Source organism: Theropithecus gelada, chromosome 7b (assembly GCF_003255815.1).
Source record: "Theropithecus gelada isolate Dixy chromosome 7b, Tgel_1.0, whole genome shotgun sequence".
In the NCBI taxonomy this organism is placed as follows: domain Eukaryota; kingdom Metazoa; phylum Chordata; class Mammalia; order Primates; family Cercopithecidae; genus Theropithecus; species Theropithecus gelada.
In genome coordinates this window covers 106,127,074-106,196,195 of record NC_037675.1, presented here as the reverse complement: position 1 = coordinate 106,196,195, position 69,122 = coordinate 106,127,074, and the positions used below count along the sequence as shown (strand labels likewise).

General features: G+C 54.9%; 2 protein-coding genes across 3 annotated transcripts; one reads left to right on the top strand and one right to left on the bottom strand.

Annotated features, from left to right (window-relative positions):
* The first annotated feature begins 27,754 nt into the window (after positions 1-27,754).
* On the top strand, positions 27,755-40,672 carry TMEM179 (transmembrane protein 179). The gene is made up of 4 exons (XM_025392402.1): positions 27,755-28,310; positions 35,919-36,056; positions 37,787-37,865; positions 39,491-40,672. Exons 1-4 carry the CDS (start codon positions 27,880-27,882, stop codon positions 39,668-39,670), a joined length of 828 nt encoding a protein of 275 aa, XP_025248187.1. The 5' UTR covers positions 27,755-27,879; the 3' UTR covers positions 39,671-40,672.
* Positions 40,673-43,702: 3,030 nt separating this feature from the next.
* Positions 43,703-53,588, bottom strand: C7BH14orf180 (chromosome 7b C14orf180 homolog). Of its 2 annotated transcripts, none has more exons than XM_025392466.1 (5): positions 53,269-53,588; positions 46,981-47,101; positions 45,643-45,769; positions 45,223-45,258; positions 43,703-44,955 (listed from the first exon to the last, which is right to left on the bottom strand). In XM_025392466.1, the coding sequence occupies exons 2-5, from the start codon at positions 47,083-47,085 to the stop codon at positions 44,750-44,752; spliced, it is 474 nt and encodes a 157-aa protein (XP_025248251.1). In that variant the 5' UTR covers positions 47,086-47,101; positions 53,269-53,588; the 3' UTR covers positions 43,703-44,749. The 2 variants fall into 2 exon arrangements, with proteins under 2 accessions (XP_025248251.1, XP_025248252.1); XM_025392467.1 differs by lacking the exon at positions 53,269-53,588 and adding an exon at positions 51,737-52,215.
* Between the last annotated feature and the right edge of the window lie 15,534 nt (positions 53,589-69,122).

Sequence of the window (69,122 nt, the reverse complement as noted above, 5' to 3'; positions counted from 1 at the left end):
GTGCGGTGGTGCACACCTGTAGTCCCAGCTACTCGGGAGGCTGAGGTGGGAGAATTGCTTGAACCTGGGAGGCAGAGGTTGCATGAGCCAAGATCATGCCACTGCACTGCATCCTGGGCTACAGAGTGAGACTCCATCTCAAAAAAAAAAAAGAAAAAAAAAATCTAGTTTTGGCCAGTCATTCTTAGTGATTTTTGTTCTCTGTTCCATTCGTTTCTGCACATACCTTTATGGTTCCATTTCTTCTACTTTCTTAGGTTTGTGGTATGGTTGTTTTCCTGTGTCTTGATTTGGATTCTTAACTCAAGAATTTTAACTACTTATTGCATTACAGTTTGTGCAGTTTTAGGTTACATATTTCCCTTCACTAGCATTACTTCAGCTGCATTTCCTTAGACTGTGCTGCTTCACCGTGCTTTTCTCTTCTTTCTGATCCTTATTAGTTTCTATGGTTTTCAGTTGTGAAGTGGAAAATCTTCCACTCAGATGTCAACTTGTCAATTTTTCATTGTAATACTGAACCTTTTTCATTTATATATTTGAAGCTGTGTTTGTCATTCTATGGTAATCTCTGAATCTTTACTAATGCTTTTTTACTTGAAATCTATTTTGTTTGATATGAATATAACTTCATAAACTTTAAGAAAACAAAGTATTTGCTAATTATTTTTTTGAGATGGAGTCTCGCCTGTCGCCCAGGCTGGAGTGCAGTGGCGCCATCTCGGCTCACTGCAAACTCCACCTCCCGGGTTCACGCCATTCTCCTACCTCAGCCTCCTGAGTAGCTGAGACTACAGGCGCCCGCCACCATGCCCAGCTAATTTTTTTGTATTTTTAGTAGAGACGGGGTGTCACTGTGTTAGCCAGGATAGTCTCGATCTCCTGCCGTCATGATCTGCCCCTCGGCCTCCCAGTGCTGGGATTACAGGCGTGAGCCACTGAGCCTGACCAGTATTTGCTAATTTTTAAAATTTATTTTTGAAAACTAAATTTTTGTTGTTTTTATATTTTGCATCTCTTAGGAAAGTACATAGCTGGATTTGGTTTAGTCAAAGCTCTATTTTAACTTGCAAATTCAGTTTATTCATATTTATTGACACATTTGGATTCACTTCTACAATTTTATTTTGTGATTTTTATTTCTTGTGATTTTCCTTGGCTTCTTTCTCCCTCATTTTCTGTTTGCTGTGGGGTTGAGGCATTTTTTCTTCTTCCTTTTTCTTTCCAAATTCTATTTTTATTTTTAGTAGATACATGCATACTTGGCTTAAAGTCTAAATGCAATCAAAATCCATACAATCCTCTAGAATATTAAAAGGATGCTGGAATATTTTAACAGTAATTATATTATTCTGTACATGTTTTTCTGAACTGTTATTTTAGTTTTGTCTTATTTCTTGTTTTCATATCACAAAATTGGTCCCTATCATTATTTAATAATAATTAATCTCATTTGGATTTACTTACATATTTTATATTTTCCCCTCACCACTACTTTTTTTTTTCCTTTTTGAGGCAGAGTCTCACTCTGTCACCCAGGCTGAAGTGCAATGGCATGATCTTAGCTCACTTCAACCTCTGCCTCCTGGGTTCAAGCAATTCTCGTGCCTCAGCCTCTTGAGTAGATGGGATTACAGGCTCCCGCCACCATGCCTGGATAATTTTTGTATTTTCAGTTCAGACACAGTTTTACCATGTTGCCCAGGCTGGTCTTGAACTCTTGACCTTAGGTGATCCACTGGCCTTGGCCTCCCAAAGTGCTGGGATTGCAGGCATAAGCCACCATGCCCAGCACCCCACCACTACCTCTTGACTCTCACTCCTTCCTTTGGATTTAATTTGTTTCTCTCTGAAAAATATCCTTTAGGAATTCTTTCAGTGAAGGAATGTGATTGTTCAATTTTTAATTTTTGTTTGTTGAAAGTGTTTTAAAAAATATAGTTGCCACCCTGACTGACAATGTTGTTGGGTATAAAATTACGGGTTGACAGATATTTTCTCTCAGCATGGTAAAGACATTTCCTCACTCTGTTCTGGCTTCTATTATTGCTGTTAAGAAGTCAGCTGAATTATAGTTCCCTTGTAGGTTATCTGCCATTATGGGCTAAATTGTGCCCCACTCCCCAGTATGACATCCCAATCCCCAGTACCTCAGAACATAATTGTGTTTGGATAAGGTCTATAAAAAGTGATTAAGTTAAAAAAGAGGCCACTGAGGGGGATCCTAATCCAATCTGACTGGTGTCCTTATAAGAAAAGGGAGAGACACACGGAGGAAAGGCCGTGGAAGAGCATAGTGGGAAGGTGGCTATCCACCAGGCAAGGAGAGAGGCCTCAGCACAAACCAAACCTGCCAACACCGACAACTTGAGCTTGGGCTTCCAGCCTCCAGAGCTGTGAGAAACGGAATTTCTGTTGTTTAAGCCTCCCAGTCTGTGGTATTTTGTTACAGCAGGCCTAGCAAACCAATACTTCTGATTTTTGCTGTTTACTCTTAATATATTCTCTTTGTCTTGATGTCCTGCAATTATACACTGAGATATAATTAGGTTTGTGATTAATTTTATTTATTCTGCCTAGAACTTATTAGGAATTGTGAATCTGAGAATCCCTGTCTTTCATCATTTCTGGAAACTTCTCAGCCATTGTCTCAGTGAAGAAAAGAATGACTGTGGCAAGCCTGAGACTGCTCACCGTTAGAAAAGCTATTCACAAGGATGGCCTCAGCCAAACATGGATTTTAGGAGTGTGCCTGTCATTTCCAGAAGTGACAAGAGTGAGTGGCTCATTGTCCCTAAACTGTTTGTGCAAACAGTAAAGTTAGTTTATGCTAAACACCTGTTTTTCTTCTGGGAGCCTGGAGTTTTGGTATGTGCTAGGCAGGGGGTGCCAGTGTGACCAGCTGGAATCCCTGGGTACTGCAACTCTGATGAGCTTCCCTGGTAGATAATAACTCAACTGTGTCATCACAATTTGTTGCTGGGGTAATTAAGTACATATTATGTGACTATTATTAGGAGAGGACTTACATTAGTTCATTTTTTGCATTGCTATAAAAATACCTGAGACTGGGTAATTTATAAAGAAAAGAGGTTTACTTGGCTTACGGTTCTGCAGGCTGTTTAGGAAGCATGATGCTGGCATCTGCTCAGCCTCTGGGGAGGCCTCAGGAAGCTTCCAATCATGGTGGAAGGAGAAGGGGGAATAGGTGTGTCACATGGAGAACAGGAGGAAGAGACTGAGTGGGGACTACATACTTTTAAGCAACTAGATCTCATAAGAACTCACTCATCATCCTGAGGACAGTGCCAAGGGGGATGGTGCTAAACCATTCATGGGAAATCTGCCCCCATGATCCCATCACCTCCTGCCAGGCCCCACCTCCAACACTGGGGATCACAATTTGACATGAGATTTGGGTGGGGACACAAATCTAAACCATATCAGGGCTCCTGCAAGCTTGTGCCTTGTTTCCTCCAGATTTCACCCTGTGAGCCTTTTCCGTTTGCTGATTTTTCTGTGGATTCTTTTGCCATAGTAAATCTTAGCCATGAGTAAGACAATGTGCTGAGTCCTGTGAATCCTTTTAGCAAATCTCATGTTTGGGGGTGGTTCTGGGGACCCGCACACGGTCTCTCAAACATGGTCTCAGTTCTATTTCTGGAGCTCCAATTAGAGATAAGGTAGACTTCATTCTTTCCTTCTTGACGCTGTTTCATATCTTCCATCTTTTCATTTCTTTGCTCTGCCTGCGGGGTGGTTTCTTCAGACCTTTACAGATAGTAATTTTCTCTACAGTTGTGTCTTAACTTCTATGAATCTATTCACTGATTTTAAAAATTCTAATGACTATAGTTTTCTTTTGAATGTTTTTATAATTTATATATTTATTCATTATTCATTCAATTATTTATGGCAGTATAGACACAAGAATTCTGATTTTAGCTATTTTAGTTCAATGTGATTATTATTTATGTTGTTGTACAGATTTCCCCGCTGATGCCATTGGGAGCTACTTTTGGCCACCCCTGTGTCCTTTTGACACATCCCTCTCATTTTTTTGATTACTTCTGTAGTTCAAGATTATGATTTTTCCCTTCTGCAGTTATTTCTCCAAGCAGCTCTGGTCCCTTCAATTAATTTTAATTACTTATTTATGTTTGAGCATGTGAAGCATTAAAATGGTTCTAAAAGTCAGAACAATAGAAAATAAAAGTGCTCACAGTGTCTTTCCCCTACTTTCTACCCTGTTCCCATTCCCCCATCTTTTCCACCCCCTTGGTTTACCCAAGCCTCTGTAGCCAAACAACCTTATATGTTTTTTGTTTATTATTCTTGTATGAGTCCATTCTTGCACTGCTATAAGGAACTACCTGAGAATGGGTAATTTGTTAATATAAAGAAAAGAGGTTTAATTGACTCAAAGTTCCGTAGGCTGTACAGGAAGCACGGCCGGGAGGCCTCAGGAAACTTACAGTCATGGCAGAAGGTGAAGGAGGAGCAAGCACATCGTCACATGACTGTAGGAGAGAGAGAACAAAGGGGGAAGTGCCACACGCTTTTCAAACAATCAGATCGGGTGAGAACTCTGTGGGAGACAGCACTAGGGGGACAGCACCATTAGAAACCACCCCCATGATCCAGTCGCCTCCCACCAGACCCCACCTTCAACACTGGGCATTACAATTCAACATGAGATCTGCGTGGGGACACAGAGCCAAACCATATCACTGTGTTTCTTTTTGCACAAAAGAGTAGCTGCATGTATAATTTCCAATTTCCATTTACTTCTTACACAAAGAAAGCATTCTATAGATGCTCTTCTGCTCTTTGGTTTTACAATGTAAAAAGTTCTGGAAGCCACTCACAGAGCTGAGTTCATGGGAGTCTTTATTACTCTTTTTCAAAGCTGCATAGAACTTCATTGCGTGAATGTATTACAGTTTATCCACTACTCTCCAGTTGCCTGATATACAGGGTTTCCCCATATAGGCTGCAATGAATAACTCTATGCTTATGCAGTTTCCGTGTGGCTCCCCAGAGGTGGGATAGCCGGGTGGAAATGTAACTACATGCCATGGTTTTGTAAGATACTCCAAATTCTGGCTGGGCATGGTGGCTCACGTGTGTAATTCCAGCATTTTGGGAGGCGGAGGCCAGAGGATCGCCTGAGGCCAGGAGTTTGAGACCAACTTGGCCAACATGGTGAGACCCCGTCTCAACTACAAATTAAAAAAAATTAGCTAGGTGCAGTGGTACGTGCCTATAATCCCAGCTACTTGGGAGGCTAAGGCAGAAGAATCATTTGAACCTGGGAGGCGGAGGCTGCAGTGAGCTGAGATGGTATCATTGCCCTCCAGCCTGGGTGACAGAGTGAGACTCTGTCTCAAAAAAAAAAAAAAAAGATACTCCAAATTCACCTCCTAAAGGCTTGCAGCAGTTTACACTCCCACTAGTAATGTGTAAGAGTTACTGTTTCCCACAGCCTTGCCAACAGAGTGTATTGTCATGCTTTGTAATTTCTATCCATATGAGAAGGTATCTTAGTGTAGGTTTATAAGTGTGAAATATAATAACATAAAGCTTACCATTGTAACCATTGCAAGTGAACAGTTCAGTGGCATTAACTACATTCATATCGCTCAGCAACCATCACCACCATCCATCTCCAGGCTAAAACTGTAAATTGTGGGGGGTGTGTGTGTGTGTGCGTGTGTGTGTGTGTGAATATAAAATGTACCCACTGGCTCTACTGGAGCCGCTGTGTTGTTTAGATCTTCTGTGTTCTATGTGGCAGCCAGGGAGTCTCAGATCTCCTTTCCAGAAGAATTGGTCTCCCTGCTGGAGAGGAGCAGTTAGCTGACGGCCTGCAGCTGTAGCCCCTTCGGGGGCTGCTGTAATGCTTGGGCAGCCTCAGGCAATGGCAGGGGCAGGTGTGGGATGAGGACCTGGCCAGTTGTGTTCACCTGGGCCTTTCTTTTTTTTTTTTTTTTTTTTTTTTGGAGATGGAGTCTCGCTCTGTCACCCAGGCTGGAGTGCAGTGGCCGGATCTCTGCTCACTGCAAGCTCCGCCTCCCGGGTTTACGCCATTCTCCTGGCTCAGCCTCCCGAGTAGCTGGGACTACAGGCGCTCGCCACCTCGCCCGGCTAGTTTTTTGTACTTTTTAGTAGAGACGGGGTTTCACCGTGTTAGCCAGGATGGTCTCGATCTCCTGACCTTGTGATCCGCCCGTCTCGGCCTCCCAAAGTGCTAGGATTACAGGCTTGAGCCACCGCGCCCGGCCCACCTGGGCCTTTCATGCACAGTCTTTGCCTTGAAACTCCCCCAGGGTTGTTGAGACTTTGTCAGACATGCGTCTCAGGCCCCAGCTCTGCCTGTCCAATCCTGTGCCTTCTCCACCGTCACCTTCTGCAGGTGCTGCCCGTAATGTACCTCTGACATCCTGACTTCAGCTCCTGCCTGCTGCCTCGAGGACGTGAGCCAACCCACTTCACTTATTTTTTTGTTCACTTGAGCTGCCTTCTTCCGGGAGTGATGTGCTAAATTACTAGTTTGCTGCTATGACTCCTTACCGTTTCTGTGGTTTTGCTTCCTGAAGGTGGTTGCTGAATTATTTTTATTTATTTATTTTTGAGACAGGGTCTCGCTCGGTCACCCAGGCTGGAATGCAGTGGCATGATCTCGGCTCACTGCAGTCTCAACCTCCTGGACTCAAGCAATCCTCCCACCTCAGCCTCCCTAGTAGCTGTGACCACAGGCATGCACCACCATGCCCAGCTAATTTTTGTATTTTTTTGTAGAGACTGGGTTTCGCCATGTTGCCCAGGCTGGTCTTGAACTCCTGAGGCTCAAGCAATCCTCTTGCCTCTGTCTCCCAAAGTGCTGGGATTACAGGCATGAGCCACCACATCTGGCCCTGAGCTACTTGTTGCATAATTGATCTTTGCTGTGAATTGTGTCTTTTTGCAGTAAAAAGTCCTTCTTCGTGCTGCCTAATGCTTTTTGTCTTGAATTTTACCTTGCCGGCTAGCGTGGTCCCTGTTTCTTTTCTTGCTGCATTTATACGACTCATGTGCCTTTGTTCATCCCTTTAATTCCAGCATTTTGGATCACTTTACTGTGTCTTGAATACAGCATGTAGTTGGATGTCACTTGTGAGCCAAAGTGATTTTTTTTTCCTCGTGATAAGTAAATCAAGTCCGTGACTTTTTGATGGTCTCAATGTTCACATCCCCCAAAAACTCCTGTGTTGAAACCCAGCTCCCAGGTGATGTACTAGGATGTGGTAAGGGTTCCACATGTGGAATAGGATTAGTGCCCTGTTAAGGCCCTTATTAAGGCCTGAGGGAGCTGTTTGCCTCTTCGCCATGTGAGGACAGGTGGAAGGCACAGTCTGTGTAGAAGCAGTTCTCACAGGCATCGAATCTGCTGGCACCTTGACCTTGGAGTTCTCAGCTCCAAGAACTGTGTTGTGTGTGAATTTCCCAGTTGTAGGTATTTGTTAGAGCAACACAACAGGACCACGACAGGTTCATGTGTTCAGTGTCAGCTGTTATAATATTTTCTAATATGTGTATATTGTGACATTCGCGATGTGATGTGTAAGCTCTGCTCTTTCTCTCCTGTTGTTTTTCTTAGGGGTTTTTATTTTATTTTTTTTGTTTTTGAGACAGTGTCTCGCTCTGTCACCCAGGCTGCAGCGCAGTGGCGCGATCTTGGCTCACTGCAAGCTCCGCCTCCCGGGTTCACACAGTTCTCCTGCCTCAGCTTCCCGAGTAGCTGTGACTACAGGCGCCCACCACCACGCCCGGCTAATTTTTTTGTATTTTTTTAGTAGAGATCGGGTTTCACCTTGTTAGCCAGGATGGTCTCTATCTCCTGACCTTGTGATCCGCCCTCCCCGGCCTCCCAAAGTGCTGGGATTACAGGCGTGAGCCGCTGCGCCCGGCCAGGGGGTTTGTATTTTTATTCTAAGGATTACTTATACTTTTTTAGTGCCCTTAGTTTCCTGTTTTCTCATCTAAACTTTCACTGTGGGTTTGTTAGTTTTGGGCAGTAACTGTCTCACTGATTGCCTGTGTCACTGTAAATGAGCTGATACTCTTTCCCTCTTTCCCTCTCTCTTCTACAGTGTTTCCAAGTTATGATATTCCTACCTTGTCACTGCACGCAACATTAGTATGTGAACATTTCACCCTCTTCCCTTATAATGCTCCTTGTGCTGAAGGTTGGATGAAGTTAATATTCTAGTAGATTCTTCAAGAAGTGCTCATGGGCTGGGTGCGGTGGCTCATGCCTGTAATCCTAGCACTTTGGGAGGCTGAGGCCGGCAGACCACTTGAGGTCAGGAGTTTGAGACCAGCCAGGCCAACATGGTGAAACCCCATCTCTACCGAAAACACAAAAATTAGCCAAATTTGGTGACGCACGCCTGTAATCCCAGCTACTCGGGAGGCTGGGGCAGGAGAATTGCTTGGACCCAGGAGGCAGAAGTTGCAGTGAGCCAAGATTGTCCCATTGCACTCCTGCTGCACTCCAGTCTGGGTGTTGCGGTGAGACTCCATCTCAAAAAAAAAAAAAAAAAAAAAAAGAGAAGTGCTTATGGTTCAGAATTTTCTAAGTTCTTGTATTGTTAAAACTGTTTTCCATAGCCTTGATATTTGAAGGGAAGCTTCACTAGATATTGATATATTTGTATATCTATGCTTATATATTTCATCCTGTTACAGGACAGGGGGTCCTGATCCAGACTGTAAGAGAAGGTTCTTGGATCTCACACAAGAAAGAATTCAGGGCAAGTCCACAGTGCAAAGTAAAAGCGAGGTTATTAAGAAAGTAAAGTGGTACAAGGACAGCTACTCCGTGGACAGAGTAGGGCGTTCCCGAAAGTAAGAGGAGGAACGCGTACACCCTGGGTACAATGCTGGTATATATGGGAAGACGTGCTCTGCTATGAGGGTTTGTAATAAAGAATTAATCTTCTTAATTACTATGTTTTGCAAGAATCGATATTATTACCTTTAAAGCAAAATTAGGAATGCCGTTGTTCTCTAGATACTGGGATATCTGAACACTCCCAAGTCTGGGTCTGTTTAGTAAACATTATTAATTTGTTCCCTTAACTGTAAACAGCTAGAGGCTTGGAATGCCTCACTTTCTGAGGATGCAGCTCGGCAAATCCCCACCTCATTTTCCAGCCCTCACTCAAGATGGAGTCGCTGTTTCCAACGCCGCTGACAATCCTACGAGTGGGCACAGCATTTCTGGATTAGAGGGAGACTCACTTTTTATTTACGGAATATATTGGCATTGGTTCCTTGTGACTGCTCCCCACTTGGGACAATGTGGTGACAGCGAGAGGAGCCTGCCTGTGCAACAGGGAGTTTTGCTCTACAGGAGGGAAACCTGAAGATTATGAGTCTTAGAGCTGACGTAGGAGCTGTTACACCCATGGCAGAGTGTAAGATAAACTTTATTTTCTAATGTCAACAGATCCTCTCTGAGAAGAGAAGGGAAAGGCCCCAGGTTTACAGTTCTTTGGGATGTAAAGAAATGATCCTGAGTTTCTTTTTTTTTTTTTTTTTTTTTGAGATGGAGTCTCGCTCTGTCCCTCAGGCTGGAGTGCAGTGGTGCCATCTCGGCTCACTGCAAGCTCCGCCACCTCCCGGGTTCAGGCCATTCTCCTGCCTCAGCCTCCCTAGAAGCTGGGACTACAGGCGCCCGCCACCACGCCCGGCTAATTTTTTTGTATTTTTAGTATCGACAGTTTTCACCGTGTTCGCCAGGATGGTCTTGATCTCCTGACCTCGTGATCCGCCCGCCTCAGCCTCCCAAAGTGCTGGGATTATAGGCGTGAGCCACCGTGCCCAGCCGGTCCTGAGTTTCATCTGGCTTGGAAATCTAAAGTTATACCAAAAGGGAGATAAACCTGTCAACCATCTCCCTGGGTTCCTTTCTTTCTTTCTTTCTTTCTTCCTTTCTTTTCTTTTCTTTTCTTTTCTTTTCTTTTCTTTTCTTTTCTTTCTTTCTTTCTTTCTTTCTTTCTTTCTTTCTTTCTTTCTTTCCTTTCTTTCTTTCTTTCTTTCTCTCTCTCTGTTTCTTTCTTTCTTTCTTTCTTTCTTTCTTTCTTTCTTTCTTTCTTTCTTTCTTTTCTTTCTTTTCTTTCCCCTCCCTCCTTCTTTCCTTTCTCTCTGTTCTTTCTTTCTTTCTTTCCTTCTTTCTCTCTCTTTCTTCTTTTTTCTTTCCTTCCCTTTCTCTTCTTTCTTTCTTCCTCCCTCCCTCTTCTTTCTTTCTTTCTTTTCTTTCTCTTTCTTTCCTTTCTTTCTCTTTCTTTCTCTCCCTTCCTTCCTTCCTTCCTTTCTTTCTTACTTTATTTCCTTCCTTCCCTTTCTCTTCTTTCTTTCTTCTTTCTTTCTTTCCTTTCTTTCTCTTTCTCTCTTCTTTCTGTCTCTTTCTTTCTCTTTCTTTCTTTCTTTCTTTCTTTCTTTCTTTCTTTCTTTCTTTCTTTCTTTCTTTCTTTCTTTCTTTCTTTCTTTCTTTCTTTCTTTCTCCCTCCCTCCCTCCCTCCCTTCCTCTTTCTCTCTTTCTCTTTCCCTCCCTCCCTTCCTTCCTTCCTTCCTTCTCTCTCTTTCTTTCTTTCTTTCTTTCTTTTTTTTTTTTTTTTTTGAGACGGAGTCTCGCTCTGTCGCCCAGGCTGGAGTGCAGTGGCCAGATCTCAGCTCACTGCAAGCTCCGCCTCCCGGGTTCACGCCATTCTCCTGCCTCAGCCTCCCAAGTAGCTGGGACTACAGGCGCCCGCCACCTCGCCCGGCTAGTTTTTTTTGTACTTTTTAGTAGAGACGGGGTTTCACCGTATTAACCAGGATGGTCTCGATCTCCTGACCTCGTGATCCGCCCATCTCGGCCTCCCAAAGTGCTGGGATTACAGGCTTGAGCCACCGCGCCCGGCCTCTCTTTCTTTTCTCTCTCTGTCTCTCTGTCTCCCGCTCTCTCTCTTTTTTGAGTTGACATGTCACACTGTTGCCTAGACTGGAGTGCAGTGGTGCGATTATAGCTCATGGCAGCCTCAAACTTCCGGGGTCAAGTGATCCTCCCACCTCAGCCTCCCAAAGTGCCGGGACTACAGGTGTGAGCCACTGGGCCTTCTCCTGGGCGTTTCATTATCTGAGTCTTTCAAGGCTGGTTTCCCTTCCAGGCATCCGTTAACCCAGGTTACCAGTAATTTTTTCTCAGAAAGCCATGACCTTGCAGAAATACCAACATATTTTCTCTACAATAAGAAATGCTTGGTGCAGACTTTCTTTCACTGATGTTTGGAAAATGTCACTCCACTTTGCCCTGCTTTGCTATTACTTTTGAGAAATCTGATGCCAGGTGGGCTCCTTTGTTCTTGTAAGTTATTTTAAATTTGTTTTTGAAACATAAGAGTTTAATTAGATATTTTCTCAGAGTTGGTCGTGTCTGGTTAATTTTCTCGGCATCCATGGTTGGGGAGCCTTTCAATACGTAGACTTAAGTCTTTCAGTTTCGAGGCATCTTCTTGGACTAAGCTCTGAAATATGATGCCCGTCCCATTGCTTTGTTTCGCATCTTTGGGGGCTCCAGTTATGCATGTGTAATTCCTTCTTTGCTTGTTTCCCACGTTCTCCACTTCTCTGTGGCCCTTTTTATGTCTTTTGTGGTCTCATTTTCATTCTCTTAGTTACTTTCCCTCTTTATTGCCTTTCTTTATTTAAGTCTATTATTTCTTGGGTATCTCATAGTTCAGTCTTCATTTCTGAGATGATTTTGTCCATTTCTTTAATTTCTTTCCTGTTTTCAGCAAACCCTTTTTATTTATTTCTGCTTTTGTCTGCTTATATTCTAAGACTTTGAATTTCTAACTCAGGGTGGGTTTTCCTATTCCCCAGGTGCTTCTGTGAGTATGTTTCATTCACTTTAGAGTGTGGCCTTGCTGTTTTTTCCTACTTCTTTTTTTGCAGGAGTGGGATTTTTATCAACTGAGGTGTGTTGATTATTTTTAGTAGCTTTAAATAGACAATACTCTTCTGATCATTCTGTGAGTTTGGGTGGTTTACAAGATTCCTGCTTCAGCACAGCCTGCTCTGTCTGTGTGGCAAAGTCTAGTTTCTCGAATGAATCTATGTGTGAGTGTGTGCTGGGAGTAGGGGATATGTGTCCTTTGTATTTTCTGGTTCACCTTTTCCTACAGGACCTGGGACTTCTCCCCTTTCCTCCTTTTTGCCTTGGCTGCTGGATGCCTGAAGAGCACATCTCCCTTCTTTTTCACCGTGTGCTTCTCCTGAAGTTCTGCCTTTCACAGATGCCACTTCAGGTTGCGTGTGCCTTTTGGGCCCATCTCTGCAGTTAGCAGGTGGACCTAAGGGCACTTGTTCAGTGTTTTCACCGTGGGGAATGGTGCTATTTCTGCCAGATTTAGAGCACTCCTACACCCCCCTCTAGCTTTCCCCTTCTGTCTTTCCTGTCTTATTCTTGGACTGCTCTTACCCACTGCAAAGAGTGTGAGCAATTGCTTGCTGGGATGTTTTTCTTCTTCCCCTTTTTCCCCTGCGGTTGCTTTGAAGTTGGGGCATTCCTGTCTTTGTGTGGTTTCACTTGACCTTCCTGTTGACCTGCACTGATTCTGGAGGATTTTGGGGGTGATGCAGACCTAGGCAGATGCTATTCTCTTTGGTTGCTCAGAAGTCCTCTTAGAGAGTGTTAGAGTGCATTTATTGATTGTGAATGATTTTAAGACTCTTCACATATTTAAGAATTAGTTGATTTTATTTTCTGCACCTGTTATCTTACTTGATTATATTCTTCTATTAACATGTAGGCCCTGCTCTTATTGTTTTCTAGAAAGTCTTTACATATTAGAAAAATGGTGTTGTGCCTTGCAAAAGGTTTCTCTAAGTTTCCAGGTTGTCTGTGGGCTTTGCTGAAGGAGCCTGATACTGTTAGCTCTGGCAGCAGGGCCGAGGGCTTGGGCCTTTACGTTCACGTGCGGGCAGAGAGGCTTAGAGAAGAGGACCTTTATATATGCAAGGCAGGACTAGGGGTCACTTACCTCTCTTCCTGTGGGGCTGTGGGGCAGAGATGATGGGGAAAGAGCAGGGAAGGAGGTAGCAGAGAGGGACCTGCAGGAACACAGAGAAAAGAAGTGTGTGTGTGTGTGTGTGTGTGTGTGTGTTGGGGGCTTGCCAGCTAGCTGGTGTCTGCAGTTCTTCCACTCACTGAGAGATGAAAGGAAAGGCGGAGACGAATGTACATGCAAATGGATAATCTGTGCAGCTTTGCAGAATGCAGGGCCATTTGCATAAATATTGTTTGCAAAAAGCAATTAGTGGTTCATTTACATGCAGTGAAGTAGCAATTTGCACTTTTTTCAGGAACAATTGCTTTGCCGACATGCACAAATTTGATGCTTTGCAATTGGCCTTGTAATAGTAAAGCTTTACAATTTTTCATGTTTAGTTCGTATCTTGCTTTCCTAAGATATGGAACTTTTCCTTTAAAAAAAGAAAGTGCCATGTCAAGGACGAAAGTTCTCCAAGCTAGCATTCCTGGTGAACACTTACTCCTTTTCTGACTGTGTCCAAGCTTCTGCATCTCCCTGAGTACCTGTACAGACCGTTTTCTTGGCCTCCTACTTGTGTAGCTTTAAGTGACGCTTTCTCAGTTAGGCAATGATTGGCCACACCCGCGCACACTGCCCTCCTCCCCCACCGTGGGTCAGGCTGCAGTGAAGAAGGCTCTGCCTTGGGCAGGATCAGTGACTGTGGATCTCAGTTCAAAGAGACAGGATCATGGTCTGGTATCTGGTGGCCCCGGGAGGAGTGGGAGCATCCATGCCCAGTCCCTACCAAGTGACCCTAGCCAGACCTGGCCTGGCCGGTCCCGCACTCTCACCATCAGTGTTGTTCACGTCTCAGCTGAAGCTTCAGCCTTTCCCGCAAGGGCTGTGGCAGACGAATCCAGCAGAGGACCTACGCGGAGGCTCTGCTGCAACGGTGACCTCGCAGTCAAGTCTTGCTCAATTTCCGAGGAAAGTCCATACCGTGTGCACTTGTACAGGTGTGAACCTGTACAAGCAGAAAGAGAAGCAGAACCAATAGAGCCACCAGAGAGGATCTAGAGCAAGTATAACTGGTGTCCTCAGAGAGAAATGAGACCAGTGGCTATTGCAGAGAACCCATGAGAGGTCTTGCAATGAAAAAAAGTCATGAAGAACAAAAGCAAGAAAAGCTCCAGTGATGGGAGGCAGAGTGGGCGTCTGTGGGAGAAGCAGGGAGCTGGGCGAGGATGCTGAGGGAGTCTACCGGAATGTGACACAAAGGGATGGAGTTGGGAAGCGCAAAAGGCAAGCTGAGATGTGGAGGACGATCTAGAGACCATAGCATCCCTCTCATAGGATTTCAGGGGAAGAGAATAAAGGGGAGGTGCTGGGGGTGGGACAACAGCCAGGGCATGTTTTCATCTCTACCTTTTCAGAGCTAAAGGCAGGTGCTGGCTTCACTGAAAGAGCCCACCAAGTGCCAAGCAGGATAAACACAAATAACCAAACTCCCCCAATTCATTCCTTGCTACATCAAAGTGCAATGTGGATCGTCAGTGATACAGCTAAAGCCGGGTGGGTAGGGGGAGGGGAAACCCCAATTATCTAAAAGGAACAAGGATCCGATTGACACCTGCCTTCTCATCTGCAGTGTTGGGAGAACAGGTTAAGACTCCAAATCTTCCTAGTTGTGATGTGAAATCCTCGGACAATCCACTATTTATAAGCAGAGAGAAAATAAAACCAGCCAGGCGGGGCAGCTCACACCTGTAATCCCAGCACTTGGGGAGGCCGAGGCAGGTGGATCACCTGAGGTCAGGAGTTCAAGACCAGCTTAGCTAACATGGTGAAACCCTGTCTCTACTAAAAATACAAAAATCAGACGGGTGTGGTGGTGGGCGCCTGTAATCCCAGCTACTAGGGAGGCAGAGGCAGGAGAATCACTTGAACCCAGGAGGTGGAGGTTGCTGTGAGCCGAGATCATACCACTGCACTCCAGCCTTGGTGATAGAGTGAGAATCTGTCTCAAAAAACAAATAAACAAACAACCATTTAGCTCCCATAGTCCCTCGATTTTCTGAAAAAGTTGCCAGAAGATGTGTCTAGCAGGAGGAAAAGGGTGCCCGGGAGCCGATGCTGACTAACGGTTATCATCACCGCTGCTGCTCAGGTGCTCTGCTGAGTGCTGTGTGTGAATTATCTCACTGACTCCTCACGATGCCACAAGCCTGGTGCTGCTAGTCACATTTCACAGGGGAGGAAGTAAAAGTACAATAATGTTAGCATATTGTTAAGTTCAAATAGGTACTGATTGCTAAAAATGATAGCCATCTAGCAGTAAAATTCCCTGTAGGATCAACACGGGAGGCTTGAGGGAGATGTGGGGAGTGGACAAAAGCAACATCTTGTGATGGGTCTCATCTTGTTTGGAGAATATCTCGACTCTGACAAATTCTTGACACTGTCGGAAAAATAGATGCTTAAGTGTGTATTTTCTAAATCTATAGGTAATCAAAAGGAGATTGGAAATAGAATGTAAGTATTTCAAAGACAGGTGAGGAAAAATGGAATAAAATAAACCTAATTTCTAAAATAAGATGAGAAAGGGGAAAAACAAAAACACCCCAGGAAATATAAAGTAAGATTTTATTCGATCAGAAATCATAATAAATGTCAGTGGACTAAACACATGTGTTAAAAGACAGAGATGCTCAGATTGAACAGAAACAAATAACAAATTCTAACTGAAATGTTGCTTACAAAAGACATACTTAAGGTAACCTAGAAAGTTAAAAATTAAAGGAATAAAAAAGTCTATCAAAAATGCTAAAAAAATGCAAGTAGTCCTAGCAATATTTATATAATACAAGATAAAATTTAAGGTAAAATGTTTAAAAGGGACAAAAGGGGATACTTCATATTGACAAATGAAACAACTCATAAAGAATACATGAGGCCAGAGGCAGTGGCTCACGCCTGTAATCCCAGCACTTTGGGAGGCCAAGGTGAGCAGGTCACCTGGGGTCAGGAGTTCGAGACCAGCCTGGCCAACATGGTGAAACCCTGCCTCTACTAAAAACACAAAAATTAGCCAGCATGGTGGTGCACACCTGTAGTATCAGCTATATGGGAGGCTGAGGCAGGAGAATTGTTTGAACCCAGGAGGAGAGGCTACAGGGAGCCAAAATTGTGCCACTGCATACTAGCCTGGGTGACACAGCGAGACTGTCTCAAAAAAAAAAAAAAAAAAAAAAAGAGTCCATGAGAGTCATAAACTGAAATATATAATGAAAACATACATTAAGCAAAAATAGAAAATTACGAATTCATAGTCATGGTGGGAGACCTACCCCAGAAACTGAAAATTTAATAGACTATAAATAAATGTAAGCAATTAAAGCTTGATCTAATAGACACATAGAAATACATACTCAACAAATAAAAAAATTTTTTTTAGCACAGCAAGAACATTTAAAAAAACGTGTACTAGATGACTAAGAGAATTTTGACAACTTAAAAATTAACATGTAAGGCTAACTTCAGTGACCACAAATCAATAAAATTTGAAATCAATGGCAAAAAGAAAGTCCATCAAAATGAGTATAGCTGGAAATACACTATTAATTATTTTAGCAGGTATTAAAACAAAAATAGAAACTGTTAACTATCTGTAGCCAAATGGCTATGAGAACATTTCATGTTAAAACCTATGGGATAAGGTCAAAGTGTTACCAACAGGAAAATGTATAGACTTAAATTGATTCATTAAAATTGAATATGAATAGGTTAAGATTTTAAACTGAAGAAACTGGAAAAGCAACGGAATAAGCTCAGGGAAATAACGTGTTAATGATAAGGGGGCATGATAATCATAAAGACAGCCATGGGATCACAGAAAAAGGGAGACATTGTTGACATGGCCTTCCCAGCACTGTCCAGGGAGAGGGAGCCACTGTTTTAGACCTCAAGTACTTGTGGTCACCTGGACAGGTGTATGTTATTGGGAGATGCAAGGCAGCTCCTCTTAGCTTGAGCTCATTATCATGAAATAATCTTATTCCCCGTCTGATTCCATGCTCTTCAAGACGACTTCTAATCATGCCTTCCAGATAGCATTGCTGACAGCAAATACAGTTCAAATACGGATGTTGGTGTTCTAGTCTTGTAAACAGTAACTTCTCAGGGTAAATCAACACATCAACATTCTGATTTCCTGTATCAGCGATTAACTTGCCAGAATCAGGCTGCTGGTATTTTCCAAAATATGGTTGTAAGAATTTGTTAATCATTCTTCACCCCTCGTCTCTCCACTGATCAATCCACCTACCCACGTACTCACACATTCATCAATGTGTGAGTAATAAATCAATACATTTATTTATCCTTCATCCTCCCTGCCACCCTCCCATCCATCCATCCATTCATCCATCCAAACATCCATCCATCCCTCCATCCATTTATCCATCCATCCATCCACTCAAACATCCACCCACCCATCCATTCATCCATCCATCCATCCACTCAAACATCCACCCACCCATCCATTCATCCATCCATCCATCCACTCAAACATCCACCCACCCATCCATTCATCCATCCATCCACCCACCCACTCACTCACTCATTTATCCATTCATCCACCTACCCATCCATCTACCCACTCGCTCATCCATCCACCCAAACATCCATCCACCCAACCATCGATCCATTCATCCATCCATCCATCCATTCAATCATCCATCCATCCATCCATCCATCCATCCATCCATCCATCCATCCAATTATCCATCCATCCATCCATCCATCCATCCATCCATCCATCCATCCCTTCATCCATCCACTCACTCATTCATCCATTCATGTACCTACACATCCATCTACCCATCCACTCATCCATTTATCCACCCAAACGTTCAACCACACAACCATCCATCCATCCACCCATCCATCTCTCCATCCACCAAACATCCATCCATCCATCCATCCACCCAAACATCTATCCACCCAAACATCCATCCACCCAAACATCCATCCATCCATCCACCCACCCAAACATCCATCCGTCCATGCATCCACCCATGCATCCATCCATCCACCCATCTATGTATCCACCCCTCCATCCACCCACCCACTTATTCATCCATGCATCCATCTATGCATCCATCTACCCACCCACTCGTCCGTCCACCCATCCATTCATCCATTCATCCAACCAATCACCTACCCACCCTCTCATCCATTTATCACTCTCCTACTGATGTACGAATTGATTTATTCATCCTCTTATCCCCCATGCACCCAACCACCCTCCACCCATTTACCCCTCTGCAAGGGCCTTCACTGGGCGTTCTTCTGGAGTGGTTGGCACCACTCATTTCTCTCCCATGCACGGAGGACTCTGTTGTGTCATACTCAGGTGGAGTGCAGCGAGTGAGATGATGAACAGTGCCCCTCAGTCATCTTTCGGATGGAGAGCAGTCTCCTTTATATAATCTTATGTTTGCCCTCAGTAGGAGCCAAAAAATGGAGTGAAACATGAAGACATTAGATCTTTTGTGGTTTTCTTTCTGAGTCTCCACTGACCCCTTCCCAGCCCCAATCTTTTTCAGCCTTGCTTCTTCCTCCAGCCATATCCCTCCTCCCCTTCCACCAGAGGCCTTGCAGCGCCATCCATGGGCCCTGCCTCGAGTCGTAGGGCACTGCCTGCTGGCCTGGCTGTTCTACCTGATCCACAGCTTCCCTCATATGGAATGTGGTGGGGGCAAGGGAGTGCCTGATGAGGACACTCTTTCTGGAGTGTTCTATTTATACCCTCCTGCTTTAGAGACATTCCAGGTGCACCTGGGCGCTGTATTACGTATTTCTGGACTCTTTCCCACACCTGGCCAAAGCCAGTTGTCCTGGATCCTTCCAGGCCTCAGGCAACAGGTCAGACAGGCCAGGTCCAGCCAGGCAGGAAGGAGAAAAGCAAAGCATCCCTGAGGTGGGGGCGGCACTGCAGCAGAGGACAACGATAGGAGGCAGCTCTGCAGCCTGGGGGCCAGTGGGGGGAGCCAGACCACCCCTGAAGTTCCAGGTGGACATCCTCTCCATAGAGGGATCTGGGAGTGTCCTCCCCTAGCCCCAGCGACAGCGGCTGGAGCACAGCATCTCTCTCCCCTCACACATGTATGCAGACGGTAGTCACAACCTGGTGAGGCTGTGGAGAAATAGGAACGCTTTTACGCTGTTGGTGGGAGAATAAATTAGTTCAGCCATTGTGGAAGACAGTGTGGCGATTCCTCAAGGATCTAGAACCAGAAATACCATGTGACCCAGCCATCCCATTACTGGGTACATACCCAAAGGATTATAAACCATTCTACTATGAAGACACATGCACATGTATGTTTATTGCAGCACTATTCACAACAGCAAAGACTTGGAACCAACTTAGATGCCCATCAGTGATAGACTGGATTAAGAAAATGTGGCACATATACACCATGGAATACCATGCTGCCATAAAGAAGAATGAGTTCATGTCCTTTGTAGGGACGTGGATGAAGCTGGAAACCATCATTCTCAGCAAACTAACACAGGAACCGAAAACCAAACACCACATGTTCTCACTTGTAAGTGGGAGTTGAACAATGAGAATGCATGGACACAGGAAGGGGAACATCATACACCGGGGCCTGTCAGAGGGTGGGGGGTAAGGGGAGGGAGAGCATTAGGACAAATACCTAATGCATGAGGGGGTTAAAACCTAGATGACGGGTTGACAGGTGCAGCAAACCACCAAGGCACATGTATACCTGTGTAGCAAACCTGCACGTTCTGCACATGTATCCCAGAACTTAAAGTAAAATAATAAAAAGAATTATATCAAAAAAGATGAAATAAATAGCTAATGTTCATACGAAAAAAATGTGCTATTTGTATAACACACCAAAGACAAAAGGAAGAGTAGTTCCAGAAGCAAATCCACTTAGATGTGAATTTAAAATATTTTAAAGGTAAAATTTTTAAAAAGTAAAAGAAGTTCAATATACAATTTCCACCCATAGAAGAGGAAAAAGTTGATCACCTTTCACAATATCCAAAAAATTGAACTGAAAATTATTTAAACTTTAAAAGAGATTTTGTAAATAGCAAAAGCATTAAATTTTTAAAGACTGTAAAAAATAAAATGGGATAATACAAACACATGACTTTACAATTTGCTTTTTTAAATATAGCACTAGACAGATAATCCTTCAAGCCAGTACCCACAGACTCGACTCCTGTTTAATAGCTCAAAACTTTCCATTATAAGGAGGTGCCAGGATTTATTTAATTGCTCCCTGGTTTATAAACATTCTGGTTGTTTTCCATTTTTGGCTGGTACAAACCGTTGTAATAAACATTCATGTACACATGGCCTTATGAAATGAGGCTTTTCTGTTGAGCCCCCATGTTTCAGAAGTGTTGGGGTGATCTGAGCTTTTTTTTTTTTTTTTTGAGATGGAATCTTGCTCTGTCACCCAGGCTGGAGTGCAGTGGTGCGATCTCGGCTCACTGCAAGCCCCGCCTCCCGGGTTCACGCCGTTCTCCTGCCTCAGCCTCCCGAGTAGCTGGGACTACAGGCGCCCGCCACCACGCCTGGCTAATTTTTTGTATTTTATTTAGTAGTAACACGGTTTCACCATGTTAGCCAGGATGGTCTTGATCTCCTGACCTGGTGATCCTCCCGCCTAGGCCTCCCAAAGTGCTGGGATTACAGGCGTGAGCCACCGCGCCCGGCCGCTCTGAGCTTCTACCGACTGTGCCAGGTTCCTCCAGAAGACCACGAGGCTCCCTCCTCCCTGGGGTCCCCAGCTTTGGCAGGCCAGGAGCGGGCGTTATCAGCCTTTTAAAGCTTTGGGACTTAATTTTGGAGGCAGCCTGGGTCCAATGATGGGTCAGTGAGGGGGTACAAAGGTCCAGCTCCTGCTCCTCTGTGGAGCTGCTCTGAAGGGGCTGTTCCCAGGGGGTTGCCTCTGTGTCACCGAGCATTTCTCCCTTGGCTCAGTCCTGCTGCTCTTGGTGGCTCACAGGTGTTGCTCCTGAGAGGAACCCCCACCCTCAGTGCTCCTGTCTACAAACCTCAAGGTCCAGCATCTGTTCCCCTAACCTAGGGTGGTCCTGGGAAGCAGACACATATAGGATTTGGGGCTAGACTAACTACTGGCAGTCACTGGCTGTGGTACCTGTTGCTGTGGCTAGTGCAGAAGTGACAGCCCTGCAGTGTCAGGGACCCTCTCCCCGTGGTGCCCCAGGTGCTGTATCGGGTAGAGGAGGAAGTGCACTGGTTGGTGCCTTATCTCAGAAGCACGAGAGGTGGAGGCAATGCAGGAATCACAGAACCATGGGTCAGATGGCTGTTGCTCGGTGCTACAAATTTCTGGAGAAAGATGATGGGAGCCAAGCTTGACTCGTCTCCATTCAAGGCCTGGTGTGGGGGGCAGTGGGCCTGCTTGGCAGCCTGTCCTGAGAGTCTCATCCCCTACAATTGGAGGCAGGGAAAGGTGGTGGTCCAGCCCAGGGCTTAATTCTAAGGGCAGCATAGCTCCGGAGGTGATAGGACCCTCAGCCTTGGCAAGGCTGCCATGCCAGCCTCAGGCCCCCATGGCGGGCCCCTTTAGGAGAGAAGAACTTATTCCTCAAACTGCCATATGAGCTGCCCTCGATGGTTCCCAGCTGCCAGCCTCTTCCGATGCTGCCTCACTCCAGGTCACTCCCTGTCCCAGGCCAGCTGCTTCCAGTGACTGGTCCACATGTGCTTGCAAAGGCCCAGGGCCCTTGACCCTGGGGTCAGCTGAGCCACCACTGAGACTGTCTCTGCCAGCAGCCTCTCTGCCCTCTTCTGTTTTCATCTTTTCTTCCCCATCTGTGGTCCCAGAGCCCTTCCAACAAGCCTCTCTGGGTACTTCTCCACCTTACAGTCTGCTTTCTAGAGAACCCCACCTGTGACGACATGCTCAGAGGTTGGGGCTCTCCCATACCTTCTGGAAGCCTCTGGGCCTACAGAAGGGGCTTGCTCCTCCACATCAGACACAGGCACTTCCTTGTGTATGAGTTCTCTGGGACTGCTGAGTCTAAGTGCCATAGGTGGGGGCAGCTTAAACAACATTCATTTTCTCACAGTTCTGGAGGCTGGGAGTCCAATATTCAGGTGCCAGCATCTGCCGAGGGCCCTCATGGTGAAAGCAGAAGGGCAGGAGAACCCACACATGCAAGAGAAACAGGGGCTTAATTCTTTCTTTATAAGGAGTCCTTTTCCAAGGTAAATAACCCACTTTCCCAGTAAGGACAGTAATCCATTCATGAGCCCTCCTGACCTAGTCACTTCTTAAAGGCCCCACCTCTCAGCACTGTCACACTGGGGATTAAATTTCCAACATATGAATTTTGGGGGACACATTGAAACCCTAGCAGGAAGCATCATGCCAGTCTCTGCCTGCATCTTCTTGTGGTATTCTACTTCTATGCATGTCTGTCAGCGAATTTTTTACAAGGACATCAATTACATTGGTTGAGGGCCCACCCTAATGACCTTCTTTTAACTTGATTACCTCTGTAAAGACCCCATCTCCAAATAAGACCACATTCTAATGTGCTGAGGGTTCGGACTTCAACATATCTTTGTTGGGGTCGCAGTCAACCCATGACACCTTGTTGGAAGATGATCCACAGGTTTGCTTTGCAAGGAGAATGCATGGCCCTCTAGGGAGGGGCTACTCCATCTCTCCTGCTGGTGACCAACGTCAAACAATGAGCTCTGCTGAGAGAGGGAGGCCAGCGTGCCCCGACGGCTCTGCAGGATCTGAAGACCATGCACCAGCAGGAGGCAGGGATATGTGTGTCCCTGGACCACAGCGTGCTGGATCCAGGCAGGGGAGTAGAACATAAATGTTGGGTAAGAAAGAATTTATCCAAAAGGCAGAGTTGTCGTACAATACAAAGGTTTAACACCAGGCAAGAGCCCTGGGAGGCAGGGCTAACTTGTTCCTAGGATAGTGGGGCAGACAGAGTAATGCCCTGAAGATGTCCACATCCCAATCCCAATTCCTGCAACCCATGAGTATGTTACCTTTTACGGAAATAGGGACTCTGTGCTTGTGATTAAGGTTGAGGACGTCAGGTTGGGGGGTATCCTGGATTTTCCAGATGGGTCTAATGTCAGCATAGAGAGTCTTCTAGCTGCAGAAACCAGAGGGGTGGAGCATGAGAAGGGCTGGACTGGTGCTGCTTGCTTTGAAGATGGAGCAAGGAGGCCAGTAGCCAAGGAACGCAGAAACCTCTAGAAACTGAAAAGGCAAGGAAACAGATTCTCCCCTGAAGACTCCAGAGGGAACAAAGCCCTGCAGATGCCTTGATTTTAGACTTCTGACCCTGGGATGTTCTGGCCTCCCAGAACTGTCAGATAATCCATTTGTGCCGTGGTGGCGATTTGTTGCAGTGGTGACAGAAAACTCAGCTAAGTGGCTCTAAGAAGCTTGGAAGGTGGATGCTCACCCCTGTAGAATAGAATGGCCAGGACAGATGGCGGGAGAGGGAGTAAGAGCTCAGGGACAGGGGCGCGCTCGAGTGGCCGTGCTACAAAGGCTGCAGCACCTACAGAGGCCCCATTCCTGGGTGGCTGCAGGGTGTCTGCAGAGGAGTCTCCATTTACCAGAGCAAGAAAGTTGCACTGGGGAGGGGGCAGAATCACTGAGAAGCTCAGTGGGATGATGGTCGGAGCTTCCATCACAGGACTAGGTGCCCCGAGAACAATGCAGCTGGTGGGATCCCCAGATAAGACAGACCAGGAGGTGCCACCTAATCGTCGGGAGCAAGGTGAGCTCAGGTATCCCAAAGAGCAGCAAAGTCAAAGAAGGAGCCAGCATGTCCTGACCAACAGAAAGCGGAGGAGATGGACAACAGGACTAGGCATCCCTGGAGGAAAGGCAGAGGCATTGCTTACTCTGGTGCACTTGACACCATCATAGGATGTGAAGGGGAACCGTCCCAAGGGCAGCCTGACATGAGACGTCAAGACACTTGGCCCAATTTCTGGACCTAAGCGAGATTTCAGACTCAGAACAAAATTAACTTGCAAATTCTAATATTTTTATAGAGTATCTTGAGATTCCTAGGTGTAGAATCATATTATCCGCCAGTAAAGATAGTTTTGCCTCTTTGTTTCCATAGTTATACTGCTTATTTTATTTTCTTGTCTTGGTTCATTAGGTAGAATTGCCCCCAAAATGGTCAATAATAGTTGCAACAGTGAGCATTCCTGTGTCGTTCCTGATTTGAATGGGTGCAGATTTATAATGTGGTTTAAGGTAGTCTTGACCACATTTAGGTAGTTTTATTTTACATAGAGGTTTTTTTTTTTTTTTTTTTTTTTTTTTTACATTCCTTGATACGAAAAGGTGGGTTTGTCTCCTTCATTTGTTGATGTGGCATATCATTGATAGATTTCCTAAAGCAAAGCTATTCTCTCATTTGTGGACTAAAGTCTACCCATTCTTGTTTTCTTACTTTCTTAATACATTGGGTTGTGTTCAATGTCCCAATATTTTATTTGAAAGTGTTCTGCATCCATATTTGTAGATGAAATTTCCTATGTCTTTCCGCCACAGTTTTGATAAGATTTTGGTATTAATGTAATGTTGGCTTTTAAAAGTGAATTTTGGAGTTTTCCACATTTTCTGTAGATTGGAATTTCTTCAATAAAGAGATGATTAATTTTATGTGTTAACTTGGCTGGGCCAAGGTGCCAGGGATGTGGTCAAACATTATTCTGGATGGTTCTGTGGGGGTAGTTTTGGACAACGTTAACATTTAAATGGTGAACTTTGAGTAAAGCAGATTGTCCTCCATAATGTGGGTGAGTGTCTTAGTTGGTTTTCTATTGCTAAAACTGAATACCAGAGACTGGGTGATCTATAAAGGAAAGACGTTTATTTCTCACAGTTTCTGGAGGCTGGGGAATCCAAGGTCGAGGTGCTGCATCTGGTGAGGGCCTTCTTGCTGGTGGAAACTCCCTGCAGAGTCCCAAGGTGGGGCAGGGCATCATCCATGGTGGGGAGGCTGAGTGTGCCAGCTCATCTCTCTTTCTCTTCTCATAAAGCCATCAGTACCAGTCCTGGGACAACCCATGAATCCATTAGGCCATTAATCCATGAAAAGATTCATCTATTCATAAGGACAGGACCAAATCACCTCCTAAAGGCCCCACTGCTACATTGGGGATTAAGTTTCTACATGAATTTCAGAAGAGACAAACATTCAAACTATAGCAGTGACCCCATCCAACCAGTTGAAGGCCTGAATAGAACCAAAGACTGACCCCACCTCCCAATCCCCCTCCCCCACCAGTAAGAGGGAATTCTGCAGCCACAGCTTTGAACCACAACATCGACTTTTCCTGGGTCTCCAGCCTGCTGGCCCACCCTGCAGATTTGAGACTTACCAGTCTCCAAAATCACATGAGCCAATTTGTTAAAATAAATCTCTTTCTTTCTCTCTTTCTCCATCTTACTGGTTCTGTGTCTCTGGAGAATCCTGACTAATACAAACAAGAGAAGTCTTTGATTTTTGAAGGTTAAATAGAACTAATCACAGACATGCCAGAGTCTCGCACCTTTGACTTTTGAAAATGGCAGATGTTTAATCATCTTTCCAACCTAGTCTGCAGTTTCCAGTGCTGGTGGTTCCCTGTCAACTGTCGTGGTCTCCTTCATGTTGGCCAAAGCCTAGAAGTGTAACACCCCCAGATGTGTTCAAATTGGTCAAACTGCTGGATAATGAGTGGATGGGACTTCCACGCCTGCTCAAGTCAGGGGAGGGGGTGAATTTCCTGAGTGGGCTCCCTGGGGATACTCCAAGAGTGGTGAGAACCCTGAGTGGATTTCCAAGAGAAGAGTGACCATTGCCGACCTCATGGCTGGCCTTCAAGGCCCGATTTCAAAGTGATTGCAAAGTGAAATGCAATCCACAGAAGAGAAGAAGTTGCAAATGGTAGCAAGCGTAAGAAGATATGCTCAGCCTCATGATGCCAAAGCAAGTCCAAGTTTACACAGCAACGAGCACATTCTGTGAAAACTGGCAGGATTTGAATACAACTGCTGTTTCTCAGCCGTGGACGGGGAGGGGTCTACAACCCAGACATGAGGGTAAATTTGAACAACATTTTTTTTTTTTTTTTTGAGGCGGAGTCTCGCTCTGTCCCCCAGGCTGGAGTGCAGTGGCCGGATCTCAGCTCACTGCAAGCTCTGCCTCCCAGGTTCACGCCATTCTCCTGCCTCAGCCTCCTGAGTAGCTGGGACTACAGGCGCCCGCCACCTCGCCCGGCTAGTTTTTTGTATTTTTTAGTAGAGAGGGGGTTTCACTGTGTTAGCCAGGATGGTCTTGATCTCCTGACCTCGTGATCCGCCCGTCTCGGCCTCCCAAAGTGCTGGGATTACAGGCTTGAGCCACTGTGCCCGGCCGAACAACATTTTTAAAGCCAGTTTGGCAATTTTTGTCAACATTTTAAATGTGCATACCCCATGACCCAGCAATTCCTCTTCTAAGAATTTCTCTTATAAAAATGCCTGTGCAAGCTCACAAACATATGTGTACAACGATGTTCACTTGACAGCATTTGAGGCAGGAAAAACTGGAGACACAAAACATCCACCTTAAGAGGAATAGTTATGCAAATTGTGGAATCATCATTATAATGGAGTTATGCAGTTATTAAAAAGAGCGAAATAGGTGTATGTGTAGGCAGGGAATAATCTCCTTGACATTTTGTTGAATAAAAGAATCAGCCTTCAAAAACTATGTATAGTATGAAACATTTTTGTTAATTGTGTGTGTGTGTGTGCTTATGTGCTTAGCAAAATGTCTAGAAAAATAGATGCCAGGCTATTAAAGTGGTCACCCCTGGTAGTGTGATGGGGTAGGGGAGTGGGATGAGGAGAAGGCTTTCTATTTTATTGTATACATATCTCTATTACTTGACTTAAGAAATGAGCATATATTACTTAGTCAATAAAACAAAAAGATTTTTTAGTGCTTGCAGCAAAAATGCTGATGTAACTTTAAACCAGGAGGAGCAATGTTAGGGCTTCCTCACTCTGGGAATTGGACTAAGGGTGACTTAGTTTTAAAGGCAACTAGAAAAGGCATTAACTCTATTAGTTAATGCATCAGCGGTTTCCATCTCAGCAAAGATGTCTTAATGAGGGGCTTGGGGCACCCATTATTTATCTTACAAATGCAGCTCCAGGGTCCTGACCGTGCCAGGCAGTGTAACACACATCCCCGCGGAGGGCTGGCGCTGCAGAAGCTCACGGTCCACCCCCTCCTGCCCACACCCGGCCTCACCCTCCCCTTCTCTTCGAGGATGACCTCTGTCCCAGTCCCACGGACCCCGATTCCTCCACGATCTGGCCCCTCCCCCCATACGTTGCATTCCAGGACTCCCGCAAAGGAATCACTTCAGCCTGGACTGCAAACCGCACTCCTACACCTCACTGTGGGCACCTTGGGGGTGTCCTCCAACATCCCCGCCCCGCCCTCTCTCTCGTGGCCTCCTTTCTTTCGAGCTGATGAGGAACTGGGGACCCAGAGTCGGCCTGCGTGAGGCCCGTACAGGTGGCTCCCGCAGTCTTTAGAGGCACAGGGTCGGTCTCCCCAGGCCGACCTGGTAAAATTCCTGCATCTCCTGCAGGCCGCCCTTCTCCGGCTTGGCCGGGACCAGCCTCTGGACCCCGGGCTCCTAGCCCGCGAGCACCAGGAGCTGTCCGCGGTGCTGACCGCAGGCGCTTCCCGCGCTCGGCCGATGCGCACGCGTCCCGGGAGGGGCGCGCGGGACCCGCCGGCGCCGCCACTGCGCAGCCTCCCGCGGGCTCCCCGCCCGGCGCAGCCTCCCGCGGCCTCCCCGCCGCCGCTCTCGCCCGGGCCGGCCATGGCGCTCAACAATTTCCTTTTCGCGCAGTGCGCCTGCTACTTCTTGGCCTTCCTGTTCAGCTTCGTGGTGGTGGTCCCGCTGTCCGAGAACGGCCACGACTTCCGCGGCCGCTGCCTGCTCTTCACCGAGGGCATGTGGCTGAGCGCCAACCTCACGGTGCAGGAGCGCGAGCGCTTCACGGTGCAGGAGTGGGGCCCACCGGCCGCCTGCCGCTTCAGCCTGCTCGCCAGCCTCCTGTCTCTGCTGCTGGCCGCCGCGCACGCCTGGCGCACGCTCTTCTTCCTCTGCAAGGGACACGAGGGGTAAGTGGGGGCCGCTCCCGGCGCGGCGCCCCTTCCATGCCCACAGCGCCCCCAGACCCGCCTCCCCAGGGGGGCGCGCGAGTCCCTCCATCTCTCCGGTAGCTCCAAGGCCCGCAAATGTCAACAATCAGCCCTCACCCCCTCCATGCAGACCGCCCTTTGTCTACACACACATCTAGGGACCATGACGACCACTGGTCCTGCATACAAGGCCAGTGCCTCCCTTCCCCAAGTGCGCATCACCTCCCGCTTCCGGACATCTGCCCACTTGGGTTGCAGATGTTGCACCGTCATCACCCAGCAGGCCTGGACCTTCCTGGGCGGGCTCAGCCGGGCCACACTCGCCAGGACCGGCGACAGCTCCCAGCCCGGTCTAGGGCTTGCGCTGGGCTCTCCAGGTCCCAGTGACAAGGCGTACTGGGGAGCCCCACCCGGCACCATCGCCCCAGGCAAGGGACGGCAGACGGCTGTCTGGAGGGGAGCCACCCAGGCACACCTCGAGCTCAGGCCTTGGTTCATGGAGAGAGACGGCAGGGCGAGGGCTGTGCCTTGTGGGCTCAGGGCCTTCCTCATCCTGGCCTCCATTTTCCTCTTTCTCTTTCCTGCTGCGGCAGGATACTGGATACTGGAGCCTATACAACCTGGTTCACCTGGGGTGCGGTGGTACCCTTAGCCAGTGGCGCCCTGGGGGCCCTCTGGGGGCCCACGCACTCCCTCTGTAGGGGCCCTTTGCGGGCTCACCCACTCCCTCTGCAGGTGCTCTCTGTAAACCCTCGCACCCCACCGTGCACCCACCCGTCCCCCCTGTGCTCCCACCCATCCCCCCTGTGCGCGCGCCCACCCCCCCCTCTGTGCGCCCCCCCCCCCCCTCTGTGCTCCCACCCCCCCCCCTGTGCTTCCACCCACACCCTGTGCGCCCACCCGCCCCCTCTGTGTGCCCACCCATCCCCTCTGTGCTCCCACCCACCCTCCTGTGCTTCCACCCACACCCTGTGCGCCCACCCGCCCCCTCTGTGCGCCCACCCACCCCCTCTGTGCTCCCACCCACCCCCTGTGCACCCACCCACCCCCTATGTGGCTGCCCTCTGTGGGCCCTCCCAATCCCCTGGCGGAGGCCTGCTGTGCCCAGGAGCAGCCCTAGATCCTGCAGAGGTTCCGGGAGAGCACTCATGAAACCCAGGCCCCTCCCAAACTCTGCCCCCACCCCCATCCTTTGTTGTAGGTTTTCACTCCCTGCCCGCGGGTGGGAGATGAGAAGGACTCAGAGGGGGGCGGGTGGCAGGAGTGGGGAGGCCCTCCTGTTGCCCACCCCCTGTGAGCCCACCGCTTGGTTTTGGCTGAGAGAGGGGCCAGAGAGGGGAAGAAGAGGGGCTCCAGGGAGAAGGGAGGGAGCCAGGGCTATGCCTAGTGGGGCTGTAAAATCTGCAGGGGGGGTGAGAATCCCTGCGCCTGTGGGTGGGAGCGCCCTGGGGCTGCTGCAGCACAGTTCCACCAACTGGACTTAAACCCACTTGTCCCACCACCCGCTGCCTCTGTTGCACAGGGCGTCTTCTCTCTGCTTCTCTGTCCTCCCTCTTTTTACAGGGACACCAGTCACTGGATTCAGGGCCCACTCTAAACTCAGGGAGATCTTATCCTGAAATCCAGAGCTTAATTACACCTGCAAAGATGCTGTTTCCAAATAAAGTCACAATCACGGGTACCAGGGGTGGGACTTGGGCATAACTTTTGGGGGACACCATTCCACCCACGACACTAAGGTTCTGGGTGGGGGTCAGTAGCAAGCTGGCTGTCAGCCTGGGAGGACCCAGGTACTGTGGGGCCATGGACCCAAATTGTGTGACTGGAGCCCTGCTCAAGGTGGGGTCAGGCCAGGCGCAGGGTGGTGTCCTGTCCATCTGCAGCCGTCCTCCTCCCCTCAGCCCCCTCCAGGGCTGGTGTCCCAAGAAGAGGCTTGAGATATCATCTGCACCCATGTTGCCAAACCCGAGAGTTACCCAGTCTGGGCTGTGTGTGCAGGGCAGGCAGGTGGAAGTCTCCCTGAATGAGACATGGCGTGAAGAGGGAGTGGGACAGCCAGAGAGTAGGGTCAGCTTCCCAAGGCTTGAGGTCCTTTAGTCTTGGAAGCTGAGGGTGAAGTGTGCAGGCCAGGTGGGGCCACAGTTGGTTCATTGCTCATGCACGTCTTCCCTGCCTCCTGGGTGTCCATCAGGGTGCCTGTGGTCCAACTGAGGCTGAGAGGTGGTGGCTGTCTAGATAGGACCCAGCTATGTGGTTGGAGTGATGTGAGATTTCATAGGGGGTTCCACCAGAGGCGGGGGATGGGGAGAGGGGAGAAAAGAGCCCCAGAGCTTGCAAGACAGGAGTCCAGGTCGCACAGGGCATGGTCTGTTTTGCACACACTGGGCAGCAGACCCAGGGACGCCATAACAGCAGCTCTGCCTCTCGCTGTCTCACGGAAGGTGTCTGTCTGTCAGCCCTGGCAAACTGCCGGCACCATCTCCTTCCAAAGGCAGAAGACAGGTTCCTGGGGAGTCTTCAGGCCTTTCCAGCACTCTTTGTGGCATTCCGTCCTCCCACGGGGTGGAGCCGACTGGGATGCAGGCCGACTGTGCGGCCTCTGCCGCAGCCCTGCTGACCGGCCCGTATGGGATTTAGGAAGCCTTAGATGACCTGGTGTGCTCAGGGCCTGTGGGGGTTAGGGTGAGGGTTAGGGTTGTTGAGGGGGTCTACATTGTGGAGGCTCACCATGGCCTTGACCCCACTGGAGGTCAGGCCCGGGCGACTCCTGCTCTCAGGGAGGGGGCCTGTGGTGGAGCATTTCAGGTTCAGCCCCTTTGCTTCAGTTCAGGGGTTCACCAATCTTCCCACCACTGACCTCTGCCCAGCCTGCTCTTTTCCAGGGACATGTGGTGCCCGTGTCCTTCTTGGCCATCAGGAATTAGTGGCTCAGGTCACGTGGTCATGTGGCCACCTGTCCCCCACCTCATGCACCGCACAGTCCATTGGCAGATGGGTTGTGCGATGACATCTGTCCAAAGTGTCAGCCCTCCATTGAGTTCTGGTTGTAGGCGTAGGTTAACGCTCTCAAGAGCCATCTCAGGCCACAGGTTCCCACCCTAGGGGACCCACGGCTGGGTGAAACCAAGGCAGGCATGCACTTATTCATCTCTGTGTCCTTAGGGCTGAGCACAGGGGATGGTGTGTAGGAGTCACCAGATAAAGTTTGTTGAATGACTGACAGAAAGATGCCTGGGTCCTGAGGCCTGCTGCCTTGTGGTCACTCACCTGGCCCTGATACCTGTGCAGACTCAGTTGTCTGGCCAACAGGTCCACCCTTCAGACTTGCCATGTCAGGAAGTTCTGGACCCCTGGGAAGATTGGGTCTGCAGGGCCCAGTGATAGGGCAGCCAATTCCAACTCAATTGTTGCTCCAGCTACATAGACTAGGCGAGCAAGTCCAGGTCGGTAAAGGGGACTCAGGACCAGCCAAGGGGCTGAGACAGGCCTTTATAGGGAGCTCCTGTGGTGGAAAAAGGCTCTCAGGGCCATCAACGGCCACTGGACATCCAGCCCATGGAGGAGCCTGCTGACCCCATCAGACTCTGGCCGCTAGAGAGCTGGGCCTGGTTAGGACGGCACACACTCTGATCCTCTAAAGTGGACTCCACCCTCAGAGGCCACCCAGCTGCCCTCCCGCCAGTGCGAGCGCAGGGCCTGTTTGAGGTCTGTTTGAGGGTCACACGGCAGGTCCAGAGCTTGTGGAGCAGAGGCCGTGTCTGAGGTGCCAGCTTCCTCTTCCTACGGGGGTGTCTTTCGTGCAGAGTCCAGGCCCTGAGAGCTCGTGCCCAGAAGTGTGAAGATTAGAGTGGGGGGGGGGGTAGCTTGTGCAGAGCGGTGTCATCTTGATGCTGCCTTATTGGCTGCTGATTGAATGAATGAATGAATGGAATGGCGCCTGTGCTTCAGGGGGGCTTGCCATTTCGGGGCAGAAGGGTTTGCTGAGGCAGCCATGGGCCTGGGGCGGCTGTGCTGAGAGGGAGCATTGAGGACGTGGGCTGGCAGCAGTTTGTGGTTGGCAGGCCAGAGGGGCACTGTGTTAAACTCATCTGCCTGCCCGGCTGAGCCTTCACATTGCTGGGCTTTCCAGGACAGTGGTCACCATGGAGATGGCACATCCTGGCAGCGCACCCTGAGCGGCAGTGAAGAGAGGGTTAACCCTGTGTGTGCCGGGCTCCTGTTTCTGACCACTGTCCTGGCCTGGCCATGGTGAGGGAGGGGCTGGGTGGCCCTGTGACCTCTGGGGAGCTGGATCTGGGGAGGCTCTGGACACATCCAATGCTTTAACAACCTGGAGAGCCTGGGCAGGATCCCTGGAAACTGAGCAGAAAGGAATGAGAGGAGCAGACCGAGGCTGTCAGCCGGCAGCGGCCCCAGCCTGGGGTCCCTTCCCTGTCTCGTGGGGAACTCCTCGATCTGGTCATGGGAGAAGACTCCAAAATCGGGCCCATTTCATAGGGATGTGGCTGGATGTCTGAAGTCTCCAGATAATTGGCTTTTCTGTCTGTTGAAGGTTGTGTTGTGGCCCATGCTCAGCGGTGGAAGGGGACAGTGGGTCGCCTGGGCCCAGAGCCTCTGCCGTATCTCAGGTGCGCTGGGCCAGGTATTTGCAGGCACTGGGGTCTTTCAGGGAGACCTTGCCCTTAGGGAGCCGGGCCACTCAGGGAAGCTTAAGCCGTGCACGTGCCTGTCTAGAATTCAGTATATTATAGATGTGGAGGGTGCTGCCCCAGCCTCCCGAGGGGGATTGGGATGTGGCACTGGGTAACAGGCCCTAGCCCGACCTCACTGTCTGCACTGTGGTCAGCCTGGCCCTCCAGGGAGGTCTCTGGGATGGCCTGTCAGGGAAGTCTAGCAATGCCAGGTGCTGGAGGGTGCCCCTGCCAGACCAGGTCCCTGGGAGGACCGCAGGAGGGCTGTCCGGCGGGTGGAGGGGCGGATGTGCCCTGCGGGAGCCTGGCTAGGGACTGTCCTCTGCCCCCACTCCAGCACCATCCAGCGGGCCGGGTTTGATGCCAAGCAGCTTCCTTGCCTCTGGCTGTGGAGCTAACCCTGGCCATGCCTCGCCACCACCTCCTCCTTGGCTGCGGTGGAGCAGCTGGTCCAAGGCTGCAGAGGTGGAGTGGGCTTACTGTGCCCCGCTCTGTGACTATAGTGGAGGTGGTGCTGTCCACATCCCTGGCTAATGGGACCTGGACGGGTGGGTCACCTGGAGAGCAGCAGTGACTTTCAGTGGAGGGACCTGGTAGCAAGTTCCCACCTTGCTTTCCCACCCTTCCACCCCATTGCCCAAACCCAGCCAGAAGCCAGAGGGCACGGGGTCATTGCCATGGTCCGTACCTTTCAGCGTCCAGACAGAGAATGGAGGAGACGCACTGCGAAGAGCAGGCGGGAGACACTGGTACACGGTGATTCAGGCTTGGACTGGGCTAATGGAGCCAGTCCCACGTATGACAGCTCTGAGACTCACAGCACACTGGGCCAGAGAGGGACCGAGAATGACCCCGCACCCATCCTGGCAAACTTTTGCCACTGCTCTTTCTGTCATCAGAGAGCTTTGGATATGGCGCTGCGATGGGGGTTGTGGCTTGTCTACTGGCACACGGTACCCACCCTCCAGCCATCTTTGACTGTGAGGCCTGGGCAGAGGCTTGATCGCCCCCCACGCATAAGTGTATGAGTCCTGCTGGTCCTGCCCTCTTTGGTGTGGTTGTTGGGATCACAGCTCATGGCTTTAAGAGTGTCCCTGTGTCCTCTCCCCTTGTCTGGGACTCCTTGGGGTGGCTCAAGCCCTCCCATTCCTGGGGGGTGGTTCTGCTGTCAGCCCAGCGGTCACCAAAACAGTGTGGCTGGGGCTGGAGCCAGTGGACGGGTTCCTTGGAGGCACCAGATGTTACAAAGTAGCCTGGTGCCACCTGCTCTGAGTTGGGTGCTGTGGCCTGGGCTTATCCTCAGCATGTTGGCTGGGGCACCTCCTGGGGCCAGGACTTCGTCTTTTGTATCACTCTGCCCTCTGTGCCCAGCACAGGGCAAGCGGGTACTCAGAAAGTGCCTGCTGAATGAATGAACAGGCAGCGCGCTGGCCTCCACGTTGCCTCATCAGCAGCTGCCGAGTTCGGATGATAGTGGCGTTGATGTTTTCTTGGCTGAGATTCCAGGGAGACCTTGTTTATTCAGTGATCACTGTGAAGCCGTTTCGTGGGTCACCTACCTTAGATCCAGAGTGCTGACAGCACACAGGCAAACATCCAGCCTGCTTGTAGGTGAGAGGCGGGAGCAGCCCCCTCTCAGCCGTGCTGCTCGTGCTGATGTCTGCCTGGGAGGAAGTCACCCTCGGGGCTCCCACTGGAGGGACAGTCCCTATCCCTACCCCACGAGCCTCGGTGTGCATTCCAGGCTGAGCCCATGCCAGGCCCATTGGAAGGACTTTGAATCTTGTTGGAGCAATTCAGAGATGGTGGACGTTTGCATGCCAGGCAGGAGGGCCTGGTGGGGTGGGTGTCCCGACCACGTGCCTGGTATCCTCAGAAGAGGAAACATGAGCCTCCTCTGAAAGCCATGGCCGTGTGCGCCCTGGCAGAGGCCTCAGACCCCTGGGGCAGTGTGGCCCAGCCCTAAGCGAGCTCCTTCCTCATGACCCTGCCTCCTGTGCTCCCCATGCTCTGGCCCTGGTCAGATGGGCCCAATCACAGCCCAGCCTTTTAAGTTTAAACGGATAAACCAGAGTCAGCCCATCAAACAAGTCCTACCAGGGGTCCAGGCCACGCGCTGATGACCTGCGGGTGAATGGATGCTCTCAGCACCACAGGCTGGGGGCTTGTAAACAACAGGCATTTACTGCTCATACTTCTGGAGCCTGGAGATCTGGGATCCAGGCTGGGATCCAGGTTCGATGCCTGCTGAGGGCCCATTCCTCTTGCTGTGTCCTTATCTGCTGGGAGCTCGGTGGGGTTTCTTCTGGGAGGGCGCTCATTTCATTCATGAGGCTTCACCCTCATGACCTCCTCTCCTCCCAAAGACCCCACTTTTAACCCCTCAGCGGACTGTAACATAAGGATTTGGGGGGACACAAGCACCTGGGCCAGAGCTGCTGGTGACTGTGTGTGGGCGGCTTTGGAAGGGTGTCATTCATTTCCACCTCTTTTATGAAATGATGGGGACCAGAGTTCCAGGTCCTGGGTCTTTGGGAAGGTGTGACCTGCAGCCCAGGGCGGGCACGTGGAGCTGCCCAAGGGACTGCAGGAACGGGGAGCAACCCCTCGAGGCCCCACAGGGCCCAACCCAGGAATCCTGAGGGTCTGGAGGTGCTGCTGGCAGGGGTCGCCCGGGAGGTGGCCTCCTGTTTCTGGCTGCAGCCTTGGGGCGGGGGTCTCCTGGGTGGTGGTGTCCAGTGAGTCTGCCCCTCCTGTCTCTGGCTGCAGCTTGGTGGGGGTCTCCCGGGAGGTGGCGTCCAGTGAGCCTGCCCCTCTTGTCTCTGGCTGCAGCTTGGTGGGGGGTCTCCCGGGAGGTGGTGTCCAGTGAGTCTGCCCCTCTTGTCTCTGGCTGCAGCTCCTTCTTCTCCGCCTTCCTGAACCTCCTGGTCAGCGCCTTCGTGGTCTTCCTGGTCTTCATTGCCAGCACCATCGTGAGTGTGGGCTTCACCATGTGGTGCGACACCATCACCGAGAAGGGCACCGTAGCCCACAGGTGCGCCTGCCCCACCTGCCTCGGCCTCAGCCTCGGCCCACCTCCCCTGAAAATCCCTTGACACCCTGCCCTGCTCCGGGTGATCTTCCCTCGTGAAGCCCATCCTGAGTCTGCAGTCCCTGGTCCCACTGTGCCCCTGCCTGTGTATAGCTGGACAGGCCCTCTCCTGAGACCTGCCCCGCAACATTGATACCTTCCCGCTCTGGGAGCAGGGAGCATCACACGTCACACACGAGCGATCATCCCTAGGGCTGAATATGGCTGGGGGTGACTCCAGGTGATCAGAGACTCCGGCTGCCCTGTCCTTGCCACCAGGGCTTGCGTGACAGATGCCATGCAGCATAGCCCCAGGTCCTGGGAAGCTCGATGTGACCACACAGCTGGAGACCCTTGGGCTTCTGTCCTGTGCTGGCTGAATGCGAGAGCCCAGGGAGAGCATTAGGCTCAGGGCTTTGGTCCCCAGGGTGTGGGATTTGGAAGATGGTGGAGGGGACAGGTATGGTGAAGAACAGGAGCAGAGAAAGCTTCTGGTAGGGTGAGGGTCAGCTCCCAGGCGGGTTGGGGATGAAGGCCTTTGAGCCATGGTGGTCCCTCTGGGATCTTAGCAGGGGCATCATTTGGCTTGTGGGGGGCCCCAGAGTGGAGCACGGTGACTGCCTGCCCCCAACAGTGGGATGCCCAGCCCTGAGGGGCACCATCCAGTGCCCCAGGCCAAAACCCTGGAAGACAGGAACCCTCCAGAGTTCCCACATTCTTCCTTTAAGCAAACCGAGACCTGAAACCGCAGCATCTGCAATAGATGGCAGCAGAGCCGAGGGGCTCCCTGCCTGTCTGTTCCGTGCCTCCACTCTGGGGTACCTGGGGCACAAACCAGAGGAAAGCGTGAGCACCTGGGCGTGTGGCCCTGCAGGGCCTCCTGTGCTGAGCTGTGCCCCGTGCCCCATCCTGCACTGTCCCAGCTCCGCCTGCTGGCTCTGGCCACCTGTTTCCCGAGAGCGTGGGCAACCCCTGGTATACAGGCAAAGTTTCCTTGGCCTCACGGACACCGTTTCCAGCCCTTCAGCCCCTCCAGGGGCTGTGGGGGCTGCTGGGCTCCCTGTCTCTGGCACCCTGCTGTCAATGTGTCCTGGCTTTATGTTTTATGTTGGGGGTGCAGGACACCGGGAGCCCAGGCCTGGCTCACTCCCGGGCCCTCTGATGCCCACTGCCTCCACAGATGCCTCCGTGATGGGGGCAGAGCCTCTGGGCAGCGTTGGTGGGGACGCCACCTCCATCTCTGTATGGCTGAGGCAGGTCTGCATCTCCTGCCTCTGAGACCCTGTGACCCTCAGAGTGTGGAGCATAGGGGCAGAGGGTCCGGGAGAGCAGAGGCTGAGCTGGTGTCTTCCAGCCATCCAGGGCCAGGATGGGGAGGGGCCTGGCCTCTGAGACTCCATGACCCTCAGAGTGTGGGGGATGGGGTTAGAGGGTCCGGGAGAGCAGAGGCTGAGCTGGTGTCTTCCGGCCGTCCAGGGCCAGGATGGGGAGGGGCCTGGAGGTTTCCTTTCCCGAAGGCTGTACTGCTCCATGGAGGAGGCCTCGAGGCCGATCGCCCGTGGTGTCCTCGGAGACTCCCTGCTGCCCCCCAACCATTGTAGGGCAAAGTTCGTGCCTCTCTGGCCAGTGGCTCAGCCATGTCCTGCACTGGCTGTCCTGGTGGTCACCTTCCACCCTACGTCCTCCTGTTTTAGCTGTGAAGAGCTTCAGGACATCGACTTGGAGCTGGGTGTGGACAACTCCGCCTTCTACGATCAGTTTGCAATTGCCCAGGTAGGGGCTCTGGGCAGGAGGGGAGGCTTGCAATGCTGGGAATGCTGGGAGGGGGGCATTTACGGCTGGACACTCACTGAGCTCTCCCCCTATCCAGAGGAGGAGGCAGGCTCCTGTGCAGATAAGGTGGTTGGCAACGGGACCAGGCAGTGGGAGCACTCCGGAAGGCTTCCTGCAGGTGGGGGAGGGCTGGGCTTTTGTAGGTGGGTTTGGGGAGGAGATGGCCACAGTGAGTTAGGATCAGGAAGTGGCAAGGCCCTGGAGTCTGGAGTGAGAAGTGTTGGAGGAGGTGGTGTCAGAAACGAAACCAGACATCAGATCCTGGGGGTCCAGTGCAGGGACGAGGGCCTTGGACTTTGGTGCCAGCATGAGGTGAGCCTGTTCAGGTCAGTGCTGGAGGCTTAGGGACGTCCCCTAGCCGGGGGGACGCTGACACGGAGTCCAAGGACGTCCCCTAGCCAGCGGGACGCTGACACGGAGTCCAAGGGACGTCCCCTAGCCAGGGGGACGCTGACACGGAGTCCAGGGACGTCCCCTAGCCAGGGGGACGCTGACACGGAGTCCAAGGAAGGATGCAGGGGATCCCACTTGGGAATTCAGAAGATTTGCCACCCTACCCTTGTATAAGCTGCGTCCCCCACCCCCTAGGAGACTCGGTGGGGGACCATGGTAGACCCCACTCTGAGGGACCCTATTTGCTGAAATGCAGACCTGTGGGGACACATCAGTGGTCTGTGAGGGCCGAAGGGGGAACCCTGGAATTGGGTTTGCTCCTTGAAGTCTGCAGGTGTGCCCCAGAGGGAGGTGACACAGAGGAGGGGTGCCGGGTGGGGTTGGCTGAGACCAGACACCTGGCTCCTGCCAGCACTGATCAGGGCCCACCGGCTTCAGATCCACTTCCGGACCCCAGACTGGCCTCTGAAGGCTCTTGCTGGCTGTGGCTGGCTGAGGACGCTTCTCCTGGTCAGAACCCTCCAAGGGGCTGCCATAGGTGGGCCTGAGTGTTCTTTGCCGTGATGAACTGGATCTGTCAAAGACACTTCCATGCAAATTTAGTGAGTGGAAGAGGCCTCAGGCCTAATTTGTGCCAATTGGATTAAGGTTGTGAGTGCAGTCTGATGACAAATACGCTCAAATGAGAATCAGCTTAATGTGGCTCAGGCCTGGTTCTGATTAAATTGTTTCTCCTTCAACTGTTTGGAAACAGTGGCTAAAGGTCAATTTATTCTGGTGGTTGAAGGAGCCTCCGCTGTTTACCCGCCCTCCTTAGAGCCCACAGGCCCGAGCTGCTGCAGGAGAACACGCTCGCCGCTGGCCACTGCCCCTCCCCAGGGCCTCTGGCTGGCCTGGAGTCGGGGTGGGTCTGAGTGCCCAGGGCTTGTGCTCCAGAGTGGGTTCCGGGAGGGGCGCAGGTGCTGGAAAACGATGCTGGCTGCAGGAAAGAACTCAGAAGATTGATCTTGGGCAGGGTCTTCAGGATCCGGCCCTGCCCCATGTCCTCAGCCTCCTCCTTCCTCTGAGTCCCCTCCTTTCCCTGCAGAGCAGAGCCTGGGAGCTGGTGGGAGGGGGGTGCGCTGACAGCGGACCCCCAACGGCCTCTGACCCTGCCCCTGCCCTCTGTGCAGTTTGGCCTCTGGGCCTCATGGCTGGCCTGGCTGGCCATCACCACGCTGGCCTTCCTGAAGGTGTACCACAACTACCGTCAGGAGGACCTGCTGGACAGCCTGATCCACGAGAAGGAGCTGCTGCTGGCCCGGCCGTCCCCACGCACCTCCTTCCAAGAGGAGAAGAGCGCCGTCATTTAGGCACCGCGCGGGCAGGGGAGCTGGCCCCTGACCTCCTGGCTGCGCTTGGGGGCATGGGCCTGCCTGGGGAAGCAGCTGGGGGGCTCTGCCTGGGCCCTGGCCACATGCAGCCCTGCGTGTGTCCCCTCGAGCATAGTGAGGTGAGCGCCCCAGTGCCCACTCGTGAGCCTAGCAGTGGACTGGGTGGGTGCTGGCTCCCTGATGAGGATGGTGCAGAGAGACTATGGGTGTGGGGCGGGGGGTGGGGGGCACCTCCAGGCCTCGCACAGGGCCCCATGGCTGTCCCAGTAGGACCTGACTGGCCAGCCTGGGTGGAGGGCGTCCAGCTGGTCTCCCCCAACCCTGGCCAGATGCTGTCTCCATGCCAGCTGGCCCAGGGGTGGCCAGACGTCACTCAGCCCTGAACGAATTCTGCATGAATTCTGCCATCCAGGCAGAGGCTACGTGTGGGGAGGAGCTCACGGCACCTTCCAGCCTCTGACCCCAGGTTGGCCCCTCCCCGGCTGAGTCCCCCTCCTGGGTGGGTGCCATAGGCCTGGGACACCCCGTGGCCGGGCTCAGGGAGGCTTCTGAGGCCTGTGAGTTCGCCTCACTGTGTGTGGGTCCTGTCTGTGCTTGGCTGAGGGGCACGGAGGTGGTAATCTGGGCTCCACAGAGTCAGGGGCATCATCTGGTTGGGGATTTGGGGGGCACACTTACCACACAGAGGATTGGGCCAGGAGCCATGGCAGGGGTCTGTGTGTGGGTGTGTATGGGGGATGTGATTCTATGAGTGCCTTTGTGCATGGGAGGGTGTGATTGTGTATGTGAGTGCATGAGAGGATGTGACTGTGAGTGTGCATGTGCGCGTGTGACTGCATGTGTGGGTGTGACAGTGTAGGTGTGACTGTACATGGGAAGGTGTGACTGAGTGTGCATGGGAGGGTGTGAGTGTGCATGAGTGTGCATGTGAGGGTGTGTGACAGTGTATGTGACGGTGTGACTGAGTTTGCATGTTAGGGTGTGACTGTGAGTGTATGTGAGGGTGTGACTGTTGTGCGTGTGAGGGTGTGACTGCATGTGAGGGTGTGACTGTGAGTGTATGTGAGGGTGTGACTACATGTGAGGGTGTGACTGCATGTGAGAGGGTGTGACTGTCGTGCATGTGAAGGCTTGATTGTGAGTGTGCATGGGAGGCTGTGAGTGAGTGCGTGTGAGGGTGACTGTACCTGTGGCGTGAGTGTGCATGTAGGGCATGTGGGGAGGAATGTGGGTGAGTGCCTGGGTGCCTGGGCAGGTGTGTCTGCACAGTGTGCATGGCATGTGCGTGAGGAACCGCATGTGAATGTGCGTGTGTTGCATGTGAGCGTGTGCATGCCCGTGTGTGTGCATATGTGTGTGAGCATTGTGTGCGTGATGGGAGCCGTGGGTGCTGTGTGGACAGCCCCTCTGCCCCTCCCATGGGCTCCCACATCCAGCATCCACCTGAGAGAGGAGGGAACGCCTTCCCATTCTGCAGAGTCTGTGTGCTGAGGCCCCACAGAGGCAAGTGGAGGAGCTGGGATGTGAACCTGGGACCCCAGGATAGGGGGCTGCTTGGCTGTGGACCCTACCCCTCAGGAGAACCCAGGGTCCACCTCTACAGGACTCATTCCAGGGGCGGGGGCCTCCTCACCCAGGGCTCGATGAGCGGCTGTCTCTTTCTTGGCTTGAGTGCTGCCGAGTGCTCCCTGCTGCTGCGCCCACCCTCCCAGGGAGACTCGAGCCCCTAGCTCCCTGTGTTGGTGACCCACCCCGTCCACCATCAGCAGCTGGCTGGTGTCTCTGGGTGGCTGGGCACCAGCCTCCTGGAGGCCACGTGCCTGGGTCCACATGGAGGGTCCCGGTGGGGGCATCACCCTGGGTCCCGCGAGTGAGGCTGGCAGGTGACCAGTCACACTGTGGCGAAGGCAGGTTCCCATTGGGGACGTCAAGGCCGGGGGATCGAGGCTCTGGAAGCTCAAGGGGGCTGTGGCCTTGGGGCCCAGCTGAGTTTCCAGCTGGCAGCCAGGTCCTTGAGGGAAGGGGTTTGGACAGAATCTGAGGCCCCCTAAGCTGATGGGCTTCCCTGTCTCCCCTGCCAGCCCTGACCCACTGAACAGGGGACTCTTTCCAGCCCGGAGAGCTCCTTGTCTGTGTCCCCAGCAGAAGGTGGGGTGGCTCCTGCCTCACCCTCTGCCCAGCCCTGATCCAGGCCAGAGCCATCTAGGGCCCCAGAAGGAGGGGCAGGAGGCAGGGGTGGTTCTGGAACCTGAGGGTTGGCTCCGGTTGGGTCTGTCCTCGGGGCTGCACTGCTGGATCCCAGGAGCTGGAACAGCCCCACAGCCAGGGTGACAGAAATCCTTAGCTACATGCAGACACAGACCCACCCCGGACTGGGTTGTCCCCGGAGCCCAGACACATCACCCTGGGAAGGGGCAGCTGGGCCTGAATTGTGCTGGGCAGGGGCTGGGCGCCCTGGTTGTGGGTTCTCCAGGGTCCCTTAGGGGGCTGGGCCTCTCCCCAGGAAGGAAGGTGGGAAGTACAGGCATGACCCGGGGTTCCTGAGGCGGGTCCGCCAAGTTGCTTCTGAGATGCCTTTGCTTCTCTCCTGGCTGTCTGATAATGGATATCTCTGTTCTAATTCCACTCTGGCTAAACTGAAAGTAAAGACCCTTAAGCTTACATGTGTCTACCCCTCAGAGTCAGAATAAAAACAAAAGCGCCTGAGTCTCCAGCAGGCATGAGGAGTGTGTGGGGTTCTCTCTGCCCTCTCCGCGGTCAGCCGGCCTGGCTCGTGGTTTTAACTGTCTGGAATGTGTGGGTCACACGCAGTGCCCTCGGGCTTTGGGCCTTTTGTGTCCGAAGCTTTTAGGAATTGGAAGATGGCCTTCCCAAGGTTCTGCTGTCCTCTCTGTACATTTTCTACTGGCTTCGAGTCTCACTGCTTCTTGTGCTGCTTCCCCAGGTGGGAGGATCAATTTTGAAGGATTTCTTGGGGGTGTGGTGCCCATCTTTGAGCAATATTTGTTGAGCACCTGAGATCATAGCATAGGACCCCGCAAAGCCAGGCATGTCCTTGTGTTGCCTTTGCAGTGGACAGGCAGCTGCAGCTGGGGGAGATCGGCCTGGGCGGCATCCCCCATCAGAACCACGGCTGGAGGGGTGGCCCAAGCACACAGAGAGAGGGCTGAGCCTGGGTCTATGACTGCCCTGAGACCCAACCTCTAGTAGCCGCTGCTTCTGCATCCAGAATATGGGGCAGGAATCTGCCCATCCTCCTCCCTGGGTGGGGTGGGCTGGGCTGGGCCTGGGTAGGTGGGGCTGTGGTGACTGTGGGGAGAGCATGATGCTGGAGGGTTCCCGGGGGAGCCCCCACCATGGTCCCTTCTGGGCCACTTCTGGAAACAGCCCTTTTTGTTGCCTCCAACCACAACTCTGGGCTCCCTGGATTCCAAAGCTGAAAGCGACCCTGGAGACCACTGCGCCTGTTCCCTGGCACCTGGAGTTGTGGGTATACACCCTGACTGCAGGGTGAAGGGAGCCAGCCGGGCATCCCTCAAGACCTGGGGGCTTGGTTAACCCCCTGCCCTAGTGGACACATCCACTCCCAGGCCTGCAGGAGACGGGGAGGTTCCAGGGGCCCAGGACATCCACTCTGGCCACTGAGGCCGATTCCTTAGCAAATCAGTTCTGGTTTCTCTTGTTTCTTTTTCTTTTTTTTTTTTTTTTTGAGACGGAGTCTCTCTCTGTCCCCTAGGCTGTAGTGCAGTGGCGCGATCTCGGCTCACTGCAAGCTCCGCCTCCCGGGTTCACGCCATTCTCCTGCCTCAGCCTCCCGAGTAGCTGGGACTACAGGCGCCTGCCACCGTGCCCGGCTAGTTTTTTGTATTTTTAGTAGAGACGGGGTTTCACTGTGGTCTCGATCTCCTGACCTTGTGATCCGCCCGCCTCGGCCTCCCAAAGTGCTGGGATTACAGGCGTGAGCCACTGCGCCCGGCCGGTTTCTCTTGTTTCTATAAAAACACCAAGACGGAAGGAAGCCACGGTGTGTTTTAATAGAGCAGTGTCTCCCAGTTAAGTGGCGGGACAGAGAGGAACCACCAGACAGGTCGTCAGCCGTGCCCTTCCCTCTCAGGCGAGCCTCGAGGACCCTGGTCTGATTGTCCCTGTGTCTCTCCTGGGCAGTTCTGCCTGGTCCCTAACCGTAGGCCTCCCTGCTTTGTTCAGCCCTCCCCCCACGTAGGGTCTGGAGGGGCCCCTAGTGTTTGTCACCCACAGGGCTCCCTTCAGCTCTGCAATCTGGTGACAAAGCCACAACCACAGATGATCTCCAGGACCTACAGGCCCCAGCTGGTGGGTGGCACTGGCTGGCCCTGGGCTCGGCTGGGTGCCCCCGGCCTGCAGAGCTGGGCACAGATGGCTGTTCTGAAGGCCGGGGGTGTCTGGGCCCCTTGCTGTCCCCTCAGCTTCTACACCTGAAGCTGCCCCCGATGAGGGGTCCTCCCCTGGGGCCTCTCCAGACTCATGGGACTGAGTAGGGGGTCAGACCTGGGCTCAGAGGATGGCACCTCACATCAGAGGGACCCACCTTGACAACCAAACCCTTCCTGTGGGGTTTCGAGGTCTGGGTTCTCCACAGGCCCTAATTGCAAAAGGCTGGGTTTGCCTCCTCTGAGCAGCCCCTCGAACACAGGCAGCGTGCCCCCCTCCTCAAGCGGGTGCACACGGCAATGGCCGGGCCGGGCCCTAGCAGCAGCAGGACTTCCTGCTGGGACAAGGGAGGGGCCTTTGGGTGAACCTAGGGAGCCCCAACTGTTAGCAGTCGAATCCTCTTTCTAATAAATCTCACATGGACCCAACACAGGAGACAGGAGGGCTGTGCTGACTAGTGTGGCAGGGCCGCCCGCTGTGCCCCCCATGTCCAGTCTCATGCCATGGGGTCCCACTTTTCCCAGTCAGCCCCCAGGCAGCAGCCCTTCTTGGCCCTCGTGATTCACCAAGCAGCAGGGCCAGGGCTCAGGCTGTCTCAGAGCCCCCGGAGTGCTTGAGCTGTCCGGGAAGCCCCGTCCGTCCTGCCCATCAGAGCCGCAGGAGGCCGTGCCAGCAGGTGAGGGCCGCGTGCTGCAGGTGCAGGACAAGGCTGAGGAGCCGGGCCCGCAGGTCCTCCAGTGCCGTTGCCATGGGCTTGGCCCGGCCGCAGTACAGGCCCAGGGCCAGCAGGAGAAGGACGCACACGCACAGCCGCAGGAGCAGGGAGCCGCTGTGTGGCCTGGGCCTGCCGGGCACTGCGGCCAGAGGGCAGGCAGGGTCAGCGCCAGCCAGCCCCACCCTTCCCTGGAGGACTGGGGCTGGTGGGGAAGGGATGGGGAGATTCCGCCCTATCCCTGCCCATGGCCCCTCCCTAGCCTCGTGGGGCCTCCTTGCAACAAGAGCCCCCCACTGGGGACTCCTCAGAGGCCCTGGCCCTGTGACACCTCCCTTGGGGAGGGAGTGAGGGTGGGTGCACCGAAGGAGGGGGCAGTGGGGTACAGGCATGTGGGCTCGGAACTCACCCCTGACAGTGGCCGTGGTGTTCCTGTCAGCAATGTCTGGGAAGGAGAACGGAGAGTCGGCTGGGAGGTACTTGCCTCAGTCCATCGGGTGTCCCTGCCCTCTCGCCTCAACCTGCACCCCCGAAGGACCCCTGAGACTATTCATGGGTTAGAGATCCAGGCCCAGCCAGGTCCTGACGCTTCCTCAAGAGGACGGTCATTCGAGAAGCCGCCGTCACGTTTTCCTCCAGTTGCCGTTTGACGGACCAGGACTGTGTGTCCAGGTGACCCCACGGGCCCAGGGGTTCTGCCACTGAAGACAGGCGGCCATGGTCCCCCATGTCCTGGGCCCTGCCAGAGCTGGGTGGGTGTGGCCGGAGTCCCCGCCTCCCTCTGCCCAACCCCATCCTCTCCAGCCGCTTGCTGCGGGTGCCCTCTTACAGTGGACGGTCACCGCTGGGGGCTCTTGGAACCGCACATGCCTCGAGGTCCTCTGGGGCTCGGCCCCTGGGCGGTGATGCTCCGGCCGGCTCCTTTTCAGGATGGAGGGGGGGCACTTCTTGTCCTCCTGGGACAGGGGCGAAAAGCAGACCGGTGAGTCCCCGGCAGGAGGCCGACGGGGACCCAGGTCTGAGCCGTGTGGGGCCCAGCAGCACCGTCCTGGAACCTGTACCCTGTCCTGGCTGGTGTGTGATGCTGGGCCTGTCACTTCCTGTGGGGTGAGGGGCAGCTCCTGGACAGGCACTGCCGGGCAGCCAGACTCAGCCTCAGGGGCCCAGGCAAGACAGGAGCCCCTCCTGCCCCTGTCTCTTCACGCAAGGCCCCACTGAGCCTCTCTTCCTCTGCCTGCTGTCACGGATTCAGGCTCGGATTCAGGGTCCCCGGGATGTGCACAGGGGGAGGGGGCTGCATTGGCAGAGGGGCTCTGGCTAAGAGGCCAGAGTTTGCAAGCTCCATGGGGCAGGGGCCGGGCCAGGGCTGTGAGGAGGGCTGGTTGGTGGCCTCGGCCTCCTTTTCCCTGGGGCCGAGCCTCACATGCTGCAGACAGGGGCAGCTCCTGCCCGTTCGCCTACCTGGGCCCTTCTGTGCAGGTCTGCTCACGTGTACGGGCCCAGCCTGAGTTTGGAAGATGGAGCAGGAGTTTCAGGCTGCTGTGAACCTCAGCATCCTTGTCTGTGACATGGTGACAACTGGGACTGGGGCGCCCTGGGAGCCGGGCCAGCTCTGAGGTTGTTCCTGGCTGGGGCATTGCTCGCTGCACACAGTCAGCTGGTTGGCATCTGGCGAGGCTGCCCCTCGAGGGCGTGAGGTCTGTCCATGCTGAGTCTGGCCCAGCTCCTGCTGTGCCTGTGGCCTGTCCCAGCCTGGCAGTGCCTCAGAGGCTGGATGGAGCCTCGGGGTCTGAGGTCTGGGCCCCTAACCCTAACACTGACCCTTGGTGACAGTCTTGACCTGTCTTCCTCTCTCCACCCTCTTCTTTCCTCCAATACCCTCCTCCCCGGGCTGCCTCTTCCACAGCCCTCCATGACTCCCACTTCCTCTGTCAAGCGGTGTGCCCCACCTGGGGGCCTCCAACCCCATCTGCCAGACCAAACCCTTTTAGGCACCCATTGCCCCCGACGGCTCCCTCCAGCCCTCAGTGATCCCCCTGCCCTCCTCCCATCACCCCTTGATTCCTGGGGCAGAGGATGGCCTTTTCTCCTTTGTCTGCTCCCTGCCCCCTCCAGCCCCCAGTGGAAGGCCAGCTTGCAGAACCTGCGTCCCAGTGGCCCGCCTTACCCTCTCTGCCCTGCATGCCCGTGGGCCCCACGCGGCCTCCTCATTCTTTCTGGTCTGATGTCGTGTCTCTGGCCGGGAGTCAGGGCTCAAGGCTGCAGTCCTCATTTACTGGAACATGGTCCTAAGATAAGCAAAGACGTTATTTATTATTTACTGCACAAGTGGCACTCAGAGGAATGAAAGTAAGAGCAGAAAATTCCTCCCCGGAAGCCAGGCTGGCTGCCCGCGCCTGCGGCCGGCCACGCTGACGAGTAGACAGCCCTTTCCCTCAGTGGTGTCCCCAGCACAGATAAATCCTGCTGCCTGCTCGTTCAGAAATGCCATCGAAAGCAATTTCCTTTGCTGCCACAGTCTTCGTAATTGTCATCTTTAATGGCTGCATAATATTCCACTGGGCCGCATAGTATTCCACGGGGCCGAGGTCCCATCATTGAAAGTCGCCCTCGATGATCGGGTATTCAGGAAGTTTGCATTTTAGTATTGTCATTTGCAGTGATTGGAGGCCATGGACAAGGCTGTAGGAAACATCTTCGCTTTGTCTCCTTTTGGTAGTGGGAGGTCCTGGGGCTGGGGACTGGGAATTGTCAGGGCTCTGAGGCTGGGCCCACAGAAAGGCTTCCCAGATGGTCATGCCACCTTTTTGGGCTGGTGCTGGTGGGATGCCCCTGGGCTCCTGGGGGCCCACCCCTCAGCACGGCTCATACTCTCTCTCTGTGTCTCTCTCTGCCCTCCCCCCGATTATGTGTCTCTATCTCTCTGTCTCCATCTGTCTGTTCCCCTGCCTCTCTCTGATTCTGTCTCTGTCTTTCTATGTCTCTGTCTCTGTCTCCATCTCTTAGTCTCCCTGCCTCTCTCTGATTCTGTCTCTCTCTCTACTTCTATCTCTGTCTCTCTGCGCCCTCCTCTGTTGAGCTGGTTGCTTCCTGGCTGTGAATGGCGCCTCCTTGCCTCCGCCCCTGTGTCTATGGCGGTGAAGGCTTTGCTCTCATTCTTGCTCACCGGTGGAGCAAGTGTGGATTTTCTCTCACAGCCTTGGCGGGGTTCTTGACTTTTGGGCACTCCTCCTCCCTACAGAGGGGTGCAGAGCCTACCGGGCATCCATACAGGTGAGCTGGCACCGAGTGTCTGTCTTTCAAGGGCTCTGGGAGTGATGAGCCTGCCTCTCTCGCTGTAGGTGGGGAAACTGAGGCCAGAGGGGGCTGGGGCTTCCCTGGGAGCTGATACCAGGCCAGGTCCTCCCGGCCCTGCTCCTAGCTGGATAGAGGGCAGTGTGGGGGCCTCTTGCTGCCCTTCACCCCACCCCAGGTTCGCCTCTGCTCTGGGGTCCTTGGAGGGCACTGCGGCCCCTGCCCCTCACAGCGCAGGTGTTTGCATTTCCTGAGGTGCTTCCCTGGCTCCCGTTGGTCCTCCAAGGACCCTGCCCCCAAGGGCTGAGAAGGGGGAGGGCGAGAGTGAGGGGCCTACATGGTCCTCAAGGACAACTCCTCCAAGGGTCCCCCAAAGGGGTGGGTGCCTCAGAGGTGCAGGGCAAGCCTGTGGGAGGAGCTGGTTTGGGTGGAGACCCAGTGACTCCAGCAGCTGGGTGCCGTCCTGTACAGGAGACAACAGGGTGGCCACGACCGCGTCCCCGAGCAGGCATAAATACTGCAGACAAGCAGAGTGCCCTGTTAATGACGTCTGGGAGGATGCTGTCTGGATGGGTTCAATTATTTCAAAAGACAGCAATTTTCTGCTATCGCAGGATCAGGTTTTTATTGCAAATAGGGTTGTGGCAGGAGCCGGCCGTCCAGCGGGGTGGCAGGGAGGGGTGGCTTATCTTCAGGACCTGCTCTCAGAGAGTGGACATGGGAGAGGTTGTGCTCGCAGGCCCAGCCGAGCTGGGGCTCCGTCTCCTGGGGCCAGGTCACCTGGAATGTGGGCTCTGCGTGATCCCCAGGGTTAGGGAAGCCGCAGAGTGCCAGGCCTGTCCTGGTGTTTTGGGGATGCTGCCTGGCATGCCCCAAGGGCAACCTTGACCGCCTGTCCATAGCAGGGCTGGGGCTGGAAGGGCTCTCTGGATACCCTTGACTCAGTTTCCACCCTGGGTGGGACAGAAACTCTGCTAAAGCCCAGGGGTGGGGTTGGGGGTGGAGCAGAGCCCCCAGTGACCTCTTGGACCCAGAGCCTGGGCTCTCCACTGCCTGGCGGAAGGAGGCTTGTGTATCCGGGGCCATCTCCTGGGACTGCACAGCCTGGGGCTGGCTGGTGTGCCCAGGGCCACAGCCCCCTCGCCAGACGGCCCTGCAGCAGCCTTCCAGGGGGCCCAGCCAGGTTCACCCCTCATGAGGAAACAGGCCTGGAGAGGCTTGGGCCAACGGAGTCACGCCGGGATGCAGGGCTGGACGAAGTCTCCCCCAGCTTCTGCCAGCAGCTCTCGCTATTCAGCCCTCCCTGGCCTGAGGTCTGTCCAAGGGATGGTGGGACCACAATGTGTGTGTGCACATGTGTGAGTATGTCCCTGAGTGTGCAAGTGTGTTTGCATGCAATGGAGTGCATATGCATGTGTGAATGTGCACGTGTGAGTGTGCAAGTGTGAGAGCGAGCACGTGTGTCAGAGGGTGTGAGTGTGCACGTGTGGGGTATCTGTGTGTCTGTGTGTGCATATGTGTACTTGTATTTGTGTGCATGCATATGAATGTGCATGTGTGTGTGAGTGCATGTGTGGGTGTCCATGCATGTGCCCATGTGCATGTGTGTGAACATATCTGCATATGCGTGGGTGAATGTGTGTGTGTTTGTGTAGAGTGTGAGTATGTGAATGTGCATGCGTGGGCAATGTGTTTGTGAGGGTGCCTGGCTGTGGCATTAACCGTCTGTCATTGAGCAGCATAACTTGGAGAGGATGTGACTTTGCCTTCTGGGGAACAGAGCTCTGCTGAGTGTGGACAATCAGGACTTCCTATGGGACAGCACCTCCCCCTCTTCGGGTGCGGGCTCCGGAGCACCTTGTGTGACCACGTGTGACCTTAGGCAAGTCTCCTAATCTGCCTGGGCCCTGGTCTGCTCAGCTGTGAAATGGGGGTGAGGAGAGCAGCAGCCTCTGCGGGCTTGCGTGAGGGTGGGAGTCAGTGCACAGACTTGAGTCCGCACCATGCCTGTGCTCTGTGCCATCAGCCACTGTTGGCATCACTCGGGGAGGGGATGTGCCCAGGAACAGAGCTCAGGTAGCTCTGGCCGTGTCTGAACAGTCAGGACTTCCTATGGGATGACACCTCCCCTCCAGGATCCCTGGGGCCCTCTCCAGAGATGCGCCTTCCCCTGGGCCACGCTCTGCTCCCGGGCAGCCTCCCTGAGCCCTGTCGTCCCCTCCCTAACTGGGCTTCATGCTTCCCCTTCTGGAAGGGAGGCCCGGCTCAAGTCTGGGGCTCTGTCCTTCTTTGGCTCTGTGACCTTGGGTAAGTGGTGTGACCTCCCTGGGCCTCATTTTCCCCACCGGAAGCAGGGGAGGAGTGGCTCTGGCACGCTCAGCAGGTGGGGGCGGGGAGGCCCGGGGCCTCTGGCAGGGACAGTGTGTAACTGGAGGCCTCGTGACAGATGGGAGATAAAGGGCAGAAAATAGCTTCAGAGCCTGGACCTGCAAGTGTCCTGCTAGGCCCGCGGCTGGGGAGGGTGTGTCCACCCGAGGGGACTCTACCCCCACTCTGGGCACAGGACCCCCATGGTGCCTCCCTTGGTGCTGGGGGGCTGGGGGGTTCCTACCAGCTCCTCTACTGAGAGAGGGCACCAAGCTTCCTGGGGGAGGGGAAACTGAGGCCCAGAAAGGGAGAACAGCCTGCCAGATTTCAGAGCTTGGGTTGGGACAGAGGCTGGAGTCAGGGCCCGGAGCTCCCAGTTGTGGGCGTGACCCACCCGTGCTGCTGGTGGGAGGTGGGGCCGTGAGGGCCGAGGCTCAGGACCTTGGTCTGGGCTGTGACCCTCCAGCAGTCTTTGGGGGTCTAGCCCAGTACCCCAAAGACCCCACCTCATCTTGAAGCTGTTGAGAGACATGAGGGCACTGACGGAGCCCAGCGGCCCTGGCAGCGCTGAGTCCCCCCCGCCTCGAGATCAGCCTGCAGTGGGGCATGGGGGCCGGCCAGTGGTTCTCGCCTGGTTCAGTGGCTTGGAAAACACCAGGCTCTGGGGCCCAGCCACTGCTGCTCCCTCCCGCTCCTGTCCCGTCCTCCAGGACGCCACCCACCGGCTTCCCGCCTCCTCCCAGGCTGCTGCCTCTGCCTGCCCCACACCGCCCGCCCTTTCACCCACAGCCCACCTCCTGATGTTTCTCTGTCCTCCCTGAGGGTTCCTCGGGGTGGGCAGGGTCCCCCATGCAGCAGCTGGCTCGTGAGAAATCCCAACACCACCCACCCCACACGGGGAGGGCTCTTCCTCGGCTCTGAGCATGCGGCCCCACACTCCTGGCTCACCCCTCACATGGCACTGCGCCCATTCACACGGCAGCCTCACAGCCTTCAGGGCAGAGGGTCCTGGGGCCTGAGCAAGCGCAGGCCGAGGCTGGGCTTCCTGCCTCCCTGTAAGTGCAGGCTCCCTGCAAGTGCAGCCTCCCCCAGGGCAACTCACCTGGGGGCTAGAGACAGGTGGCCAGGCTCCTGGGAAGCCAGAGACCTTCCTGGGAGAAGCTGGAGACTCACAGCCCCCAACCCCACCACTTACACACACACACACACACATACACACACACGCTGTCTCTCTCTCTTTCTCTCTCTCTGCCCCTGCCCACCTGGGCTCCTGCTGGTGCTGTACCTCTGGGGTGGCTCACCCGCCTGACCGGCCCTGAGATCCACTGGCGGTCAGAGCCTTGCTGTCGCAGGGTGTGAACCAGAGCTGTTGCAGCTCACAACCAGCTGAGAAGTTTCCATTACGGTGACACAGAGCAGTGGCCTCAGCGGCCCTGGGGGCCCTTGCTGCTCTTGGGATAGCCCGGTCCATGGGGAGGCCGTCAACCAAGGGCTTGGTGGCCCCAGGTGGAGCTGGGCCTCCTCAGTCTCCCGGCACCTTGGTAGTTTGGCCACAGGCCTAACCCAGTGGCCCTGGGGCTGCAGATGCAGGCTGTGCCTTCTCCTAGTGGAAGAGGACTGGGACCGTGGACACCGCCTTGCTGGCCTTTCCTCTGCAGGGCGGAGGCAGAGCACGGCCAGGCGGGGCAGCTGGGCTCCTGGGAAAAGCTGTGGCTCCCAGCCCAATGCTCACCACTGGAACCATGCTGTCAGCTCCCCAGACAACATGGGTTCTCGACTTAAGTAAGAGGGAGAACTTGTGGGGAGGCCCCTGGCTGGGCTGACGGCCAGCTAGGCTTGCTCAGGTGCCTGCAGGCCCTACCAGGTAGGAACAGGAGCAGGAGCTGCCTGGTGGCCCCCTGAGGCCCCTCTCCGTGCCTAGATGGGCCTTCACATCGGAGGTGCACTTAGGGCTCAGGGTGGCAGCACCACCGGGTGACGGCTGCTCACCTGCTGGGTGCAGGGGCCACCCTAGGCCTCGAGAGCCCTGGACAGACAAAGCAGGGACCTCCCAGGCCCTCCCTCCCATATGTGGAATGGGGGTTGTTTGCCAACTGTCCAGGGCACTGCAAAAGCTCAGTAGGTGCCCAAGAAATGGCATCCAGTGCTAGGTGGGAGTCCTATGGCCACACAGGGCAGGACAGGGATTCCTTCTGACTTGGCTCAGAAAAGAGCCAGTTCTCAGGGATTCCCAAATGCTGAGAACTAGGCTCCAGTTACTGGAGTAACGAACCCATTCCTGCTGGGCTGGGCCTGCGTAGACTTGCCCTCGGAGGAAGCCCCCCACGAAGGCCCTTCTCGGAAGGCTGGCTGGGTTCGTGCCTGACACTGCTCCCTGCATTCCCCTAAGAGTGCAGCCCCTTCTCCGCCTGCCCAGGCTGTTTCACTCAACATCAGGTACCCTTTGGAGGCTTCTGTGTGGCTGGAGACCCACAGCCCTGCTGCTACGTTTGAATTGGCCACGTTCACTGCTTCCCCCAGGGGCGGCCTGGCCTCAGTGGGGACACGGGGCTGGCCTGGGACTGTCTCCATTTTAGGGAAACCATCAGTCCCAGGAGAAGAGGGGAGGGTGGCCACCCTGGAGCTTGTCCAGGTCACTCAGGGTCATCGATGTGTGCTCTTGCCCAGTCTCTGCCCGCACCTGCTGCCCAACTGGGGCAGATTCCCCACCTGCGCCTGCCCTTGGCAATCTCTGCTCTGGCAGCTTCACACCCAAGCGGGAAGTGAGCCCCCTCTCCCTGGGGCTGGAACTCACCTGGCTCCCTCCTGGCTCCCTGAGGGACAGAAACAGGCTCTTCAGGCTCTCCCTGTGGGGCACAGTCCAGTGAGGTCCTGGACCCTCTTGGCTGGCAGCACCCCTCCCAGGCTCTTGAGAGCTGAGCCTCAGGCAGAACTGTAGGGCACACAGGTGAACGGGCCAGGCCTGCCCAGGCCTCCTTCCCGAGGGCTCTGGTCTGGAGGCGCCACCGCCCGCCGGCAGGGCCGGGTCTGTTGTGGCCTTCGTTCCGTCTCCAGCTCTCTCTGCTGGATTGCAAAGCCGGGCCAGCTGGCAGCAGCCGGGCTATAATTACCTCTCCCCTTTGGCAGAAATAGCAGTGACCCCGAGGACAGGCCGCTGGCCCCGGAGCAGAAGGGGGTGGCTGTTTCCCAGGCCCCCGGTAGACAACAGACCAGGATTTCAGATGAGACCAGAGTTTGATGCTCTTCCCGCCCCTCGCGGCCCAAATGTGCCCCTCTCCCAGGCCAGTTCCGGAGCTGCGCAGCTCTTGGAAAAACCGATGGATTGGAATTCAGGGCGGAGTGGGAGAGGGAGGGCACTGTGGGGCTGTGGGAGGTGAGGTGATCACAGAGTCCAGCCTCCAGTAAGACCCTGACCTGGCATGGGGCCTCCACAGTAGAGAGGGTGCCCGCCCCGCCCTGCCCTGGCCCCTGTGGCCCTGTGAGTCCTGACCTGGGGTTGCCAGAGGGAGAGGCAAAGAATGGGTCCCAAGCTGCTGTTTTGGGGCACACTGGCCGAGCCTCGATATTGCCCGGGCAGGAGGGGGCAATGTCTGGGTCAGTGAGGGATGGCAGGGGCGAGGGATCACCCTTTCTCAGGGTCTGTCCCGGGTGGGTGTCCAACCGCCCTGCCTGGCAGCTGCTGAGTCTGCCCCTTATTTGTAGGTGAAAGTGCAGCTCAGAGAGTTGAGGCACCCTGTCCAAAGTCACACAGCCCGGAGGTGGCAGCCCGGCTCAGGCTTGGCGGCCCGTCCTTGCCAGCCCCCCGTCTGCTGGTGCACGTAAAGGCAGGCCTGAAAGAGGCTGGTGAGGGCACCACCACATGTGGGCAGACCCCTGCCTGGTTTGCAGGACTTTGACCTATTTGAGGGGACTGCTGGAGGAGGTGTGGAGAGACTCATGCTGCTCTCTTAGGAGCGGGGGTGCATCTCCCTTGGGTCAAGCTACAGGACCCCCGGGAGCCCAGGGTGTGCCAGGCTGGGGGACAGTGTGCACAGAGGCTGCCTGGGCACAGTGGCCTGGAACCCACCATCTGAGCATGCACAATGCGGCCATCGGGGCAGGGTTCAGGGGACTGGCACTCCCTTTGCCGCTGTCTTCAGTACAGGGCGGGGAGAGCAAACTTTTCTTGTAGAGGGGAATATGGCATACGGTGCGCTCTGTGTTTACACAAACGGGGCGGGCCAGATTGGCAGGAGGGCCGTGGTGCACTGACCCTTGTTCCAGGGACAGCACTGAGGAAGGCTGGATGGTCCTGCTGGCAGCCTGGCTTCCTGGGAAGAGAGAGGTCCTGGAGCCAGACAAGACCCCTCTCCCGCCTGTGCCCGATCTGGAAACCTCTCCTTGGCTTCCCAGGGCTGGAGCTGCTCCTCCTGGATTTAAGAGGTCAGGCTGCACGCCTGAAGTTGGGGGCCTCCAGGACAGCTCCTTCCTGACCCTTCTCGTTGACAGAAGGGAGGGAACGGCCAGCCCACAGACCTCGGGTGCTGCCCCATCTCTGTGCTCCCTGGAAAGGCGATGCGGGCCACCCCTGTGGACACTGGCTCCGTGTAATTTATTAGCGAGCTGATGGCTCGGCTTGGGGCTCAGGTCCCAGCAGGGTCGTATTTCTGGCCTTATCTGATAGGGCTCAGCTGCACCCTCCTCGCCTCCGTCCACTGCACCTCACTCCAGCCTGGGCTCTGCAAGGCGAGATAAGGCCGGCCCAGGGGAGTGCTGAGCTGCCGGGTCCACAGGGGGTCCCCGGTGCCTGTGCCAGGCAGTGCCAGGGAGGAGCTCGGCTGTGTCAGTCCTGTCTGCAGCCAGCAGGTGGGCCCATGTGCCCACAGGCAGTGGTGCCAAGGACGTGGTGCCCAGGTTTGGGCCCGGCTCTGTCACTGTTCAGCCAGGTGATCCCCGCCACACCTTCATCTCTCCCTGTGAGCTGGGAATGATGGGATGCCCCACCCTCCCCAGGTCTTTGTGGTGCACCCACCCTGGGCAGTGCCCCAGGGACACAGCAGTGGAGGCCAGCTGTCATTCAGCGGGAGGGTGGAGCATGTCCGGTGACCGGGCACTCCTGAGTGCTGGGAAAGTCCAGCGAGCTGGCTGGTCTGGGCTGTTTTCCTTGGGGTGGTCCTGGAAGGTGGCTGGGGTGGGGTGGGGTGGCACGTGGGAGTGGAGACTGCAGGGCTGGTGATTGTGGCTACTCCGGTCATGGCCATGTGGTGCTGGCCCAGACTCCCAGCCCTCTCTGGACCATGGTCTGGTTGGAATGTGGAGAGCCCTGGGCCTCAGCATGGCCTCATACGTGGTTCCAGGCAGGGACGGGGTGGGACTGGAGGGTGTGGAGGCTCTAGGCTGACCTAGGCCAGAGAAGAAAGGGCCGGTGGGTCCGGGAGATGGGGATGGGGTCCACAGCTGGTTGAAGCAGAAGGACCCCAGGCATAAGAGAGGCCAGCGTTGGCCCGGGGGTGAGAGTGGGCCATGGCGCTCTTGCTCAGAGGCCTGGAGGCTGGCCCTTCCCCTGTCTGGCATACAGCCTAGGGGGAAATTCGTGCAGGCTGTGCTGACTGAAGCACCAGGGCTTGTGCTGGAAATGGGTCCAAAGGTTCTCCAGGCGTCTCCAGGGCTCAGCGCTGCACCCCTGTCAGCTGAGGCCGTCCTGAGCCCAGCTCCCTCTGGCTGCAGGGGAAAGCCCAGCTGAGGCCGTCCTGAGCCCAGCTCCCTCTGTTGCAGTGGGAACACGTCTTCGCAGTGCTCGTCTCTGCTGTGAGTAGTCAGCTGCTTCATGACCGCTGGAAACCCGCTGACAGGGCTTGGTCGAGGGTCTCCAGCTGCGTGGGGATGGTGGCTGATGGGGTCATGAGAGGCCCCATAAGCTGTGATCATCATGAGGGGGCCCTGGAGAGAAGGCATGGGGGTGGGAGAGGGCAGGCAGGGGTTGGGGTGGCGGGTGAGTCCAGGGCCAGCGGAGGCCACATGAGCAGGTCTTTGCTGCTGGCACACTCAGCCAGTGCTAGGTCAGGATGGACAAGGAGTGAGGTCCCCACAGGATTTGCCACGTGGTGGTCACAGGTAGGCTTGGCCCGGGCACCCTGGGGGTTGATGGGAGTGAAGCCTGAGGGTGGAGTCCAGGAGAGGAGGAGAGGAAATGGGGGAAATGAGGGAGGAGTGTGGGTTTGGGATTAGAGGGGCTGACGCATGCTCTGGATGAGAGCTGGAATCTGGGCTGGGGCTCCTCAGGCACAGGCTGCTCTGTGCAGGGGCTAGTGGGGAGAACCTCCCACCAGGCAGAGCTGCCCACAGGAGGAACAGCCGACAGTGAGGTAGTGAGTTCCCCGTCACTGGAGGCAAGCAAAGAAGGATTTGTGCCTTTGGGGACTCTTCAGGGCCCCACAGACCTCAGGTGGGGAGGGAGGTAGGAGGACGGGAGAGAAGACTCTGGGCGTGTGGGGGTGACCTGTGACGCTCTGGCTCCGGTGTCTGCTCACTGGCCCCTGACATGTGGCTGCCTGGAGATATGCTGCTCTTCCAGCTTGTGGATGCAGCTGGAGTCCTGCCCCAGGTCACAGCCCGGAGTGGGAGGTCCAGGCCCCTACCGGAGAGCCTGTAGCTCGTCATTCTCAGACTGAGGCAGGGCCTTTTGACAGGGCCATGTATGGTCACCCTGTCACCAAGTCAGAGCCCTTATTAAGAATACAGGAAGCATGGACACTCCCCCCAGCCCTGAGTGTGGCGGGGGGCCTGGGTGATGACACACTGGTCTCCGCGAGTGAGAGCCATAGCTGCTGGGGCCCCTGCTGCTCCTATCAGCCGAGATAATGGGGGCCTCTGGGCCCCTCGGAACACTAACCAAAGCGGCCCCTTTCCTTCTCCTCCATTATTCATGACCTCCGAGAGGCTGTGAACGTCCTCCTCTCTCTACAGGAGCCATTGTTACAGTGATAAATTTTATGTACAAAGTCGGTCTTTTCCTGAAAGCCAGCTGGCTGGGGGGCCGCACATACGCCGTAACTGAGCCGGCGCTCCCGGAGCTGCCTGTCACAGCTGTTTCTCCAGCAGCATCTCAGGGGCTGGCTGGAGGGGCCGGGAGATCCTTCCACCACCACCCTGACCTGCTGAGGGTCCTGTGCTTGGAGGGGAGGCCGTGCGGGGGTCTGTCTGGGCTTCAGTGGGGCAATTGCAGACGTGGGTCCCGGGGGCAGCCGGTCAGCCCAGGTTCCCACTGTGGGCACCATCCCTGGTCTCCGGCCGTGAGGACCCACTGCAGGGACCTGGCTGCGGCAGGCCCGGGGCCGAGCATTCCCACACATCACACACAGCCTCATTCTCACGCCAGAAGCGTGCATTCTCTGTGACGCAGGCATGCCACACATCTGTGGACATGTGCCCAGAACTGTGCAGGCCACACCGTCAGTGTGCAAAAGTGCTGCGTGCTGTAAAATAAAAATAAAACCCTAAGCCCCCCAACCCACTGAACAGGCCCCCTCTTGGCCAAAGGGACTCCCGAGAAACCGGAAAAACTGAGTTCCCAGTCATGATGGGACGGGAGGGCAGACACGCCCCGCTCTCCCGGTTCCCTGTGGGAGTTCAGGCAGGGCCGACCAGTACTGACGTTAACCTAGCGATCAGAAGACTGTGACCCCGACACAAATTATAAACAGGACCGAAGGCCGCCAGACCAGGGTCAAGTCACGCACCCCACAAGCCACTGTGACCCAGTGTATCGGTTAAAAGACTTCTTAATCTTAACTTAAAACTTTCCTTTCTGATGACTCCATTCATAGAAAAAGCTTTACTTCTTTAACTCATTGCAAATGAAAGAATCTCTGGCCCCACTGATGACCTGTCCCCCACCGCTTCAAGACACGCTGCCTTTCTGTGCTAAACCGATGTAGAAGCTCCTTGAATTATGACTGCCTGAAATTCTGTCACAGTAAAGCTCGTAGGAAGCAGAGCTGGACTCTGGCTGCCTCAGGACCACCCACTCAGGGCTCCCTGGGTGCGTGCACTTTTTCCTGGGCTGCGGTCACTCATATTGGCTCAGAATAAAACTCCATATTCTACGGAGTTGGGTCTTTCTATTAACCGTGCTCTCCAAGCGCTCGATGGGCAGGATGCATGCTTGTGTGCAACGGCTTAGCTCCTCACAGGGCTTAGCTCTCCTTCCCTCCCTGCCGCCCCCTGAGCCCCAGGCCTGGTCTCATTGGCAGATAAGGACAGGGGCTCTGTAGGAGGAAGCTCCTTGCAAGGTTGTGAGGCAGCAGATTATGGAGTGGGCTCAGAGCCAGGGCACTGGGTGCTGCACTTGGTCATGACTGCCCTGCACACGGCTGCTGGGACATGGGGCACAAGACACTGGGAAGAGCTTGGCACCAGAGCTGGGGGGAGGGAGGGCCCCGCCCACACCCTGTCCTGGCTCTGTGACCTTGGGCAGTCAGTGCCTGGCTGAGAGCCGCTGCCTCCTGCCCCAGGGGAATGCTCTCCTTGCAGGGCCGTGGCAGGTTCTGAGGGGCTCCCGTGTGCCTCCCTGTGAAAGCGGCAAGGTTAGGCTGGCCGGGCAGGCACACAGTTCTGGTCCACATGGGTGCCCGCCTGGCAGTTTCTGAGTGGCCCAGAGCCTGGGTGCCCAAAGTTCCCTCGGCCCAGGTGTGCCCGTCACTGGTGCCGCCCTCCCTGGTGCCCCCTGGAGCCCTCCGGCCCGCTGGGAAGTGCAGGTTCTCCTGATCTTTCTGCCAAGTGAGGAGCAGCTGGCCTGAAAGGGCAGAAGTCAGTGTCCAGGGCCCAGAGAAACTGTATGCTGGGCAGGAGACTCTCCCAATCTTTTGAGAGCTGTGGGTACAGGCTCTGAGCTGGCAGTGACATCAGGGGACCCAGAACACCACCGTGGGCAGAGTAAGGGCTCCCAGAGACCTGGGGACAAGCCTGCCCTGCAGTGGTCCTGGGACCCTCAGCCTCTCGTGCCCAAGGGAAGGAGCTGCGTGTACTCTGCAGTTGGCAGAGCCCACCCATTGGTTCCTTGACCTAATGATTATGAGCCATTTGGGCAGGAAAAAAACCCAAACAAATAAGTGGAAGCTTCTAAGACCCTGGCCAAGAGAGTCATTCCACACATCCTGAGCATCTGCAGAAATTAGGACCATCCCCGAAGACTCAAAAGATACAGGCATGGCCAATCCCACTGTCCCCATTGTTCCCACTCTCTTCACCCATGTGGTCCACAAAACCCAGCAGCATCATGGCCGATGGTGATGGACGAACCCAACCCAACCCAGAGTTAGCCCACATGGAAACTGCGCCGCCAGATGCGGTACCTTGACCGAACCAAGTCGCCACATCCTCTGGCACTGGGTGTGTGCTGTGTGTCCAGGAAGCATGTCCTTCCCAACCACCTCAGTGTAGAGGGGCCCACCCAGTCACTGTGAGAGACAGCAGTGCTCCAGCCACTGGTACTTTCTTGCTACTCTTGCAATCCAGTGCTCTGGGACACTCCTGGTCTGTAGAAAATGATGCTCATCAGCTTCATTCGTGATGTCATGCTTAGTACGTCATGTGGCAGGTGGTCCAGACCTCCAGGAACCCATGCAACAGTGATAGCCATGATTCGTGGACAATGGAGGAAAAACTCTAGCCCTGGCCCCCAGGTGGTTGGCTGGGGAAGTCAGTGCAACATGACATGACTGGCTGTGGCACTGGTGACCCCTCAGGGGCCCTGAGGGCAGGGATGAGCTGTGAGCACTGCCTTGGGTGTCACTGTGGCCAAGGGAAGGATGGATGCAGGTTCCTGGGCCATGGCAGCTGGCCTGGATGACCAGGTAGGGCCTGTGGGAAGCATAGGCTCGAGGACCAGGAGGTCTGGGGGGAGGTGTGTGGGTAGGTGTGCAGGGTGAGCACAGAGCATGTGGCTCTCTGGTCTTGTGCCTGCTGGAGAGCATTGAGGGACAGGCTGGCTGGGGGAGGGGCTGCTGCAGGACATCCTGGGCAGCAGCCAAGGCCCTGTCCTGGGACACAGAGGGAAGGGATGGGCAAGCCTTCTCTGTGGGGCAGTGCCTGCCTCATTCTGGGGCACGTGCACCAGCAGCTCTGCGTGAAGGAAGCTAGGCAGGGCCAAGGAGGCTTAGCAGGGTCCACTCAGCCCAGGGCCCTGGGGACTCAGGAGCAGCCCCTCCCTCGTTCCCGGGGCCTGACCTCACTCAGAGCCCGCAGGAGGCCAGCCAGGGTGGCAGGAGGGCTCCCAGAGGTGGGGCAGCCAGGCGGGGACCTGTTGACCATGTCCTGTGGCCGGGAGTGGGGATCTCGGGTCTGGACTCCAGGGTCCCAGTCATGGGCCAACCGAGACTTTCCCTGCCCTTTCCGGAGCCTGAGGGGAGAAGCCCTGTTCCTGAAACTGGCTTTTTCTTGCCATGTCCTGTTTCCATTTCTTACGAACAACAACATTGATTGGATGTGCTGGAAGTGCCATTGCTTGTGATTCAATGCCCGCTTCCCCGGGGCTCTCGGGGCTTTCTGCAATCCCACGGTGCAGCCAGCCGCAGGAAGTTCAGAGGAAGTCACTAAAACAGGCCTGAGAAAAATCCTCTCGGGAGCTGGGCCCCGGTGGCCTCCAGCGGCAGCAGCGACGGGCTCACAATGGGGCCTCCCTACCCAGCATGGGGTGGGCATGAGGGGCCAGGCTGGGGCGCCAGGCAAGGGGCATAGGACAGTGGGCACTGCCAAGTCTGCCCAGGCCCCTCCCACCACTGCACTGGGGCTGCTGCAGCTTCTGCTGGGGAGGGGCCTGAAGCCAGGGCCACAGGAGAGGAGTGTGGGGATAGGAAAAAACAAACAAACAAACAAACAAAAAACCGAAAGAGGGAGGGCTGGGGAGGGCTGGGGAGGGAGGCCAGGGTCAGACTGAGGAGTGGGAGGTGGAGCTTAGCTCCTGGAGGAGCCACCGACCCCATCCACAGCTTTCTGGTCTCAGATGAGAGCGTGAGGTCTTTGTACAGTCAGAAGCAGGGGGCTCCCCCGGCTCAAGTGTGCCACAGAAGTTCCTGTGAACCGTCGCCTGTCTGTTTCATACGTATGCAGTCACATGTGCACAACCAGGCACACTGAGTCTCACACGCATGCACGCACACACACCTTCTCTCTCTGTCTCACATCCCTGGCGGGGCCCCAGCAAGCTCTAACCCTGAGAGGCTTTGTGTGGACCCAGGCTTCAGCAGAGGTGGGCAGACGTGCCACGTGAGCCCCACTCTCCCAGTTCCCTGGCACTCAAGTTGCACGCAGCCCTGTTGTCTCCTCGCTCATAAGGGGAGGACCATGACATATGCACCTCTGGGGCCCCCAGGGCTGAGTGTGGCCAAGTGCTGCCACCGCCTTGTCACCAGTGCCCAGCACCTGCCCATTTCGCTTTGACAAGGCCCAGCCTGTAGAACCCACTGGGGTAAACGCAGGGAGAACGCACTGTTACAAAGTCATTCTGTGACTCCTCCCGGCCCGCAGGGAGAGGAGAGTCTGCCAATAGCCATTTAGGTCGAGAATTGCCCAAGACCCCTCCAGGAGTGCCCCTCATGCTACGGATATTGAACGAGCTATCTTAGTACGCAGGAGGTTTCTGGGCCGCATGCGTGAGCCCTGCGTAGACACCCCACAGCTGTGCTCATGCCCAGACAGGTGTGCACACGCACCTGGCCCACGGGTGCCTGTTCCCTTAGCATCTAGGGTGCTGTGAGGTTACTCATGCCCCCCGTTTACCCTCCCACCTCCCTTGCTCTTTTGTCTGGGGGAGAAGGCGTGTGGGTAAGTGCCCGGTGTCAGGTGGGAGCAGCAGGGGCATGTGTGTGCTGTGTGTGTGACTCGTGTGTGCCATGTGTGTGTCATGTGTAAGCTGCAGTGCCTTGCCTAGCACCACACAGGGAAGCCAGGCTCTGGCCTCCAATTTACAAGGCAGTTTGTTGGGACCCCTGAATATTGGCCATGTACAGTTGTCCAGGTTGCACAATAAGGAATTAATTTAGGTTTACTGGAGGAGGGGGTCAGATGCGCCCTGGCGGCCTCTCGATGTGGAGCACCCAAGAGAGATGTCAGAGATCAAAGGGCACAAGCAGGCTCTTGTAGGAGGAACTGTGTCCGACCCTGATCACCATGTCCATCCGTCTGGCCTCACCTGCCCTGGCCCTGTCCCTCACTTGTGCTCCCTGTCCCCCGCAGCTGTCCCCATTCCCACATATGGTGCTGCTGCTGCGTCCTCGGCATCTCTTCTTCCCACTGAGTTGGAGCAGACCCACCGTGAGCCGGTACATGCGCCCACCCTGGGGCCTGGAAAACCGTGGAGGGCGGCACCCTTGCCAGCAGGGTTTGCACAGTCGCCTGGGCTTCCCCAGGAGCCCACATGGAGGTCATTCCCGAGAGCGCCAGCTCCCTGATGGGGATCACGTTTGCCTGTGAGGAATGTGTATGTCCCAGTGGGAGAGCCATCAGGGAGCTGGGGATTAATAACCTGCACCCACTTACGAGGCGGGAGGCCAGGAGCCCTCTGGGGTCCTGAGTGCTTCATGTTTGGGGCGTGCTGACCATGCCAGCCACAGGGACACTGCCTCGAGACGGTCGGTAACTTCGTCATGGTGTGTGTGGTCTGCGGGTGCACGAGCACACCTGCTCCATAGCAGCCCGAGGAGCTGGCGGTGGCTAATTAAGTTCTAGACTTTATGTTACACGAAATGGGGGAATCTTCTATAAAATCACCACTAAACGAGAGCCAGGTGCTGTGTGTGCGCAGAGCCGCCTGTAAAGGAGTCCCTGCCTGGCAGACACCCGAGAGGCTGTGGCTGTGGCAGGCATGCGGAGGGAGTTTATTGCTCACCGTATGATAAAATAATGGAGTCATTAAGAGAAAATACTTTTCAGAGCATTAAAATTAGAGGTGAATTGATTCAGTGGTAAAACAGTCCCATTTTCCTTTTTGGGGTTTATTTAGAGCTTTTATGTGGCGTTCTCGCTATGATCCTGTTTGAAAGCTGCACTGGCTGACTCTGGCTGCCCCGAGGCAGGTTGGCTGCTGTGGGTGGGAGGGCGGCAGCCTCCAGAGACCCTGCACACACCTTCCTGCTGAAGGTATTGGGGAGGCTGAGGGCAGGAGGGGCTTTCGGGGTATGCGGGGACCCCCCTTTGCTGCACAGATCCTGTCATGGTTCATGTAGCACATTGGAACCCTGTGTCCAGTGTACTGTGGCCCCAGGACCAGCCGTGGGTGATGTCCGGGCATGGCCTGTGGCTGAGGTGTGCCTAGGGGCAGGGCAGGGGTCCCATAGGGCTCAGGGGCACTGGGAAGGGCTGGTGCTGGGGGTGGCAGTGGGAGCAGGACAGAAGGGGCAGCTCGCCAAGCTGGGGTTGGAGGGGCTGAATGCAGGAGCCCTGGGGAAGGGCTAGAGCAGAGAAATGGGGTGGATGAGCTGGAAAGGCAGCGAGCTGGCCTCACAGCCCCCAGGGTGCACCAGGGGGGCCCTGAAGGTGCAGGGCCCACACCCAGCACCGCTGCAGGGCTGCACATAACCTCCCACGTGGACCTCGGCAGCAGCACGTGCCTGACTGAGGCCTCTGTGCTCCAGCTCCCTCTGCGCTTCACAAGTAGTGGCCGAAGCTCATGGCTCCCAAGGGGCTGTATGTCCCCTTTACAAGGGAGAAACTGAGGCTGAAGGTAGAGCAGGCGACCCCGTGGCCACAGGCAGCATCGCTGAGCTCCTGGGCAGAGGGGCTGACCCCTTAGGGTGGCCAGACAACGCCTGAACGGCCTCAGTTCCTCCTGCCCCGGCCCCAGCCTGGGTTCTGTCCTCAGCTTGGTGTGGTGAAGGTGAAACAGCCCTGCCCCTGGCCAGCCCCATCCTTTTTTTTTTTTTTTTTTTAAGACGGAGTTTTGCTCTTGTTGCCCAGGATGGAGTGCAGTGGTGGGATCTCGGCTCAGTGCAACCTCCGCCTTCTGGGTTCAAGCAATTCTCCTGCCTCAGCCTACTGAGTAGCTGGGATTACAGGCATGTGCCACCACGCCCGGCCCTGTGTTTTTAGTGGAGACGGGGTTTCTCCATGTTGGTCAGGCTGGTCTCGAACTCCCAACCTCAGGTGATCCGCCCGCCTCGGCCTCCCAAAGTGCTGGGATTACAGCTGTGAGCCACCGCACCTGGCCACCGGCCCTGTCCTTTTTTTTGAGATGGAGTCTCACTCTGTCACCCAGGCTGGAGTGCAGTGGCGCGATCTTGGCTCACTGCAAGCTCTGCCTCCCAGGTTCACGCCATTCTCCTGTCTCAGCCTCCCAAGTAGCTGGGACTACAGGTGCCCACCACCACACCCAGCTAATTTTTTGTATTTTTAATAGAGATGAGGTTTCATCGTGTTAGCCAGGGTGGTCTCAATCTCCCGACCTCGTGATCCACCTGCCTCGGCCTCCCAAAGTGCTGGGATTACAGGTGTGAGCCACCGCGCCCGGCCCTGGCCTGGTCCTTTTATGGACAAGGATGCCAGGCTTGGCAAAGGCCCTTGAGACATGTCATGGCCGTCTGGCCCTGTCCCCAGGGTCCCCAAGCTGCAGCAGGTGGCCCTCAGGGGCTGCCTCAGTTCATTGTCTAGCCTCCCGCCCCCACCAGGCCCAAGCAAGTGTTAGGGAGTGGGGGGCCGTGTAGGGGCTGGGGTCCTCCAGAACCCCTCCTCCCCAGGCTGCCCTGGGGCTGGGAGTGGGGCAGACGCCCAGGGCCGCCAGCACTCTAGAGCTGCTAGGTGTTTATCTGGGGGGCGATCTCCCCGCTTCTGGTCTGAATTACGGCTCCATTTCTGTGGCTGAGGAGTGCCGGCTTCATGGGCCCCCATAACGGAGGACCGTGCATCTTAATCTCGGCAGGGTCCGGAGAGGGTGTGTGGCCTGAAAAGCCAGTGTGATGGATTTCTCTGGTCTTATCTTCATCTCGCCTGCCTCCTCAAAGACGGTGTGGCTCGGCCTCCTGCACACCGCTATCTGGAAGCTGCTTGTAAAAGTGGGAATATTTGGATTCCGGACAATGCGTGGAGAATATTGGAAAAGGAACTCTGAGAGGTGGAGCGAGCGACTGAGCTGCTGTCTAGAAGTGCTGGCCTTCCCTGGTTTCCACCTCAGGCCCCAGAGGGCCCCTGCTTGCTGCACTGCCGGCTGTGGCTCCTCGCGTCCCAGGCTGGGTGTCTCACGCACTCCCACTCTGGCCCTTCCTCCCCCAGGGGCCTCCTTAGGTGCTCGCGGGCCTGGGCCTCCTGTGCCAGTGTTTGTCCCGCCTCACTCCTGAGCCTCCTACTTTGGCAAGTCTTGCTTGACGGGTGTCAGGTGTGCCCCTCGCCTGCCCGTCTGTACCCCCAGGCCAGGGCGGCCCTGGCTCCCAGGACAGGGGTTGCAGTGTCTGGGGCGCTGAGGGGTTGTGTGTGCAAATGCCTTCCCGTGTGCTCCATCTTGCAGTGTGGGTGGAGGCAAGGAAGCCAGGTGCGGGGAGGCTGGTGAGGTGCAGTCTATTCCCTCTGTCATTGCTTCTGCCAGCCCCGGGTCCCATACAGACCTCAACGAGCACAGGAGAAACCATGACCCTTGCGTGTCAGGCGGGCCAGCAGTCACCCCCAGATTGTCTTCTGCCCTTTCTGACTTTTGCAGCCGCCTGAGCCTCCAGTGATGGGTCACTCCTGAGGAACCCTGTCCCCGGCTTGTCCTTAAACCACAAACCGGCCTCTCCAAAGCCCGAGGCAAGGCCTGGGTCTCACAGGTGGGCATTTCTGACACATTTGCTCTCTGCTGTGGTCTGCGAGTTCAGGTCACGTTCACACAATTCAGAGGCAGAGAATGTGGGGTTCTCTCCATTCAGAGTCTCTGGAGTCCTGAGCGACCTGGGCAGTGCTCACCTGCAGAGCCCGCACCCGTGACTGTCTGAGCACCTGCTTGCTCACACCTGGCCCACCGGTGGTGAGTCAGAGACCCTCCTGACAGGATCAGTCAAATGGCATCGGGGTGCAAGAAAGCCCTGGGGAACAGTCTCCTAGGCAGGGAGGGGGGCCTGTCTGCAGACAGGCCCCCCCTTTCTCAGCGTGAAGGTGAGGAAGCAAATCGCATCTTGGCCCGTCTCTGGGGAAGGAGAGGGTATGACCGCTGCTGCAGTGGAGCCCCAAGGGCCCCGAGGGGCTGAGCACCACCTGCCCTGCTGGTTCTGTCTCCAGGGCCCTGGTGCTTGTCCTTGTCCTCGAGGCTGGGCTCCTGCCCTTGGGCCAAAGCTGGAGTTGGTTCAGGAGCCGACAGCACATGTGACCTCCATGGGGACACTGGCCAGAACCTGCAACTGGAGGAAATGGGGAAAGGCAACCTGCCTTGGAGATGTGTCCGGGGAAGGGCACGGAGGGGCCAGGCCCCCACAGCTTGCACACTCACGGTGACAAACCTGCCTGCTTCTCGCAGCTCACCTGCTGCTCCCGGGGACAGGCTCCTTGGAAGCCCCGGGGCCCAGAGCTGGCTCGGCAGCCTCCCACTGGGGGCCCCCAGCTCAGGAGGAGTCAGACTCCCCAGATGATGACTAAGGAGCCGTGGGGCACTGGGTACTCTGTCCCCAAAGGCTCTCCCTGAGCCGTGGACTGCTCCCTCTGGGCTCTGGGGATGAGGCGTGCTCAGGTCACTCATGGTGCGTGGCCGAGCGCGACTCCAACCTGACTTCGAGGCGGTGCTAATCCTGGAGTACCAGGTGGGGAGACTTGCCCCTGAGATGCTGCCCTGATAAGGTCCACAGAGTGGTGGTGCTGCACGCTCAGGTCCGGTGCGCTCTAGCTCAGTGCACGCCTGGATGTGGCCCTGACCAAAGGCATCGCTGCCGTGTGTGGGGCTAGATGGTGGCCTTGAGGAAAGCAGCTGCCTGGGGCCTCAGACGCCCTGTCCTGCCGGCAGGTCAGCCTGGCTTCCCGCTGTGCCGGTGAGGCACGCGCCATGCATCGTCGAGACAGCGGGTGCAGCAGAAAGTGGTGACGTCTTGGAGGCTTCTCGGGTCTGGTGAGCTGGGGACCATCATATATGTCTACGACAGGACCCCCAACCTTTCAGCGCCACCCTGGCTGCCAGAGACCCTCACGTGGAAGATACCGATGTTGATAAATAACTTTTGAGTTACAAAACCATTGTTATCGCTCTGACGGGTGACAAAAGCCCCACGGTTGACGGGCAGCCGCAGGGCATGGAATGGCTCGTAAATGTCCCTCCTGCCAGCCCCACGAAGTTGCGGAGGCAGTGCTGGGTGCTGAGACGTTACGGTTTAAGACCCATGTTGATTAGAATTTTTTATAAGTTTTTTTTTATAAGAGTAATAACAGCTCTTTCGAGACAATCACATGGCTCAGGAAGGGTTTTAAAGACCTTCAGGAATGAGAATTGGATTCGCAATCAGGAAGCCCCTCCCCCGGGCCGCTGTAACGCAGCCTGTTTGTGTCTTTTTATTGCTGTTTGCCCTCCAGGGATGGAGCCCCTTTGATGACTGAAGCTCCTTTTCAAGATCAAGGGCACTGCTCCAGCAATGCCCGGACCGGGGCGCCTCCCCATCCAGGACAAGGGCTGGAGACCCCTGAACCCTGCCTTCTGCCAAAGTCTGGCGAGTTCAGGTCCAGGACAGCTGCCCAGTGTCCACCCAGGAGGCGCCGGTCCTGGAGGAGCTCGGGTTGGGCACGTTGGCCGTCCCGGCAGTCGTGGAGCAACGGCCACCAGGTGGCGATGGAGGACTGGCCAGTGAAGAGGGATGCAGGATGCAGGGCCTGACCCGCGGGGTGGGGGTTGGCGGGACCGGGGACTTGTGCCGCGGGCCTGTCCCACACTACCCTCAGGCCCAGGAGCCTCGCTACCCAGGGGAACCCAGGGAGAGCAATGCATTTCCTAAGGGTAGGAGCACCAGGACCCATGTGGGTGTCTGGGCTCAGGGCAGCTTTTTTATTGGGACAAACTGCAAACTCACAGGCCTGCAGTGTGCGGCAGCCTCGGGACACCCGGGGGAATCCCAGTGGGGCCACATGGCTCCCCAGTGGCATCCTCATGCATGGGCTGGCTCCACTCTGGGGGCACCAGGACCCCCTCTTCCCCCACACACAACCTCACCTGGGTCAGGGGCCCCACAGGCAAGGGGGCTGCAGACAGTTCTGAGGAGGGGCTCCCAGCCTGGCGGCCTGGCCATTGGCCCTGGTGCTCAGTGCTCAGGGAGGCAGCACACGCCTGTGCCCCTTCAGGGCTTGTGGGCCGGTCGGCTCAGCCCTGGCTTTGGGGGTGGGGTTGTGCAGTGGGCCACGCCCACACCCGTCTTTCTTTGTTGTGCCAGGAGCCAGGCTGTGTTCTGGGGAAGGGCGGGGGCTCCTCCTCACGGTCACAGCCCAGGATAAGGGTGGGTGTGCAGTCCGTCCCCTGACACCTGGGATCCCTCGGCAGGGCTGTTAGGCCGTGTGAGTGGGTGCGGCCTTCCCAGAGCGTCTGGCGGCCGTGGGGGTGTTGGGCGTTGGTGTCCTGACGGCCGCTTCCTCTGCTGGGGGTGGGGTTTCCCCCTGGGATTCTTCTGTGGGACAGGAAGATGGATGAGGGTCCTCTGCCCCAGCTCTGGGGTTCCAGGATAGTGATGGCAGCCTGCGCTG

Coding starts and splice junctions, on each gene's coding strand:
- TMEM179 (XM_025392402.1), top strand. CDS start 27,880: ATGCGCACGCGTCCCGGGAGGGGCGCGCGGGACCCGCCGGCGCCGCCA. Junction 28,311..35,918: donor CTCTGCAAGGGACACGAGGG/GTAAGTGGGGGC, acceptor CTCTGGCTGCAG/CTCCTTCTTCTCCGCCTTCC. Junction 37,866..39,490: donor ATCAGTTTGCAATTGCCCAG/GTAGGGGCTCTG, acceptor CCCTCTGTGCAG/TTTGGCCTCTGGGCCTCATG.
- C7BH14orf180 (XM_025392466.1), bottom strand. CDS start 47,085: ATGAGGACTGCAGCCTTGAGCCCTGACTCCCGGCCAGAGACACGACAT. Junction 45,770..46,980: donor GGGCATGCAGGGCAGAGAGG/GTAAGGCGGGCC, acceptor CCCCTGTCCCAG/GAGGACAAGAAGTGCCCCCC. Junction 44,956..45,222: donor CACCACGGCCACTGTCAGGG/GTGAGTTCCGAG, acceptor CTCTGGCCGCAG/TGCCCGGCAGGCCCAGGCCA.